The following is a 72,089-nucleotide window of genomic DNA, read 5'->3' as shown; positions in this document are numbered from 1 at the left end:
AGGTCGTTTCAGCACTGCTCGTGGTATATTCTCCACATTGCGCAAATGATGTATCGCTCCCGGCAGCACTGGAGAGAATTATATATAGGTTAGCTAAGTTAAAGGTTAAAATAACCGTCTAAGGGATAAAAATATCCATTATACTGCCGGTACATTACCTATTTTTAACCATGGGCATACATCGTTAACATATTAACAGACACACATACACACACACACACATAGACACATATATAGATTTGCTGAGTTAAAGGTTAAAATAACCGTCTAAGGGATAAAAGTATTCATTATACTACCAGTATATTACCTATGTTTAACTATTTGCATACATATGCAAGCATAATATGCTCATAAATTATAGGTAAAGCCAAGGATAAGCATGAGTTTCTCAGGTTTCAAAATTTAAAGGAAAAAGAAAATGGAGAAACATCGATGAACAACAATTGACTTAAATCAATTATTATTTATTAATTCAATACAAATAGACTTCATCCCCTCTAAGAGCTGTTTCTGCTTCCAATGTTGTATGGTATTGCCATGAATATGCTAAAAATATTTATCATATTTGGTAATAAAACCACTCTGAAACACTGACGAGTCTCCATGTTTCAGATCGGCTTTATTACAAAATATGATAAATACATGTAGCATATCAATGGCAATACCATGCAACATTGGAAGCAGAAACAGCTGTTAGATGCGATGCAGTGTATTTGTATTGAATCAATAATAATAATTGATGGATGTTAATTGTTGTTCGTCAATATTTCTCCATTTTCTGCTTTCTTTATATATATATAAATGTATGTGTATGTATATATGTGTGTATGCGTACGTGTATGTGTGTGTATTTATTATTCACTGCATAATAATGTCTTATTCTCTTACATTCTCACTATTAAGGAACGAACATACACATAGATCCCCTTATAAATATATAATTTCATTTTCTGAGCATGTAACATATGAGGCATTTTGCAAAAGCTGGGCATTGATATAGTTTTGTCGTAAAACCTCCATATGTGACTCAAGGGCATAGATTTCCATCTGGGTATTAAATAAAACTCCTACAGCTGCAAAGTACGAAACTATATATCTTTGTGTCACGTAATTTCAGATCTAAATAATAAATATTTCGTGCGGCCAGTGAATATTTACGTTTTAGAACAAAGACTCATAAAATGTATTCTAATGAAATATTCAATGCTATGTTATGATGTTTTTCTTGCCATTCTAAAATTCTATCTTCTAACTCCCCTCTTTTGTTTTATTTCTCTTGCACTCATATAATTTGATTTCCAAACGTATTTACTTTTAATTATTCTATTATCTATCGTTATATCTTTTATTTTTTGTCTTCATGATACTGTATTCCATATTTGAAGCTTCAGTTCGGACACAGCGTAATCTCTCTTCAATTGTCTAATAATATCCTACAGTTTTCTTGCATTTGCCTTATCGATTACATGTCAATTTGCTATTATCCGTATGTCATTTATTTCTGGTTAATAATAGGCTTGCTTCTTCTCTTCTTAAACTATTTAATTATTTTGAGATCTTCATGTTACCAAATCTTCACGTTTTACTTTCTGAGAAGAATGCGTGCGTGCATACTACACACACACACACGAGCGCGCACACACATACACACATGTACACACACATACATACACACCTATACATATATACGTACATGCATACATTATACGTATATATGTGTGTCTCTGTGGGTATGTATGTACTAGTACGTATACACACACACTCGCACACATATATGCATTATTGTATACATACAGACTTAGACAAATGCATACAATCATATGTATGTAGCCATATATGTATACACACACACACATACATATATATGTATATATGTATATATATATATACATACATTTATATATATATATATATATGTATATATAATATAATATATATATATATACGTATGCCCATATATATATATATATATATATATATATACATCAATATGCCTGCATGTATAGCGCACACGCATACTTATGGATATAATGTTTTAAGTTATTCAATTTAATTGAAACACACTTTGCAACTTCAGGATGCCAGAAGAGTTTCGAAACGAAAATGAAGATTTCATTCCGATTCTGAAGACAGTAATTAGCTTATTACAAAATGGAAATAGGCTTTCCTTCTTTACTTTCCTAGTAATTATTTGCTTCACTGCCGCATATTTGCTTAGGCAATTACAGATACAAAGCTGGCTTTTTCTTTTTCCGAATTCTTCATTTTGTCAATCCCCATTTAAGGACGGTAATTTTTCAATTCCAGTAAGATTTTCTACCAATGTGGCAATAAACGCTTAAATATTCTATATAAAAGTATCTAACACTTTAATATTCCAGAAATATTCACACGTCTTAAATGATATCTCCCAATTTGGAAATTTTCATCCGTATCATTATAGAAGTTAGTGCTGCTCTTTGTGAGAGTTCCTTCATCGCTCTGCTACCGTTAGTCTTGGACCAATAACGCGTTTCCAAATTTAAAATGTTAATAAAATTTGCATATAAGTCTAAACTGATGGTTACACAAAATTTAGTGGTGTATGAAAGGATATAGAAGTCAATAGAAGTGCGTAGGTATTATTTCACGGAGTCAACTTGAATGCATTGTGTTTAATAAAAATAGAGAAATGGCGGGGATTATTCTCCTCATAGCAAACTGATCGAAATTAACTGTGTTTAATGACGCGTATAGGGAATACTTTAAAACGACGATTAGTTTTTCGGAAAATTTATTCAAAGTCTTATTTCCTATGACGGGCAATTTGCCATTAATTTCCTGGTTAAGAAATGATTGAAACATAGATGTACTTTAAAAACCTCTAGACTTACCTCTAAACAGAGGAGAGTTTCATCCAGAGTAAAGTGAAAAATGGAGCTTGGCATCTTGCATTTGGAATGTTTCTGGCCCACGAGGCATCGCTTTACAGTATACGTGTTTCATTTTAATCTAGTACAGTGGACAACATGAAACGAATTTTCATACCCAAAGGAACAACCCACCATAACTCTCAGTTTTTACCTACGAGCTCATGATATTCGGACCCTTACATTATTGGCCTACATTCAGTAATAGAAATTGACTGACTTATGAATAATCCATTTGAATCTAGTAATAAAACCAGCAGTAATATTAGTTAGTGTTCTCTTCCCAGGGTTAAGAAAATTAGTCCCCAAATCACCCAACGTTTCCTTAAAAAAGCTGGATGTATATTCCACTATATTTAGTGAAAGAAGAATTATGGCGACACAGGCTAATTTTTAGTTGTATCCTCCTAATATCCCCTTCAGGAGGGCATAGACACAAATGTCACTAGAATATATAGGCTTAAAATAAAACCATATACATAATTGTTGTACTGTAGAAGGCGGTCCAGAATACACAAATCCTTGCACTCGGTGGAATATAATTTTGATAAGAAACGTGTATTTCGTGTTATTTAGTAGAAGTGTAACATATGAACTATGGTGAAAGTTGTTTTAAATAAGTTTATGTCATTAAAACAATGCAGTAATCCATGATTTGTAAATCGCGTAGGGAATACGTTATAAAGAAATAGTTACCTTAAATAGATATATCCAAGCTTCTTATTTTCTAGTTGATAAATTAAATACAGCTACCATTTTCCTCCTAATTCTATTTAATTTCTTTTCTTTCCAATATATTTTTCTGAATTTATTTTTCCCAGCCTATATTGATTTCTTGACACACAAGGATTCCAACTTCCACATCAGTTGTTTTGTTATATTACTACAGTAAAATATCGTTATTTTTAGACATAAGTGTTTCACCTAATGTGTACTTGACAAACCTTTGGTGAAATCTTTTTTGACCTTTTTTTTTTCAGACCAGAAATAAGATGTTTTTGAAATAGCTGTAAATGGGAATAACTGGTTAAAAATAAAATGACATTAAAGTTTAGATTATAATTATATACGTGTAAATTCTTTGCAGACAAAATGATGTTTTAAGCTTCTTTGATAACAGAGAAGAGATTTTCCCTATTTCGCTTTAGAGAAATCAATAACACACAGCGCTAGCCATATCAAACTGTTGCCAAATCTGATAAATATAAGGATATATATATACATATATATATATGCATATGTATGTAAGATATATATATATATATATATATATAATATATATATATATATATATATATATAATATATATATATATATATATATATATATATATATAATATATATATATATACATATATATATATATATATATATATATATTATATATATATATTAATATATATATATAATATATATATATTATATATATATATATACATATATATATATATATATATATATATATATATATATATATATATATATATATATAATATATATTTCGATAAAAGCAAAAATATTTTATATTCTATTTCATTCTATCTTATGTTTCTATTGTAATACCCTGTTATATTGAATAGCTCTATAAACATTAATGAACAATAGGCTGAACAATTCAATGTAGGGTTTTAATGTCCATATTCAGTACTGAGTTAGGAAGTGCGACGTACTTTTCTTCAATTCGGTGTAATGAAGTAAACAAGATATATATATATATATATATATATATATATATATATATATATATATATATATATTGTCTACTTCATTACACCAAGTATATATATATATATATATATATATGTATATATACGTATTCATATATATATATATACACACATATATATGTTTGTAAACATACGCACATATCTATATCTACATCTTTCAGTCTACGTATCTCTCTCTCTCTCTCTCACTATATATATATATAATATATATATATATATATAGGTATAATTTTATTTTAAGGAAAGAATTTTACGTCGGCATGGCTGGCTACAATTCAGTGCACTTGTCAGTAACCTGACATTTCAAACAAAGAACTTCAAGAAAAGTGAAATCTAGATTTGAATCTAAAGCGCATACATGAGGGCACGTACACATTGCTACGTAAATTCATGTCATTTATTGTTCAACAGCATATGAATAATACTGAAGTGTTTTTTTTATTATGATTTTTAGGGAGGAATCTATGAATTTCACTACACTGAATATGTAAAACGTTTCTAGTTTCGCTTTTGTTTGAGATAGAAAAGAAAGGGAGGAAATTTTAGTTCAAGGTATGACACATGAAATTAGAGGGACCAGAATGGGTAGTTGGGCTGAATGAGGTTAAGGATTCTGAGGTATCTTGTTTTAATAAAAAGATATGTATATATATATATATTAAAGAGAAAAACTGTATCAATGCCAAGATGCATTATTGATGCTCACTATAAACTAGATTTTCTGTTAGAACAAATTATACTAAGATAGATACATGAGAGAAATAACAAAACATCTGTAGAATATTCATTATTCAGAATAAAGGATTATATAGGTAGCATTTGAACATGATAGTACATTCACAACTATAGGCATAAAACTTGGGTACAAGCACGTTTAGCTACATCGGAAAACGACTACATACACACACGCACATATACACAAAAACGCACACACACACACACATATACACACACACCAACACACACATTCACACACACACATGTTTGTATGTATTTTTCCTTTGCAAATACTTAAGAGCTGCGGAAAAGCATCTTTCCGAAACGGCAGCCTGAGTTTACATGATATAGACAGCATTTCGAAGATGAAAGACATTACGTATGTATGGAAAGAAAGTAAATGGCTAAGGGGACACGTAAATATCATATTTTAAAAGGAGAACAGTGACATATATTAGCGTAATCAATGGGACTTTGCCAGAGCAGGCCCCTAAAAGAAGCGATCCGTCAGATTAGGAAGTTGCTATTCTACAAGAGCTTTTTAGTATGCAACCATGTTCTATCTATTCTAAACCTCTAAGAAAAATAGAATATAAGGTCGCTAACAATCATGTACGGAGAGCGCAGGCAAATTTTTTATAAAAAAATTATGTGAACCTTATATGATCGAAGTCATAGAAGTGGTAAACAACCTGGTAACGATTGGGTGTATGAACAAGCTATAAACGTCACTCTAAAGTGCCAGAATCTAGTGCCTACTTTATATAAAAAACAAATCATGGCAGTTTATCTAAGAGTAATTATTTGCAACAGGATGCAATGTTCGACTTGTTTAAATTGTTGTCCATTAGAGCAGTTATCCTTTATCTGTTTCAGTTATTAGACTGTGGCCATCTTGGGGAACCACTTTGAAGAATTTTGGTCGAATGAATCAAACTCTCTGCTTTTTTATTTAAAAAAAATGTAATTATTATATCGGTCACATCAACATTATTTATCAAGTGGTGGTGGTGGAACGAATATAAGCGGAAAGACACAGACAAACCGAGAGAGAAATAGACAGACAGTCACACACATATATATATACTGTATATGCGACGCAATTCTTTCAGTTTCCGTCTACCAAATCCACTCATTCAACTTTGGCTGGCTTGAAGCTATATTAGAAACCATTTGTCCAAGCTGCTACGCATTGGGACTGAACCAGGAGCCATGTAGTCTAGAATCAAACGTCTTACCACGCAACCATTCTTTCGCTGTACAGCATTCTGTAAGCAATCGTATCAGGTGAAAGAATCATAGACACGCGAAGGACTGGTCAATAATATCCATTCTATCATTACCAACGAACGAATGTTAATCAGTGAGTAAAGGAAATCATTGAGAGTGTTGTTTATGCTGATGTGGCAGTCAAAGTATGTAAACACCAAATATTTTGTGTAAAAATATCAAATAAAGAATATATATTTACTAAAATTGCTATTGGCATGTGTAAAGCTAAACCAAAGAAAACAATTTTTTTAAAAATCTAATTTTACATTCACATAGCTTTGAGAGCAGTCAGAAAAATATTTACAGCACATCTCCTAACATGTATTACTATTACACAAAGGTAAAATACACACAGAAAAAAATGTCCTCCAAAACAAAAAGACATAAATATTGATGATTGTGCTTTTGGTGAAGTAGATATTCCTAATGATGAGGATAATGATGATGATGGCAATGTTGGCAATGACGATTTATATTTTTTTGTTTCTTTGCTTATTTGTCAAGCTAATCTACAAAATTTTACAATGCATTTTGTATTTTTATTTTATGGTATACTTTTACGTTTGATGTTTCTGTTTTGTCTGATGAATATCTTATATAACTATTTTCGCTTTAGGGAAGTTTATATCAGGTTAATGGTTAGCAGTTTTGCTTGTTTATCGCATTTTATTTTATTTTTAATCTATAACTATGTGAACAGTAAAATATTGCAGTTAAGTTAAGCATGATGTCGGTTAAGAATATTGGAGAATCCAAATGTATGCTTGAGTAATACAAACTGATGTTCTTCAGCTGTTCTGTTAGTCATTTTTGAATATCATGCATTTTAAATTCTAAGAGGTAGAGATTAGAAATTGCACGAAATTGGTGTTTTTTTTTCTTTTACATCATGCATAAATTAATTTTCTTAATCTATTTTATATAATTTACCAAGCAGTGTTATGCTGAATACAATTTCAACTCAGAATTTTAGTCACAAATAATCCTATGAGACATAAAGTAGCTGCTAAGGTATTGATGCAAATCATATTGGACTTTCTATAGTGTATTTTGGATTACATTAACCTGGAATGTGATAGACATGTGTTTCAAAATGTGTTAGTAGTTCTGTTGAGATGTTGGCCAAAATGGATGCTTATGATGTCTGTTATCAAGTATACTGGTCACACAGTCTGGCACAAAAGGCTTGGGAGAGTTCAATACACTGATCAAAATCACTATTGTACAAGGTGGCCCAAAAGTAGGTTTACAGTTGCCAGATTGGCAGTTCAAATAAAGATCGTCTTACTTCAAACCAATCAATTTTGGAATAGAAATGGTTCCTTCTTTAGGACAACAAACTGAGGCAGAGTGTGTACAGATGTTCTGAGACAGAACACAAAGAGAAAATGGAATTATAGCATGAGTATTAGTGCCAGTGTGGAGGCGCGTGGCTTAGAGGTTAGGGTGTCAGCATCATGATCGTAAAGTTGTGGTTTCCATTCCTGGACCGGGCGACGCGTTGTGGTCTTGAGCAAAACACTCCATTTCACGTTGATCCAGTCCACTCAGCTGGCAAAAATGAGTAAGGCTGGGATGAACTGGCGTCCCGTCCAGCTGGGGAACACATACTCCATAGAAACCGGGGAACCGGGCCCATGTGCGTAGCTAGGCCTTAAAAGGGCGCATTTATTTATTTTTCTCAGTGGTCATTAGAGAAACATCTGACATTCTAATAGCTCATCTTTCTCATCCATATCACAAATAAGCCATTGTTTGGCAATTCTTCAACTCTGTCTTCGAAGTTAAATTCCTGTTATTATTTTAAGCTCTTATCATAAGAAAATATATAATTAAAACAAGTAAACGATAAATCATTTTATTGGAATATTCTTTTGTTTATTTTTTAATTTATTTCTCGTGTTTAAATCTCGCCTCTGATTGCATTGCTGAAAAATACAAACTCAACATATTTATTCATCTACTGTGGCAAATATCAATATTTTTTCAATTATAAAATCATACTTGATAGAGACAAACATTAGTTGAACCTACAAAATAAATAAACGATTTTAGTGAAGGCTGTCAACCGCCTAATCCTAATGGTATTAAAACTCTAGCAGCTTAAGTTGGGAGATTGGCAGAATGAAATTCATCTCTACCATTTTACGATAGGTTTCAAGATCGTGTGTGTGCGTATGTGTGTGTTTCTTCATATGTGCTCTGCTCGCGTCTATGTGTGTGTGATATGACATAAAATAAATACATGAATACATAATTATGTTATATTTATTTTCAGGGCAACGTAAATTGATAAATTTCTGTTTTTGTTTTTAAAATAATACTCAAGGGCAGTACCTCAGAAGCGTGTTCTCTATATTAAATACAAATATAGCGGTGTCTCGCATGTTTAATACAATCAAAGAATAACATTCTGAAATTAGCCGATTTCATTCTAGGGATATCAGAATTATATATTATATATATATATAATATATATATATTATTATATATATATATAGATAATAAATAAAAATATTAATAATAATAATATAATATAATAATAATAATAATAATAATAATAATGATAATAATAATAATAATAATAATAATAATATATAATAATAATAATAATAATACGAGGACTATTATTTAAAACTTACAAGGAAAAATTCAATTTAGAAATACTAAATCAAATTTCACAAAATATAATATGATATTATATATATATATATATATATATATATATACATACACATATATAATAAATCTCTGAACGAGGTATACCCACATTTCACATTATATATATATAATATATATATATATATACTATATATATATATATATATATATATGTATATATACTGTGCTGATAATTTCTATAGAATGTAGCTGTGTACAGACCAGAAGTGGTTGCGTGGAAAAAAGCTTGCTTCCTAATCACATGAAAGATGTGCTATTAGAATGACAGCTGTTTCTCTAATGACCACTGGTTCTAATACTCATGTTATAATTCCATTCAATCTTTATCGTCTTCTATCCTAGAATCTCTATACTCACTCTGCTGTCGAAGTACATAGTAAATGTTCTGAATAGAATTTGATTGTTCGGTGATAATCAAATGACTGGTTTTTCACAGCACTGACTGTTTGTCAGCCTTAACTTACGACGCCAGACATTGTCACTTGATACTAACACATGAACGTAGTGTGGAACCAACAAAATTACTAAGACCAGTCATGTGATTATCTTCTACGAATCAAATCCTATGCAAAACATAGTAAATTGAGCGATGAATTCCCAATGAAAATAGAGCAAGCTTCAAATACTAGTCCAGAAGCAAGACAGCTGTGACATAAGCCACGTCTTTCTATTTCAACTTTTGAAAATCAACGTAAACAGTGAAACCGGTTAAAGTTGTCAATATATTAATAAAAATATTTCAACTATTCTCCGTGCATTTTCTGTTTTTCCTATATTTTCCACTCATGTAGAATAAAATAACTCCGCTATATATACTATACATATATATATATATATATATATATATATATATATATATATATATATATATATATATATATACATATATACATATATATATATGTATATATATATAATCAATTGGGGGCAGCGTGAATGTGTTATAAGCCATTTAAGGAACAACACTCAAAATCCGTTAGATTCACTTCAATATTTAAATTTATTTGTGAAAATATTTTGGTCGCTTTGAGACCGCGGCCTGTTCACTGACAAAATTCCATGCTGCATCTTAAATGGCTTATAAGCACCTTCTACGCTACAATTATATTCGTTCCAGCACATTATCTCAGATTAGGTCACTTGCTAGGCAAGTACATCTCCGTAATATATATATATATATATATTATATATATATACCTACATATATTTAAATGGAATAATGAATTATCCTATGTTTACCGTTAACATGGAAAATTCAATAAACCGTGACCAGGGTAGCAACATTCACGTCAGAAACGCAGTTTAAGCGACCTATCCAAAGGTAGAAACTCCGGGTTAATGTGCAATAATTTGTGTGTTATAAATGAATAAATCAATTGTACACCGTTTATTCCTTTGTAATAAAACCATGTTGTCTTCGAAACATATGTCGAAAGTAAAAGAATTTTATTAACATCTTCGTTCAAGTCCATTTTTTATTTATTCATTTATCTATCTATCTATCTACTATCTATCTATCTATCTATCTATATATATATATATATATATATATATATATATACATATATACCTATATCACATATATACCTATATCACATTAGATATAATGTAATGGTACTGCTTTAAGAATATTAATAATTCAGTTTAAGGAAATACCCAGAGGACTATTCTTCTGTGTGAACTGAACAACTTAGTACTGCACATATGTAATTTACCGAGTTGAAGAAAATATATTTCTGAGAACATGTATTCTGTTAATAATGAATACTCCTTGTAGCGTCTTTAATAAAAAAGCAATATGTGGAGATACATTATTTTGTTTCATTTTTCTAGTTAAGATTTTTAGCTGCTGTTGAGCGAATTTTGTATATAAATCTAGTTGAATCCTCAAGTAATTTATTATTATTATCGTAATATAGCTAACAAATTTTTATTATAAAAGAGAAGTACAATATATATTTGACAGAAACGTATTAAGGTAGAATTTGTGCTTGCTGCTTCTGTTGCAATTAAATTTCGTTGCAATTATTTCTGTTACTACTACTGCAGTGTACTCTATATCATTATAATTAGTAAACTAAAGCGGTTTCTTGTATATGAATCACTATTTAACAAGAATCTATTTGCATAATGTCAAACTATTGAAATTGTGAAAACCTAACGTTGTATTAAATTGACTATATATTGTAAGATATTTATGAAATGATATTAAAGATCATAATTAATTACCAAATACAAAATGATTCAAGTATTAAAATAATATAGCATATATTTTTCCATGGAAATAGATTTAAGCATAATAAGATTAATAAAAGATCAAAGATATTAAATTAAATTAAATTAAATCTATCACGTAATTATTAGTTATAATAATTGATTGATATATACATATAGAAAGGATAATGAAATGTAATGCAACACTAAGTGGAGACGAACGAATTAGCGTTGAATGAAGTACATATGAATGCAATCATATTTAACACGTTTTTGCGCATTCGAACGTGGTAAAATTTTCACTGCTGTTATCGTCTCTTGAGGAAAATTTTCGCCATCGAGAATACATGGGAAGACGCATAATTGCTCTATGAATAACATCATCGATTCTTAGGATGCGTGAGTTGTGCGTGGTTACACTTCATCAGCGATGAATATTGATTCAGTCGTTTACAGCCCTATAATAAGGGGTGCTCTTATTTACAAGACTATAAAATTACTGATACTCTTTTTACCATTTTTACTTGTTTCAGTCATTTGACTACGGCCAGCCATGCTGGAGCACCGACTTTGGTCGAACAAATCGACACCAGGACTTATTCTTTGTAAGCTTAGTACTTAATTTATCGGTTTCTCTTTCGGCCGAACCGTTAAATTACGGGGATGTAAACACACCAGCATCGGTTGTCAAGCGATGTTGGAGGGACAAACACAGACACACAAACATACACATACATATATATATATATATATACATATATATATACGACGGGCTTCTTTCAGTTTCCGTCTACCAAATCCACTTACAAGGCTTTGGTCATCCCGAGGCTATAGTAGAAGACAGTTGCCTAAGGTGCCACGCAGTGGGGCTGAACCCAGAACCATGTGGTTCGTAAGCAAGCTATTAAAACAAATACACTGGGACCGCACGAAACAGCGTTGAATGCAATATATATGTGTAGACGTATATATTGCATTAACTGGTCCATGTACACATAGATGTTGTGTTTTCGTATTTTCCTTCACAAATATTATCGATGATGGAAATTTTCTCACAGGACTATATTCAAAATATTGTATGTATATATATTCTACAAGGTATTAATTAATTTGCTTTACCAGCCAGGTGATGAAAATAATTTTGCTGAAGAATCAAGCATGATTCCTTTTGCACTGGAGCCATAAGAGACAGATAACACTTTGGAACTATTTTATCAATAATGACATTTTTTTCTTGTGATTAACGCCAAAAATTCATCGGAGCAATTCTATAATTTGGCAAACCATAATGAAAACAGTTTGGTCAATCCTCCTCGCAAGTTCCGGAAAAAGACTTTGCTAGAATTACAAAGCAAGAAAGTACTCATATGGACAGAAATATATCGCAAATCATTTTCTAAAATCCTAAATATAAAATAATACAATTTTGTACCATTCTAAGCATCTATTCTTCTATTGAAGAGCATACTCATCCGTAACATCCAAATTCTATTCGTTCGCCACACAACCATGCTGATATTTATGCCTCAACAAAGTGGGGAGCCCGTAAAACTCTTGCAATTTTAATGGTATACAGCCTCACGGGACCTGGTACACTTTAGTGCATTCGACGGTGATGTAGTACGTATATTTACATCACCAACACCACGATATGTTACCGATCGTTAGTCATATTCGACGGGGTGCTAAAGAGTTCCTGACTTTAATGGTATCGTGAAAGGCTAGGCCGGAAGCCCAAACCTCCGAGTTCTTTTACAGGACTTAGTAAATCTGAAGAACCGCTTTATAAGTGTGTGAGTCTGAGAGGGAAATACGTTCAATAAAATCGTAATGAACAAATCCGCCTGTATATTATTTTATCCAAAACCAGAGACTTTCAGCACCCCCTTGTATCACATCGGACAAAGTGCTTTTTGCTACATATCTATTAATAGCGTATAGTGCATCATTTGTAGTTATAGAATTTATGGTGTCCTTTATATTGGGGGAGAGTGTCATCGCATCATTGACACGTTTTGCGAACATACACATAGTATTCTAGGACATATACGAGGCCAACGACTTTGTTTTCCATAATAACTCTATTACCTACCTGTCAGTGACTAGCACATCTGCTTTCAATGGATCTACACAATCAAGAAGTCAGTAAGAATAATGTTCCATATGGAAATATAGAATCGTGGCACCGATTGGCTTAAATAAACGTCTTTCATTCTAGCTTTAATTCTTCCGAAGAAAGTAATCTTGGCGCCATCTTTTAACGCTCTCATTACTTTCCCCCACTTTATTTTAAGAAGATTCTCTGTTTTAAAATTCTTCTTCATTTCTTTTTCTGTCAGTAGATTTTCTCTCCTGATACTTATGCCTTGTCAAATTGATTTCCTTTCCCTCCGAGCGTCTGCCAGTTGATCAAACATACAGAATTCAAAATACCTTTCGACATTGCACGTTCGGTCCGTCAGGGATGCCCCCTCTCGGCGCTTCTATACGTATTGACTCTTGAGCCACTACTGCGGAAGCTGGCGACTCTAAGGGGCATCCCGCGAGAATTGGGATGCGGGACGAGCGTGTCTGCATACGCGGACGACGTCACCGTCATAGTGTCTAGCCACGAGCACATCGAGCTGGTCGGCGAGACACTGAAAAACTACGAAGCGGTGACAGGAGCGAAAATCAACCGGGAAAAGCAGTGGGCTTGCGACTAGGCACCGGCCCTCCGTCCCACCAGCGCCTCCGTCGTGGGACGCTGGACCGACGGCCCGGTTGAGTTGCTCGGGGTCTGGTTCGGTCCGGACCTCCAAGTGGAGAAGAACTGGAACGAGATAACGAGGTAGGGTGGTCACTCTCGCCGGCAATGGGCCGAGAGGAAACTGTCCCTAAAAGGTCGAGCGGAGGTGGCGAACACGTACATCGCGTCCGTCATCTACTACCGCCTGACCGTCGTACCTTGTCCCGACCCTACCATCACCAACTACAACGCATCCTCTTTCGCTTCTTGTGGAAAGGATGCGTCCCGATGGTCAGGCGATCCATTTGCTGTCAACACCCGTTAAAAGGGAGGCTGGGCATGCCGTGGTTGATGATGATGCGCAGACACGCGCTGAGACTGCGACATCTCTGGCTCTATGTAGACGACGCGAACAGGTGTGGTCGCCGTTTGTGAGGCACGCTTTCCCGCAGCTCGTCTCCATGACCGAACTGCAGTCGTGGATCAAAAAGAGGCCGAGGAAGGGCGAATGGCACCGCGAGTGTCGCGTTGTTCTCAAGCAACTCTGCCGTCCTGGGTCGACCTTAAGTGACTTCAACACAACCAAAGCATTCTATAGGGGTTTAGTGGAGGGGAGGTACGACGACGAGCTCGGGGCGAACCTGGACGTCGACGAGGAGTACCTGACCCGCCTGTTCGGGACGACTTTCGGGCCAGGGCGCCGTGGACAACTTCCAGAGATCCCTGGCCTGGCAGTGCTACCGAGAAGCGCTACCCGTCGGGATAAGCTCTACAGACACGGCTCGAGAAACACGGGGCCGACCTGCCCGAGATGCGGTCAGAGCGACGAAACCGTTCTGCACGCACTCGTTCACTGTCCAACAATTTCCGACCTGTGGGCTTATGTCGAACAACTGCTGTCACGTGTGGGACGAGTCGGTTTATCAGCTGAGTCTATCGTCAATATTGTCACGCCTCCTCCTCAAACGGGAAGGAAGAGCTATTTTCATCATCCTTGTGGCTATGGCGAAAGAATGTATCTGGTGGACGCGTCTGAAAGGATTGGAGACAAACACTTTCCTCTCTGGTCAATCTCTCATCAACTTCTTCAAGTACCACTTGAAAAGGAAAGTGAGAGTAGAGAGGCAAGTTTTGTCTAGCGAATGTTTTAAAAAAAGATGGGTGAAGTAGCAAGAATGGCACGTATGAATGACGAAGCACCTTGAGCATAGTCCTATGAACCCAGAAATCGAAAACAGAGAGTTTGCTTATTTGCAAAAAAAAAAAAAAAAAAAAAAGAAATATAAAATGTGACTTCATTGACCGAGGTTACCGTGGTCTTTTCCGTAGGCTTTTTTCCACGGGTAAACCTCACCTGTCCTCCCCTTTACACTCATATTGACATTTCTGTGATAACGATCCCTATTGATCAATTTTTTTTTCCTCTACCCCTTTTTTTTTTTTAACCCCCCCTTTTTTTGTCCTCTTTCTCTCCTTTTACGATCCCTTTTGATCGAAACTCCCCCTTCCTTTTTTTTTTTTTTTAAACCTTCAAAAGAAAAGCTCTACCTTGTAATTTGTCTATCTGTGTGCAGCCCTGTGTGGCTAATAAAGAAACATATCTATCTATCATCTATATATCTATCTATCTATCTATTATCTATCTATCTATCTATCTATCTATTATCTATCTGTCTATCTATCTATCTATCTATCTATCTATCTATCGATCTATCTTCTATCTATCTATCATCTATCTATCTATCAATCTATCTATCCATCGATGTATGTATGTATTTGTGTACGCACGTATGTATGTATGTTTGTATGTATTTGTGCGTATGTATGTGTATATGTAAGAATATATGTATGTGTGTACGCATGTATGTATGTATGTTATGTATGTATGCATGCATGTATGTATGTATGTATCTATCTATATATCGACCTACCTACCTACCTATCTATCTATCTATCTATCTATCTATCTATCTATCTATCTATCTATCTATCTATCCATCTATCTATCTATCTATCTATGTATCTATCTATGTATCTATGTATCTATCTATCTATCTATGTATCTATGTATCTATCTATCTATCTATGTATCTATGTATCTATCTATCTATCTATCTATCTATCTATCTATCTATCTATCTACCTACCTATCTATCTATCTATCTATATACCCTCCTAGCTAGCTTGCTATGTGTATGCTTGTGTGAGTTTGTGTGTGCCTGTGTATAGGCGTATATATATACTGTACGGGCATATATGTATATGAGTGTGTATGTAGAGTGTATGGATATGTATGTTTATGACCGTGTGCCTGAATGCTGTATGGCTGTGTCTGTGAATTTGCGTATGAATTTTGTTTGGCGAATATCTTTATTACTACATTCTAATATAACTGTTCTACACAAAGTGATTAAGGTTTTCCGTAATACTTGTAGCAAAATAGTCCGTTACAACATCAACAAATTGTCCAATTCATTGTTCAAAACATATTTACTTATGCCCCAGAAGGTTCGATATTGTTTATCTTCAATTATCTCAGAGATTTAATTCCTTATACTTGATACTTCACATAAATTATATCCTATACATTATGATATCTCACTCTCATTATAAATGCATCATATATATATATATATATATATATAGATATATATATATATATATACTTACAACATACGGTAACATATAATATATAACACATAACATATAACATGTATACTACGTTACACGTGCTTACGTTGTCAAAGCTTACGACTATTAACGCATGAAAAATATACTTATAAAAATAATTGCCCTAAGTACAATAAGAAGTTTGTAATAGGATGAAAACTATCACAGTTCATGCCTAAGTAGAAAAAAGGCAATCATATCATATATATATATATATATATATATATATATATATATATATAATCTCCACCATGATGGAGACAAATACCAACGTTCTATGTAGTGGGCATGATGGTTATCGCGAACTTTTTCTCTGAATGAAATTAAGTGTGTCCTTGTTATATCTATATATATATATATATATATACACACACACATATATATATATAATATATATATATATACACACACACACATAAATAGTTGAAATTTACAGAAAAACGAAAGACGAAGACAGGTGTATAAACAACACGCAGGTGTTTTAGTTTGACGGTCGGGAATGTGAGAAACCATTTTACACTTCGATCCTACGCTCTTAAACAGCAAGGAATGCGGGGGATTAAACATGAAGAGAATTAATAAAATCTTTTTGAGTTAGCGGTCAATCATGGCGACTGGCTGGACAAAGGTAGTTAGACAATAGAGCTAGGAAGATGGGTATATATATATATATATATATATATATATATATATATATATATATAGATATATATATACTATATATATATATACATACACAATAGTCAACATGTGGGTGGATGGTGCAGTGGTTAGGGTGTTTCCCTTACCATCTCTTTCAGTTCCTAGAATGGATGGTGCGTTGTGTTTTTCATAAAAACACTTCATCCCTGCCTTCAGTCCGCCAACTGATGCGTGACACACCGTGCTTCTGTTCAGGCAACTTCAATTTGATAGACGGAGTGAGCTAATGTGCGCCACAGACATTTGATCACTATAAACAAATCAATTGTGCAGGTCGTTCGGCAAAGGCTGAACGCACATGTGTCACCTTCGATGGGAGAGTACCTCTTCCATATAATTACGTATGATCAAACCTTAACAGCACGGAAAGGAAACGTAAAACAACCATGATGATAAACATATCTAATGTGTGTGTGTGTATATATATATGTATGCATGTATGTATGTATATATGTATGTATGTATGTATGTATATATCTATCTATCTGTCTATCTATCTATCTATCTATCTATCTATCTATCTATCTATATATATATTATATATATATATATGTATGTATGTATGTATGTATGTATGTATGTATGTATGTATGCATGTATATCCGAATGAGTATCTATCTCCTTTTCTATAAATCTTTCTTTCTATATGTGTGTATGTGTACACATATACGCATATATACATAGACATATACATAGACATATACACTCAACACACATGAATATATGTTTCTTTACTACCCACAAGGGGCTAAACATAGAGGGGACAAACAAGGACAGACAAACGGATTAAGTCGATTACATCGGCCCCAGTGCGTAACTGGTACTTAATTTATCGACCCCGAAAGGATGAAAGGCAAAGTCGACCTCGGCGGAATTTGAACTCAGAACGTAGCGACGAGCGAAATACCGCGAAGCACTTCGCCCGGCGTGCTAACGTCTCTGCCAGCTCGCCGCCTTCATGAATATATTCATGAACACACATGAATATATGCATGTAATTATATACTTTCCACTCTATACTAACTTTATGAAAATACTTTATGCAATACAGTTTGAAAATTGTATTTTCCTTCAAAGGATAGTAAATTTCATATTTTCTTTTGTTTTGTGCTATTCTATCACAAATAAATACTGCAAACAATTCTTTAATTAGAGTTCTAAGAAGAGTCTATGCACATGTTAGGTTTGATTTCACTCGTATTTGAATTTATTTTCACTGTATATTATCACATTTGTCTTGTTTTATTTTGTTGAATTTTTACTCTGATCAAATTGAGGACAGTTCACTGCGTATTGTTGCACCAACGTCTTGTATCATTGTAATTAACTCAACGGTATTGTTTTCTAAAATGATAAAGTACGATTCTATTCAGTAATGTTTCTACAATCTTAGAAATTAAACAGTTGCTGCTATGAAAGAGTTGTTGTAGTGGTAGTAAGAAAAGAAGTATGATTGATATATATGACCTAATTTAACTTAAATGCTGAAAGGAATGCATCTGATTCTGATGTAGATGTGTATATGATTGGAAAATTATATATAATCGAATTGTACGCGAATCGATCATGTTAACATAATTTTAAAGTGCCGGGGGTGGTTTGTTGATACAAAATGAAACAAGATCTATGAATACTAATGTGAAATCTGCGAAAGAATTGAATATGTATACAAGTAAAAGGAATAATTCTATTGAATTATTACAAATCACCGAAGGATTGGTATCAAAGAGGAAACGTTAAAGATGTTTTCGGAAACATTATTTTAAATATTTTGAATTCATATAAATCTTTAGAATTTTGTAGGGAAACATTTGTAATACAATGTAAATGGGATTTTGTGACATGGTTCAAAATCGCAGCAAGAAGTTTGGCGAGAGATAAATAAGGGGAACATTGAAAATGTAAGACTAATATATTGATTTCAATGAAAGCATATAGAAAGGCGTATAATTATACACATGCACAAACAGTCAAATATATATAAAAGAGAAATTAGCGTTGATACAAGTAACTGTAAATTCCAATATTCTGTTGTGAATAAGGGTTTCAGTAAAGTTTTAATTAGTGTTACAAATATACGAACACTATATACAGATACTTAAACGCATACATTACATATATACATTTCAAATACTAAACAGGCTCGACAAAGAAGCGAGCGGAAAATTCACAATGAATGGGCGTACTCTCTCACTCTCTCTCTCTCTCTCTCTCTCTCTCTATATATATATATATATATATATATACGTAAATATGCATGTATGTATGTATGTATGTATGTATGTATGTATGTATGTATGTATGTATGTATGTATGTATGTACGTACCTACGTACGTACGTATGTATGCATGCATGTATGTAAATATGTATATATATATATATATATATATATATGTATACGAATGTGTATGGATATTGAAATGTACCGATATGGAGAAGTACATTCATGACACCAAGTTCCTGTGTGAGTGGTACGATCATCGTCACACGCACACACACACCCACACACACACACATACATATATGCGCATGAATATGCATATATATATATATATATATATATATACACATACATGTATAAACGACTATATGATATGCATATACGTAGTACAGCATATGCATACCTATATGTTTGTGTGTGTGTGTATGTCTGTGTATGCAAGTGCATGTGCGCGCGTGTACGTGTGTGTGTTTGTGCAAAATATATAAATTATTTGTACGCAAGAGATAGTTGCATTTAGACATCGAAATTTTACTTTATCAGTGATAAAAATAATCAGTAGTGGAGAATTTTTAATTAATTATTTCTGTTACCAAAAAATGAACGTTGGACTCAAAATGAAGTAATTTATTAGAGTGATAAACTAGAAAAAAAAAAAAAGAACGGAAAATGAATTACTACCTGATAGAAGGTAAATTAATTAAACTTTAAACGTAATATTGTCATATTTCAAATGCTTTGGCACCTGTCACTATGTTCGTTGCATTAAGCTGAATAAGCTGTGATAAAATACAATCTTTACTATGAGGCACACCAAAAAAAAAAAAAAGTGCCTGACAGAATTCGATGAAAATTTATTCTCGGATGTCATTTTTACGGATATTTTTTAAGAGCGAATTTTCGACATATTTCTATTTATGCTTATTTCTACCCAGGATGTTCAAGCTGTTTATTGTACACTCGTATGGAGAAATAATTTGCAATAATATTATTACAAGGCACGTAGTGTTCAATTCAACATGTTATCTTCTCAGCTAAATGGAGTTATTTTAGATAAATTTATTGAAATAACTATTCAATTTTGCAAAACCTAAATTCCTGCAATTGTCATTAGTCAGAATACAAATCTTATCTTACAATATCAATTGTTGCAATGTGGAGGAAATGGACGACTGATAGTATTATAGCCAGTAATTCGCTAAATAATGACCACGACTGCGACGATGCCAACGTCATTATCATCACTATCATCATCATCATCATCATCATCATCATCATCATCATCATCGTCATCTGCGTTTTTGATATCTTTTTCCCCTGCCATTCTCTCTCACTAATAGCAGACAACTTAATCCATCGATTCCTCAGTACAAGCATCTTTTTTCCACCTTTCACTTGCAGATCCTTGCCCCAACTCAATTAGCTGTGAAGTGGAATATAACTTATTGTAATATATTCTTTGGTATGTTTCGACTATAACAGCTATAGATCGTGAAGTATTTTAGCACATAAATAACTCGAAAATATTTACAGTAACACAGTGAGGAATGGTGACTTCGGGTATGAATGTATTGAAGACCAGATTTCTGTGTAACGAATTTACTCTCTCTTCGCCCAGTTTGTGGTGCTAATAAATAACATATAAGTTACCTTGTGTGTGCCACTTATTTGAGTTGCAATATTTCCCAGATAAATGGAAATGTGATCTAAACATGGTGAAGACATTTTTTATACTTGCTGTATTTTTTCTCGTGAGACGATACAAGCTCATCCAGACGAACACTCAATCACACGTACATACACACACATATATTGTCGTTTTCTTTTACTCTGCATCAACCATTCGGTTATATAAAAGTTAACAATAATGTTTTAAGGCGAAAACACTTCACTTTACAGAGTGTTCCTGTACATTCTGAAATTATTCCTACGCATGTAGCATCCTACACAGTTCCTGTGATAGCTACATACAATTGTTAATACACAAGTAGATAAGTTAGGACGAGGTGAGCCACTTTACTAAAAGCATGGCATTAAGATTTATTGGCTGCCATTTTGAACTCCATTGGATGTGGTAACTGTAATCATTTAAGGTTGAATGGAAGATTAATGTCAGAAGGTGTCAATTTAATTCTTCGCAATATGACATATTGTTCGTAATGATCACCTGTGACAATGTCAGTCTAAATCATGTATTTATATAAATGGATTACTCACATACTTGTTCTATTGTAAGGCTGAGCTCATTAGCTTTATTACAGTTTAGCAATAGCATTAGAAAATATCCACTTTGTAATCTTAAACCATTGGGCTGGGGATCCAGTTGTTTCGAAAGACCATAGATTTGTCTTCTCGATCGGAAGAATAAATGTTCCTCTAATTGACTGCCACCACGTAAAGCATGTCGATAATTTCCTCACATATTGAATTAACAAAGGCATTGATAGTTCATCGTATTTCTCGCTCTCTGATGTTTACTTGTCCAAAACGTGATTTATGTTTTTACATTGCATACAAAACCAGGCACTATTTGGAAAAATCAATCTTGCTATCACAGTCTTGTTACGAACACTACACGTCGCCCCATTTAAGATTCTCTGACTTCTCCAGCCCTGTGTTAATAGCTGCGAAAAATAAGCCATAAATATGGTCATGATAACAATTCTGCTATTGTCTTTCAAGCCAGGAACTCTATGCCGACAAATACGTAGAACACCATAATCTTATCACCAAAAATTAAATGAACAGGAAAATATTTTTACAAAGTGAAATCAAGAAATTCAGACAAAAATTTATTACCTCGATCAATTTTTCCAGTATGGTCTTGATATCTATAATGTAAATTGAAATTGTAACTAGAGAGATACGTATCATCATACAAATTAGGATTCTATACTCTTGATATATCCTCAAACAAATTAGGGTTTTATAATGTTGATTTATCGTACATTTGAACTGTTTAAACTATTCTACTATTTGCTTGAAGATGCTTACAGTTCCCTATATAATTACAATAATTTCTTTACCTCATACACAAGGCTTTTGTTTCTGTTGTAGTAATTTTAATGCATCGCTGTGGATGCAAAGTGCGTTCGTTCTTCTTTACTCAAATTAACTAAAAATAAAATTACTGATACATAATACTGAAACTAAAGCAGAAAATAAATTGCATTTCGAAACATAATATTTCGCTGATGTCTCCTTTTTCTAATTCACCATCAACATCGCATCGTTTTTCTTTTTCTGTTTTGAGATGCAAAACCACAATGTTTTTGATTAATGTCATTGTGAAGGAACATTTTCTATAGACAGATGTTTATGCCAGAAGAAATAGATAATTATGAAAAATTTATTCTTTCTCTCTCTCTCTCTCTCTCTCTCTCTCCCTCCCTAAATATATCTATACATAAAATAAAAGAATAAATATAATACATATAATATATGTATATTTTATATATATATATATATAATATATATATATAATATATATTATATATTATATATATATATATGTGTATATATGTGTGCGTGTGTGTGTTTGTATGTGTGTGTATACATATATATATATATATATTTTGCGTGTATGTTGTATGGTTTGTATGTATGCACACATGTATGTATGAATGTGTGTATGTATATATATGTACATATGTATATATATATATGTATATGTATATTTATATGTATATATATGTATATATATATATATATATATATATATATATATATATATATATGTATATATATATATATATATATATATATATATATATATATATATATATGTATATGTATATATATATATATATATATATACATATATACATATATGAATGCACATATGTATGTATGAATGTATGTAAATATATGTACATATAAATGTATATTTATATGTATATATATATGAATGTATATATATATATATTATATATATATATATATATATATACATATATATATATATATATTATATATATATATATATATATATATATATATATATATATATATATATATATGTATATATATATATGTTACGTACATACATATATCTGTGTGCGTATGCATGTATTTATATCTAGTCACTTGTTCGACGATTCCCAGTTACACATTTAATTTCCATTCTTTTATTTTTTCAAGCAACAATTCTCCTGTATTTCTATTTCGAGCATACGCGAAGAAATAGGCTCTGTCTATGTTCAAAGTAATTATGCTTCATTTACAGTAAAAATGTGTTAATTAGAAAACCTGGTTTCCTTCATTCATTTGTGACATTAGAATTAATTTACATGTCTTCAGAATTAGGATAATAGAAAGAAGAGATTTAACGAAGCAATAGAATATAGAATTAGCAGAGATGTCTACAATAGATCGAAAAGTAATTTAGCACGGCCCTACTCACACCGAATTCATACCTCACCTTCGCGGAATTTACCTATTATTCTTTCGGTGTCAATAAAATTAAATACTAGTCGTTTACTGGTTGCCATGTAACTGATTATACATTTATAGGCATTCTTTTTGCAAGGGCAGAGTTCAATGATTGAAACTACTAAATTTTAAAATGTATTGTTGTGGAAAGTGGCTAGCCTTAACCAAGTGTCTATTCCTTAAGCGAAACTAAAAAATAAATCTATTACTCCTCAAGTACGCAAGAATGGATGGGCGTTTTATAACCTCTACCAAGTTAATTAATATATCCCACGGAACGTACTTTATGATTATAGAATAAATATATGTTAGGATTTATTTTTCTTTTAGAACAAAGCTTTAATTTTAATCATAGGAACGCAGCCGTGACTGTGTAGTACGAAGCTTGCTCCCCAGCATGATTCTGGGTTCAGTGCAGTGTGTGGTACCTTGGAAAAGGGTTTTCTACTTTAGATTGGGAGCGACCAAAGTGGATTTGGTAGACGGAAACTGAAAAAAGCCTGTCGTATATATATAGTAAGAAAAAGAATATAATATCCAGTCAGATACCGAATTTCTGTATGTAAAAGCCAAGGCTGACTCCTCTTTAGATGAAGGGTATATTCTGTACATACGAGTTTACCAGCCTGCGGGTGCAATAAAATGGGCTGGCGGGTGCAATTGCGTAAGTCGCATTTCCACTACGACTTAAACGGTTAGACTCAAACAGAAAATCGTCCGGTGATTGCCATTTCAATGGAATCTTTGTCTTCACTACAAAACACATGTTGTTAGGTTTGTACCGCCCCCTTGAGACCCTGTTACACTGTAACTGAAAAATAAAGAATACCTCATAAGTAATATAAACCTCCTAAATTCAGTGGCGGCGATAATGAAGATGTTAAGTGTTAACTTAATGTGCTAAAATTATCTTTATAAATGTATATCGATTTATACATAGATATATACAAGATTTACACAGATATAAGAGTTAAAACTTGTGATCCGTTCGCGGACCTTTATCTTTGGAAATTTTTGCCCGACGCACAAAAAGTGTTTCCCCACCCCTGGTTTAGATGATGCGTTTTTTTTTCAAAACTCCCTTTAACTCCCATTGGATGTTACAGTTTATATCTTCGCTACTTAGAGTGTAAAGTACATTATTGATAATCAAGTGAATGAAGACTTTGGGCATTCAAACTTAAAGATTATTTCCGGTTTATTCAAAATAATAGTTAGTGGAATCGAAACAGGTATCGGGCAATTATTTTGAATAAACTAACTGGAAATAAGCATAAATTCTGAATGTTAAAATTCTTCATTCTCCTTATGTATGTATGTATGTATGTATGTATGTATGTATGTATGTATGTATGTATGTATGTATGTATGTATGTATGTACGTATGTATGTATGTATGTATGTGTGTATATATGTATGTATGTATGTATGTGTGTGTGTGGGAATGTGTTTGTGCCCCCGCCATCGCTTGGTAACCGATGCTGGTGTGTTTATGTTCCCCGTAACATGGCAGTTCGGCAAAAGATACCGCTAGAATAAGTACTAGTGTGCACTAAGTACTAAGGCGGTGTTCCAGTAAGTCCTCAGTCAAATAACTGAGACAAAAATAAAAAATAAAAATTTTAAAATAGAAATCAATAATTCATGATAGTTGTAGAAAGTGAGTCCTCCATCTTGTATTATTTGAACGAATGACATTTGGATTAAATATTCAGGTGTAACGGAGATTTTTTTAAATATCAGAAATTATGGGAAGGAGTAAAATGTGTAAATGTTGTCAGATGTATTTTATGAACAATTCCATATATGTGCATAGTTTATATATGCACCCGCAAATGAGTATCTAAGAACACACGCATAAGGAGAAAGAAACACCTGATCATATATACGCATACAATCCACACACACACACATACACACACACACTCAACAGGCACACGTGCATACTCACAGAAGCTTATACGCATAGACACACTCAAACACGCACACAGAAGGACAGTATTACACACACACACAAGCACGCACACACACAAAACACATGAATACGCAGAATACACACATACACACATACATAATACATACATACATACACACACACATACATACATACATACATACATAAATACATACATACATACATACGTGAATACATACATACATACATACATACACACACATACACACATACATACATACATACATACATACATACATACACACACACATACATACATACATACATACATACATACATACATACATACATACATAAATACATAAATACATACATGCATACATACATACATACATACATACATACATACATACATACATACATACATACATACATACATACGAGCATGTCCAGTTATGAAAGTGTATGCATGAGAAGACATACATAAAACAAAACATACAAATCCGCACATATTAAGTACATACAAAAATACCCCGTTGTTGATGTTGAAATTCCAATGAAGGAGCCTTGGATCTAGGCTAGAAACCGGCTCTTTCTCTGTTGGTTAGAAATATTGAAATACAACTGAATAATGACATACATACATAAATACATACAACATATATACACACACACATGCATACGTACGTACATACATACATACATACCTACATACACAAGCACGCGCGCCCACTAGCATGCACACATACACACTTGCCATAACATCTCAAAGAGTGAATCAAATGCACCCTCTGTATCGGACTGGGTCGATAGTCATTGAGAAGGTTGCAAAAAGCAACGCAAGAGATTTGACCAAAAAAATCGCATATTTAATAAATTATTAGAATTGAGCCAGTGGGTGTATTAATTATATTGGCATGGTGACTCTCTCTATACATAACAAAATAAATAGGTAAAGCCATTGATTTAATGTCTGCTGTCAACAAAGATATGTAGACTATAAAAAATCACTAATGGCATTTTTGAAATTTTAGAATTAATTGAGATTTATTGGGTTTGGAATAATTTCAGAACATAATTTTATGGAATCATGATAACTGATCATATTCCATAATTAGTAAAGTACTGGACGGACATTCTTGCCGTTAATTGATTAAAATTCAAGACGAACCATACAATTAAATCAGTGGCTGAACATTGAATTATACCGAAATTTTATGACGGTTTCGGCGTCCCAGACGAAACTGCAAACCACAGGGACATCAACAATTATTAGAGTATGTGGCTAGTTCATAATTCATCAGCGGATTACGATTATAATCATAAAACAGGTTGAGATGTGACACGTTAAAAAATGTGTGTTAAACGCTGAAAAATTCCATGATTAGGTAACGGAGGAAAGCAACATAGGTGTTCGCGCTAAACAAGCTGTAAATGAAATGAAATAAAAGTGGCGTAAACGGAAGCAGTACGTGTGTAATTGGGGAATAGATAGCTGTAAAGGGGACACATAAATAGGTTATAATGAAAGGAGACAAAAGGAGAGACAAAGTGAAAAGAAAATTTAAAAAGCCTCAGGTGCGTCAAAAGATAGAAATATACTCATGTTAAGACCGCGAAAGGAAATTTAAAGCAAGAAGTTGAGATGTTTAGCATTATAGGCTGTCCACTTTTAATGGTCAGTCCTCTACATTTTGTATATATATATATATACTCTTTTACTCTTTACTCATTTACTTGTTTCAGTCATTTGACTGCGGCCATGCTGGAGCAAAGCCTTTAATCGAGCAACTCGACCCCGGAGCCTATTCTTTTGTAAGCCCAGTACTTATTCTATCGGTCTCTTTTGCCGAACCGCTAAGTAACGTGGACATAAACACACCAGCATCGGTTGTCAAGCAATGCTAGGGGAACAAACACAGACACACAAACACACTCACGCATATATATATCTATATATATACATACATATATACGACGGGCTTCTTTCAGTTTCCGTCTACAAAATCCACTCACAAGGCTTTGGTCGGCCCGAGGCTATAGTAAAAGACACTTGCCAAAGGTGCGACGCAGTGGGACTGAACCCGGAACCATGTGGTTGGTAAACAAGCTACTTACCACACAGCCACTCCTGCACCTATATATATACTAAGAGTAAAATTAATATTATTAAATAATATTATTAAATAACATCAGTTTCAACTAGTGGTCAGATACTTAAAAATGTCCGAAGACATTTAAATATAAACAATAGGAGATACCTCTATGTTGATCTCTTTTTGCTAAAAATAGCCATCAAGCCGTCTTACCACGAAATCCGTTTTCTCAAATTAGTAAGACACCAGATGTTAACGAGTTACATAAAGGAAAAGAAATAAACATAGCACTTAATTCCATACCTTATGTGAATTATCCACATGCATTCTCTATTTTCTTTTTATCAACGTATCTATGTACACACACACACCGAAACACAGGCACACGCACTAAAACACGTACATACACCCACAGAAGCGCGCGCACACACAAAAGACCTTCAGATAATGAGGTTTTCAGTAACAATGAAATATTAATAGCTTAATACTGGATTTTATCCATACCGAAAAGTGTCGGGGGCCATATCGAGAATCTATCTAGCACGTTTTCTATAAATGCCTTGGGTAGAATGTGCATGTTAATATATTAGAGTTTATCAAATGAATACTGACTGGAGATCGAATGTTGACGAGAGAAAAAGAAGAAAGAGAAAGAAAAAGAAGAAAGAATGAACAAAGTTCGTCAAATCTTTAGGATTACATTTGTGTGATCTTTAAAGTTAAGAGAAGTTTTGATTGCTGAAAAATGCAGGTAATGCAAGTAGGTAACTTCTAAAAGTTTCAAAGAATATTTTGAAGACTGTTAAGCCACATTCCTTTAGCTCTTTAATGGGATTTGTATTGTAATCTGAAGAAGGATTCCATCTGGCATTTCTCTAACTGACATATGAAGTACATATGAATCGGAAACAGAATTTAACAAATTGAGATGTCATTCAAAAAACATAGCTGGATGTTTAGGCTTCACCTGTTTAGGATTAAGTGCATTTGTACGCATACGTGAAACCTTTTGTCCTTCAGATCTTTACGCATACATGACAATACAGACCATCCATAGCTTGTAACTTGTTCAGTACAAGAGGACAGGGGTTTACTGGTTGTATGTATTGTTTTAGCAATCTGGGTGTGGTAAATTACAGGTAAGCTCTGTATGAATGACATTATGTACAAATGAAAAGAATGTTTGAAAAGCACAGAAGGGGGCGTATCTTTTAACATGATGTTCGCCAGGGCGTTGCATTCGGAGGAGCCTTCACGGCAGTTAATAAAATGCAGGAATGAATGCATTTGTGACGTGGGAGTGGCTAAATATGGAAATATTTTCATAAAAATTACATACATTACTAAAGAAATGTACATATACTATTACATTCCTACAGACATACATACACTACACATACATCATTACTCACGTGTCCTAACATGCATACAGATATAGATGCATATACGTGTGAGCACACGTGTGTATGTATGTATGTAATCGGAAAACGGGTGGATAATCTCAAAACAGATGTTCATATCTATATGCATATACATGTGATATGACATTGTGTTATAGATATCGAGACTTCGTTTATTTGAACGTGTTGTATATTTCAGTTTTACCATACTTGCAGATCAGTTATATGACTATATTTTTGGATGAAAGTAATTAACGTAAACTGGTTTCAAATTTGAACACAAGGGCAAGCATTTTGGGGGAGGGTGCAAGTCGATTGTATCGACCCCGAAAGGATGAACTGGCAAAGTCGACCCTGGTAGCGTTTCAAGTTAGAAATACCACTAACCGTTTTTTGCAGCTCTGAAACGATTCTGCTAGCTCGCCGCTTTAAGAAATGTATAACAATTAAAAGATCACAGACTCGACTGAAAATGATCAATGGCCCGAAATAGCACAAGTAGTTATACAGAGACGTTTGAACTGTCACACAACAAATTCTATGCTTATTGCAATTTAAGATGCCACTAAGTCAAATAGACAAAATCAAGTGTCCATGGTTTCATCTCCCTGCAAAGACTAGCTTCTTTCTATATATAACAAATCGACACTGTACGTTTCAAATAATAAAAAAGTTTCTTCATATGAAGTCCATAAGCAATGCCACGAATGATTTGATCTGTGTGCTGAAATTCTGTAGAACTTTCAGTAAAGAAGTCAAGCAAGTTATTCCGTACATCTCCGGTTAGATTTAACATCCTAAATCATGCTATTGGCTCCTTTAAGCCAATTCTTGTATCTCTTCATATATATATATATAAATATAAATATAAATACAAATATAGATACCTATATAAATATAATTATAAACAATTGCAGCGTGGAAGGTGTTTATAAGCCATTTAATAAACACACAAAACACATGAGATTCACTTCAACATTTAAATTAAATTTGTCAAAATATTTTCTTCGCATTGAGACCGCGACCTGTTCACTGACAAGATTCCGTGCTGCATACATACATGTGTGTGCATATATATATATATATATATATATATAATATATACATAAATATGTGGGATACAATAAAATCTTAGTGCTTTTCCATAAAACCATCAGGATCTTCTACGTACATTACACGAAAAACAGCGCACAAATTGTTTAACATCTTAAAATGCTCACATCGTAGCCATTACAAAACGTTAGACATTATGCCTATACAAAATACTCCATGCCATTACTTTCATTGTTACCAACAATTTTATTGATGTTTCAATCATGTCCGATGATAATTTCGTCGGAAAATTTGGCACAAGAACATTTTCAAACATTGTTATATCTGACATTTGGAATAATACCAGAATGTCAAGTGCTGTTCTTCTATTGAAAATATATATATTGTATATATACGTTTTGAAAGTTATGAATCTGTATGGACAAATTTGGTGATAAAAGTCATCAATTATATATAACCAGTAGAAAAGGTATATATGTATATAAGTATATACAGTACAAAGTGGATTGTTGTGGAGAGAGATCATGAATGAAATAAAAGATCATTATTATATATTATTTCAACATGTGAAACTGTATATGAGTCTCCACCGGATTACACATTAGGGTGTCATAGACCTCAGCACCATTAAAATCAAGCCTCATGTCTTTGAACATTATATTATTAATGAAATAAAGTTTTCGCTACTCAATGTATTAAGTGCTTAGTTGTGTTGTGTCGTCCAGCGGCATTATTTTCATTTAAAAAACAACACAATATTACCCAAATTTGGAAACCTTGACACGATACTCTTTTACTCTTTTACTTGTTTCAGTCATTTGTCTGCGGTCATGCTGGAGCACCGCCTTTTTAGTCGGGGAAATCGACCCCAGGACTTATTCTTTGTAAGCCTAGTACTTATTTGTTCGGTCTCTTTTGCCGAACCGCTAAGTTACGGGGACGTAAACACACCAGCATCAGTTGTCAAGCGATGTTGGGGAGACAAACACAGACATACAAACACACACACATATATATATATATACATATATACGACAGGCTTCTTTCAGTTACCGTCTACCAAATCCACTCACAAGGCTTCGGTCGGCCCGAGGCTATAGTAGAAGACACTTGCCCAAGGTGCCACGCAGTGGGACTGAACCCGGGACCATGTGGTTGGTAAGCAAGCTACTTACCACACAGCCACTCCTCAAGTTCTTAAAATGTTTCAGAAGTTGCATCATTATATACATATGAATGTCCAGATTAATGCTGCTGGTTGGGGTTTCCGAAGAAAACAAGGTCTTCATTATTGCTTCTATCGCCGCAATTTCTTCACAACCAATAAAAGATTGAATCTTCCAGATTCGAAGTCGAAACGCCATCATATTTTAATTGGATGTAATGGGTTATTAAAATATCTGAAATACAGTGAAGCAGTATTGCCTACACTCCTTTCCATACAAATTTCATCTTTCCATCTGGTCAGAAAAAGCTGATACTTGCATGATATTAAGATTCGGGTTTATTATATTAATATATTTAAATCGTAATAACGCAAATGCTTTTAGGTGTATCGTTTAACAAAGAACGACAACTATGAGGCAAAATATATTAATATATTTCAACATTAATAAAGCTTTTTCACCAATTTAGTATTTCGATCGTATGTAGTGCCGTTTGCCTTAAGTTAAAATCCAACTTATTACATCTCAAATTTTATTGAAAATCACAATTAGTATGGCTGCAAAGGACATGCTTTGTGGCTTCACCGAAGTCAACAACGGTAGCAAAAGTAACACTTTGAGGGCAACTGGAATATATGTATTTTCTTTAGATCTGTGACATGTTGTCAAATTATGAAATCATTTTTCAATGCCCTATCAACCTATAAATATATATTTACATTTCTTATTTGTTATTTCTATCTTTGACTCAACCTTCAATATAATTATTCCGATAATATATTATATTAAAGTGAAAAGCAATTTGTACTGTGCTGCCTCATATTGTGTGTCTAACAAATTACACTTCAATGCATACAGAATTGTATTTCCATTTTGTCTGGTAATTTAACATCAAAATCTCTTACAGAAATTAACTTTTATATAAACAGATACAAATTTATAAATAACGACAATAATGTAAAATTTCTAAAACTGGGGAGAGGAGGCAGATGAAAGTTATCAAAGTTTTGAGCTAGGTCTTATAAATAATGTAAAGAAGAAAATGAAAACTCAGAATAAAGTTTTGCGCTGTAATTAAAAGTCATGGTCGGTATCAGGAAAATAAAGTTTGTAGTGAGTTTGTGGTCTGTATTGGAGGATAGTGGATAATGGAAAATATAGGAATAACTGTCATTATCTGCGCTACGTTGTATATATTAAGGAAACTGAGAAAATGTAAACGCAGTGCTCAAAACTAGAATATTTCGCAATGAGTGTGCAGTTGTAATGGTGAACGGATAGCTAACAGTAATCTTTGAGCTTTGTAATTTCAGTAATCACGTTCAGACGAAACAAAGTGGTGGACTGTATTAATAAGTTCGGTAGAAGAAATAAATTTCATTCGGTAAGAGATATTGCTTTTCCAATGAAGAAACATGAAAGAGGAATTTTGTCGGCGGAATTTTGCAGAGCGGAAGTGTTTTTCAAAAGACGTGTTAAAGCTTTCCGGACCTATTTGATTTTCAGCAGGAAGGATAGAAGTTATACTCAAAAGAGAACCTAATCTAAATACATGTGATTGGATCAGCTCACCTAAGGGTGTCCAAGAGTTCCGCGGTGGTGTTAAACTGGGCTGTGAGATAATTAGAATTAGCTCAAATGCATATTTTGTACAGTGTGCATTTTCTAGTCTACCATATAAAACACTTCAGAATGAAATAGTCCACTTAAATAATTTGCTGTTTTATTCATTCTCTTCTATAACTACATTAATTCTCGACCCTGTCGGCACCCAAATTCTCTAACGAGATTATGTCTACCTTTGCTTTTCTCTACTGCATTACATAACGCAACATTTGTGCCAATCATCACTTTCGAGACTCACAGTCGTTCAGATTTTCTTTATATCTGGATCTACAAAACAGTAACCAAATCCGTCGTGTGTCAGTGTAGCCTGGAAAAGTTAAGGAGCCGTTCTGTCTTTTGTTGATTAATTATTGAAATAAAAATGAGCTTAAATCATGAGGTGTAATTAAGAAGCTAAAATTATAAAGAGAATATGAGTGAAAGTGTAGGGGAAGTAAAAAAATTGAGACAGTAAAAAAGAGTTGGGAATGAGAAAGAAAATTAAAGCAAGTTTCATGGCGAGTTTTCTCATTTTTCTAGCGATGTCAAAATATATTTTATATAATCTGTCCCCATAGAAGACGTCCTCAGGTTTCTGAGCAATTTGAAATTGGGCTAAAATAAGGTAATTTGACTATAACGTGAATATATAGTTGGATCTCCATTTAATACAATTTGGAAAATTATATTAAAGAGTTATGCATGCATATTGGAAGGGTATTTTCAAAATTAATAATTATTCCACTTCTGTGAAACCTTTACTAAGCTCGTTGGGCGTCCTTTATTGAACAACTTCTCTTACTAACCAAACCGAAACTAGGCTTATGTTTGAAGTAACGTTTCATTCCTCCTCGCGCTCCGTCGGTTACGACGACTCCGATCGACGGAACTGCCTGCTCGTGTAATTAGTGGGGAAATAGCTGAGCTCTCCTCAGGTATGCATACCTTTAATATAGTTCTCATGGAGATTCAGAGTGACACACTTTGTGACAAGACTGACCCTTGAATTCAAAGAACAACTTAGTGCTGAGTGTACTGAAGTAACGTAGAATAAAGTGTCTTGCTCAAGCATAGAATGCGCCACCAGGAGTCGAACTCATAACCTCAGGCTCATGAACAGAATACCCTTAGCCAATAAGCCACGCCCTTTCACTATGCTTAATCAATTTTGGATTAATTCCTGTTCGCGTCTTCTCCTTGATAAGATATGGAATTCCAATGTGCAATGTGCAGAGTTAAGCAATCATGACAGTCTTTATTATACTCTTCAAAGCTGGTATGATAACTTCCTTCCTTCAATTGGGAATCATTGGGGAAATTAAAAGTTAAAGCAACTTTATGAATTACTACAGCAGTTCGTTTAATATCACAATATCTTCGGTAATATTGTCTTGCTTATTTTACTCAACACGTATGATAAAATAAAAACAACAGTAAACGAGTGCAGAACGAATATATATGGAGCGTGTGTTTATTTGGCAAGAAAAAACAAATGACCGTCCCAAAATATAACAATATCTGTTTGAACACGCGATTTTACAGCAGATATCTAGCAAAACAAATTCATGAACATAACGTTGTACGAGTAATCTTTCCTAATTGAAATTACCGAATTCGAAATATGATATCCCGATAAAACTAAAGTACATTGAGGGTGTACTTTATCTATCGCTACCACTTAATTGTATTAATGAACATCGTACTTCGTTTTAGTTGTGGATTTCGAACCTTGTGTAATCTTCACATATGCATACAAGTGGCGGAAAAAGCAGTAATTTCTTTCTCGAACAACACCTAATCGTTTTTGAACAATGTAATATTAAAATGCAAGAGAATTGAAACATATCAGCTGCAATTCCTTTCAACAGATTCGATAAGGGTTCTTCTGCGATTAATCCACAGTAATTGATCACAGCAAGGTATTCTATAAGAAGCGATTAAAAGATGTTACTTTATTCCATTTTAATTGTTTCATAGTGTTATTACTGAAAGTAGTTAGATACAGTTTTGAGCATTCAGAATTATATGGCCTTAATGAGTTCAAGCAAAAAAGTATAATAGAGAGGGAGTCAATAGTATTTCAGTGCAAGTTCCGAAGGAGCGTGATGATAATCGCGAACATCTTGAGGAAGTATCGGAGAGGGAAAAGTTAAATTCTAAAGTAGAGTGAAGAGAGGTAATAAATGACATGAAAAAATGGAGCTGTCGTTTCATGGGATTGATAGCACTAAATCGTCAATACAATGACAGCGGGGCATTAGAGAGGATCCCGCGAATAAGGCAAAATGTTGCTCTAACTTTTTTTATTTACTCTTTCAGTCTCTAAAATACAGCAATCCTAGTCGTTACCTTCATCTTCCTTCTCACTTTCATTTTCCTCCTTTATCACCTTCGGCAGCCTGACTTATTCTGTGAATGGTAAAAGGATATTCATGCATGGCTTGGAAGTATTCATCCTTTGCTCACTATGTTAAGTTGATGTCAATTGCAATTGGGATCAAGCACAAATTAGGCCTTAACTGAAACAATCAATCTTATTTGCCTATCGTAAATAAATAGTTGAATATTTTCTAAATGAATAACGTGTGTAAAAAAGTCTTAGTTAAATTTAATGATCTTAAACTTCTGCTTGTATCACATACAATATGTGAAGTAAACGATTGAATATATATTGTGTTAACTTCTTATAATCCTTGAAATATAAAAAGTCCCCCTGGCGTATTTCATGGATAGTTGGACATCACTTTAAATCGATAACTTCCTGTCACCCTTTATGTTTCGAAGAAATCTTAATTGCAAACGATATTTCAGCCATGTCAGTCTAATTTGCATAACGTGATTTCTTTTTCAGGGGCGCATTTTAATAGCGAAAAGATATTTTACTCACAATGAGTGTACGCTTTGAAGTGTGAAATAGTTTTAATATAGTGACACATTAGTGTATGTATATTTCTTTACTATCCATAAGGGGCTAAACATAGAGGGGACAAACAAGGACAGACAAACGAATTAAGTCGATTACATCGACTCCAGTGCGTAACTGGTACTTAATTTATCGACACCGAACGGATGAAAGGGAAAGTCGACCTCGGCGTTATTTGAACTCAGAACGTAACGACAGACGAAATACCTATTTCTTTACTACCCACAAGGGGCTAAACACAGAGGGGACAAACAAGGACAGACAAACGAATTAAGTCGATTACATCAACCCCAGTGCGTAATTGGTACTTAATTTATCGACCACGAAAGGATGAAAGGCAAAGTCGACCTCAGCGGAATTTGAACTCAGAACGTAGCGACATACGAAATACCGCTAAGTATTTCACCCGGCGCGCTAACGTGTCTGCCAGCTCGCCGCCTAACTTCAGTTCATATAAAGGATGTTTGAATTGTTGCTGTGAATAGAAAAGATAACCCCTTAGATTTCTGGTCATATTTCCCTTATATAAGTTGTCACACTTTGGTAAATTTCATCGCTCGTACTCGTGAAGGAGACCTGATAAGTAACACTGCAAGGTATGGATTCGGTAAAATGGATTTAAACTGCAAATAATTGTATCTTGTCATAGCAGCAGCCTAAGAATTGGAACTATTGAAATAATAAAATAAAACAGAACAATGAAAGAATGGAAACAAATTGGATCGATGAAGAGATTTTTGTTTTCTTTATCTGTCTCTTTCTCTCTTTCTGCAGAAATGAAAGAAATTCGCATAAAATTGTATTCTCATGATGTATTTGAGACTATTTGGTAAGATAATTAATTTTCAAGTTTTTCAAAATTCTATTCTTGAAAATCTCCTAGGTGTTGAATAGTGTAATTGAATTCAGATTTTAATAAATTCCAACCATGGGAACATCTATGAAATAAATAGTAAATGTGTTCGCTTATATTTCAAAGCATAATTTTGTGCACATTGTAAAACTACAGGCGGTGCCTTGGCAGAATCGTTAAAGTGTTTCACAAAACAACTGGCAGTGTTTCTTCTGCGCTCAGATTTCAACTCTCAGTTATCTTTGATTTCAGATTTCAGTTGTCTTTGACACCCATCATTTAGAGTTCTATAAAATAATGTAGCAACGCAAGATACTAAATTGGCGAAATTATCGGATATATTTTCTTTCTCTTTGACTTGAGTTGTTGACGCAAACGCCAACGGGCATGTGGCGGAGTGATTAAGAGCGCTGGTTACTAACCCCAAGATTCCGAGTTCTATTCCCAGCAATGACATGAACAACAACAACAAAAACAACAACACAACAACAACAACACAGCAACAACAACACAGCAACAACAACAACACAACAACAACAACACAACAACAACAATAACACAAAACACAATAACAACAACAACAACAACATCAACAACAACAACAATAATAATAATAGGAAGAAGAAGAAGAAAAAGAAGAAAAAGAAGAAGAAGAAGAACAACAACAACAAGAAGAGCAACAACAACAACAACATCGAAAAATACCTTACGATTGAGAAGCCAGGTTTGAAATTTCCCCAAGACACTTGATGAAGGCTTGAGGATATATCAGCCGAAACGTTGTGTTAACAGCAAACAAGATGAGGACAAATATCCGTCAAATGTAAATAATGTAAATATTGTAAATAATGAACATAATTCCTCATCTCTTAAATATAGAACCTAATAACGACTACTACACGTTTAAACACCACCGCTTGGTAATTTAGTGAATTTAGTGGAATTTCCTCTATTGGAGTAATTCAAATAATTTCACCGGTGGATTAATAATTTCCTCTCTCCTTCCTGGTAGTCGTGAAGACTCGGTATAGTCTCTCCCTTTCTCATAATGTAGTAAAAATACCAACGATAATATGAAGTGTAACGGCCTTGCGGAGAATAAACACAACACACGTTTATGGTAGGAACAATGTAAATATGATGGAGCTGAAATAATGAGCGTATGGTGCAGCAAAAATAATGCCTATTCTTACATCACCATCATCATTGTGCGACCGTGGTCGAGACAATGGAATTTACCATTCTACGCCAGACTTCACGGGCCATCATGGCATTACGGAGGTCCTGTTGCTGGATGCCTGTATCCCTGGAGATTACATCAGGGTAGGAGAGTGTGCGCCCTCTGGTATTGTGGGTAGATGGCTTCCAGAGGAGAAGAGTAGAAATTACCTCTTTTTCAGCTCTACAACAATGTCCAACAAACTGGACTCTCCTACCTTTCACAAGAGATCACACAGGTGGTAGTTTCCCATATATTTGCATTTTGGTTGGATGGCGCTTCCACGAGAGATTTTGAGCTCTCATAAGGAGGCGAATGTAGGTTCCATCCAACCGCCTCTGAAGCTTCTTTGATAACGTCCAGGTTTCTGAGCCATATAGTAGAATTGGTTCGACTGTGGCTTTGAAGATTTCAAGTTTGAAGTCTCTACTTAGATTTGATGACCAGATCTTATGCATGTCATTACAGGCTGACCAGGCCATACCCTTTCTAGTTAGAAAGCTATTCTTACGTTAGCCCACGCAGTAAGTCTATTTCTGTAGAAGTCGTATACACTCACATTCCATACACCATTGTTTTCTTCATGCCTGTGATTCAGCATTATCAATTTTCATTTGTAATTCTGAAATGCAATTTATTCAAGAAACCAAATAGTGACTTTCATTATTAGCATTTAATTGTTTATTTCGATGCTTACTGAAGAAAGACTGAAGTCTTAGCATTAGATTGAAATATGTTTGCGGACAGATATTAAACAATTTGTATCCAGATATGGATATTGTCAAAAATGATAACGAAGTACTACGTATGATATGCAAGAACAATAACTACGTCCAGGATTGAACTCTAGTGATGAGAGTTCAAGCCCTAGTATGTACTCACAATATCAAGGTTTCTGCGCTACACGCGTTCCTATGCGTACTCAATTGTTTATATGTCTTTATTCTGTATTGCTGAATATATTCTCCCGATTATGTTTTGTTCTACATCCCCACAGAGAGAGAGAGAGAGAAGAGAGAGAGAGAGAGACAGAGAGAGAGAGAGAGATGAGAAACTGAGAGAGAGAGAGAAAGAGAGAGAGAGAAAGAGAGAGAGCGAGAGCGAGAGAGAGAATTTGTGTGATGTATATGTGTATGAATGAAAGTGTACTAGTGTATTCATATTATTTATATACACATACATATACATACATATATATATATATATAAATCTGTATGTATATATATATATATATATATATATATATATATACATATATATACATACGAATATATATATGAGTGTATATGTATGTATATATACAAACATACATACATGCCTATGTGCATTAGGCTATATACAAACAAATTTGCAGAAAAACTTTGAAATACGCGGTTTCACAGAGAAATACAATCTATTAATGGCACAGTGCATATTTGTAATACAAACCGAAAATTATCCATCTGAGAGTCTTATGTAAATAGCTGCACATACTTGGGTGTATGCATCGTCAGTTCAACGAACACACCAAGTCAACCGCACATTAACACACACCGAGAAATCTCTGAACTCAAAAAGACTTGACGCTTCGTTAGCGACAGGCTTGGACTCTCTCAGGAAGAGCTTAAATAACACTCTAAGAAAAACCATACAAATATTTGTATGCAAACACACAGACACTAGCACACACACACACAAACAGACGCCCACTCATACACACGCAAATATATACTGGCATTTATATGAGTGCGATTGTGTGAGTTTCAATGTCATGCACACTCTTATGAATTTGTGATCAGGAGCGGGGTTAAAGATTAATATTAACATGTGATTTGAACCTACTATCAAGTAAGTCACTCTTTTAGTATCTGAAAATTGCAAAACCAGATTCGAGTGTTGCACTCTGTTGATAGTATAATTAATTTCTCAGTAAAAGCTGTTGAATTTCTTAAATTTATCAAACCTTGAGCAATATTTTTCCACGAAAGCCAAACATAAATATTAAATTAAAGCGTGTTACGCTGGAAAATGTTAAGACGTGGTACGGAAATAAACGTTGCTTTGTATATTAGAAGAATCTCAAATATTTAATAATTAAATGCTTGTAATGACAGCAGCTGAAATGAAAATATTGACCGTTAATTTCACAAAAAAAGCATGCGTACATGCATAAAAACACATACACACACATAAGTATATTTATATATGTGAACTCTGCATTCAAATGTTCCATGTGCAACTGGTTTCGTAACAGCAACGGATCATCAAGGAATACTTAATTTCATTACATTACTGAGAACTAAAGACATTACCTACAGAAACTTTATTTCTCTGTAACATGCCGCAAAATAGACTTCCCTGATTATCCGTTATGGTGGTGCATCTATTTCTCATTGGGACATACAACATGGACATACAACATGGATTTCCAAACAGTCAAAATGGTGAAACGTACGTAAGATCTAATAATATAAACTTGTGTATAACGTCATTTTCCCTACTTTTGCTCTGCACAGAAGTAGCTTAACCACGTCTACCAAATCCACCCACAAGGCTTTGGTCAGCCCGAGGCCATAGTAGAAGACACTTGCCCAAAGTGCCACGCAGTGAGACGGAACCAAGCTACTTACCACAAAACCACTACTATCTATGTCTTTATCTATCTATCTATCTATCTATCTATCTATCTATCTATCTATCTATCTATCTCTCTCTCTCTCCTCTCTCTCTCTCTCTCTCTCTCTGTCTATCTATCTATCTATCTATCTATCTATATATATATATATATATATATATACAGATGCATGCATATGTATGAGTAAATATGCACACATATACACACGCATACACACAAGCACCTGAACTGAGGCACGGCTGGTAATTATCTCAGTATGAATGATCTTTGTTATAAAGTATACGGTAGTAGGTAATTTAAAAGGTAAACCGTAGTTTAATGTATATAAAGTCGATGACAAAATGGAGAACTAAATAATAATGAGAAATGGCTCTTTGGGTTTATAGAGCCATTATTTAATTAATCGCTTTATAATACCAAAGGTTGTTATTATTTCTCCATTTTCTTATCGAATTTACACACACACACACACACACACACACACACACACACACACACACATGTATAAAATCTTCGTTCAGTTCCTTCGCTTCCAGTCCGTATCTATATGACAAAAAATGTAATTTTAGAGTCATTTGACATCTCTTTCTAGCATCTGATTCTATCATGTAGTTGCTTTTGCTATAAGTATTATAAAATATTATATACTCCGTATTAATCTATACCTAAACTGTTTTACATGCTATCTACTTGACAAATCCTATATAGACTTACTCTCTCTCTCTCTCTCTCTCTGTATAATATATATATATATATATATATATATATATATATATAATATATATATATAACATTATTGGTGAATTGAAGAAATGGAGCTGAACGCAGATTGAACAGAAATCGTTTTATTTCATTCTACACGTGTTTCGAAAGGCACAAATTACCAAAATCCGATTGAATAATGGGACCATATTGTGTCTTTCTCTTCAGGAAGAAAAAATGAAATCCGTTGGAAATCCGTTTACTGCTGTGATTTTTGCTACTAAGGTATCGGTTAACTTTTGATTAATCTACTACAAGATTATTCATCTTTCTATTTCACATAAATTATATATATATATAATATATATATATATATATATATATATATATATATATATATATGTATGCAAATGGAATATGGATGTGAAGGAAGAGAAAATAAACCATGATAACAACTTTGAAAGCAGTTGCTGATTCACTTACGATTAATTTAATGATTAAATTATAAGGTCAGTATGAGTGTTTGTAAGCAACATCATCGCCAGCATTATTATCCCTCCATCAGTTTCGTCTCTACCGCTACCTTCGCCATCAACAATAGTAACTTTGTAATCACTGTAAACCTTTACATACTGAACTTAATCCCCTCTGTACCACCGCCACCAGCCCGCACCAGTATCACCAACGCCAGCATCTGCTTCACCACCATCATCAACATCATCATAACAACTGTGATCACCGCCACCTTTTGGCGTGATTGCTGGGGGAAGGTTAAATGTAATAGTGGCTGAAGTGGTGGTAGTCGTAAGAACCCCAAAACACACAAAAAAAAAACAAAGAGAAAAGAAAGAGAAAAAATACAACAGCAACCACCACCACCACCACTACTACCAACACCAGCCAGCACTACTACTACTACTACTGCTACTACTACTACTACTGATGATGATGATGATGATGATACTGCTACTCATACTACTTCTACTCATACTACTACTACTACTACTACTACTACTACTACTACTACTGCTACTACTACTACTACTGATGATGATGAAGATGATACTACTACTCATACTACTTCTACTCATACTACTACTACTACTACTACTACTATACTACTGCTACTACTACTACTACTACTACTATAGTAACTTTGTAATCACTGTAACCCTTTACATACTGAACTTATTCCCCTCTGTACCACCGCCACCCGCTCGCACCAGTATCACCAACGCCAGAATCTGCTTCACCACCATCATCAACATCATCATAACAACTGTGATCACCGCCACCTTTTGGCGTGATCGGAAAACATCTCTAAAACTATTGATTTCTATTCATTACGATCTAATGTTTTCCCTTAATTAAATACTTACTTCAAAGTTACCCGTACAATTACTCAAGAACGAGTTCTTTCCAACATCGACAAATGTAAACCGTTCACATAGTACTGATTGCTTCCGCGTGTGTCTTTAACTGTAAATTACAAGCCTTGGTACGTATTCAATGCCGGAGCCTCGTGGAGCTTTTAGGTGTTTTCGCTCAATAAGCACACACAACGCCCGGTTTTGGAATCCAAACCGCGATCCTCTGACCGGGAGTCCGCTGCCCTAAGCACTGGGCCATTTCGCCTCCATAGTACAAGATACTTGGCCTAAATACCACAACGTGGATTGAATCGTGAGCCACTCCTGCGCCGGCGTTTAGAACTTCCGTTGCAGAATGGTTAGAATAACAGGCGGCGAGCTGGCAGAAACGTTAGCACGCCGGGCGAAATGCGTAGCCATATTTCGTCTGCCGCTACGTTCTGAGTTCAAATTCCGCCGAGGTCGACTTTGCCTTTCATCCTTTTGGGGTCGATAAATTAAGTACCAGTTACGCAGTGGAGTCGATATAATCGACTTAATCCGTTTGTCTGTCCATGTTTGTCCCCTCTGTGTTTAGCCCCTTGTGGGTAGTAAAGAAATATGTTAGAACAACAGTGCAGCGACTCCTCTTGCTGTTGTGTACAGAAATAGTATTCCAGAAAGTCTGGATACAAAGAATAATGATTGAAACACTAGAGAAAAGACGAGTGAGAGAATGAACGATGGTTATATAAGTTTGTAATGTTTGATTAAAGAGATAGAAGTTTATTTATGACGATATTGGCCGCGTACGTGGTTAGTTATCAGGCTTTATAATGGGCAAGGCCGAGCCAGAACGATGTCCATGATAACGAGGAAGAAGGCGTTGATAATGAAGGTGGAGGAAGTGGCGATGATAGTTTGTACAGATAATACGCAGACAAACAAAGCATAATTGATTAAGATATATTTAATTAGTGTTAATACGAATTTCGAAATTGCAACTCTGCGCTGATGATGATGATTAGGCGAATGGCAGCGCAAATGATGGAGACGAGGAAAAGCCTATGATGATGATGATGATCATGATGGTGTGGTGGTGGTGGTAGCGATTTGACTTTTGCCGATCTCATTCCTCGTTCATGGGGGCGGGTCGGGGGATGAGGATTGCTGGGAGGAAGGTTAAATGTAATAGTGGCTGAAGTGGTGGTAGTCGTAAGAACCCCAAAACACAAAAAAAACAAAGAGAAGAGAAAGGGAAAGAAATACAACAGCAACCACCACCACCACCACCACTACCACCACCACTACCACCACCACTACCACCACCACTACCACCACTACTACTACCACCAACACTACTACTAACACCAGCCAACACTACTACTACTACTACTACTACTACTATTACTACTACTGATGATGATGATGATGATGATGATGATGATGATGATGGTGATACTACTACTACTACTACTGCTGCTGCTGCTGCTGCTGCTGGTACTACTACTACTACTACTACTACTACTACTACTACTACTACTACGTCGCTACAAAATGATTTCTCACTTCGACTTGGAAATGCTCTTGAATAATTTAGTTGTGTGGAAGTGAATGCTATTTCGTGTCACAAACTGATAATACCAATTAAATCATTAGCTAACACTAACAAGTAAATTATTTGTTTGCTATACTCTGAAATGCTGTCATCTTTATAGCTGATAATTTATTGAAGTTAATTAATTTCCGATCTTAGACAAACGTAAGAAAGAAAAAATACTATTTAAAACCATTATGTTTTCTGGAAAATTACTTCGTTTTATATTCATGCGGTTCGTTGAATTTGAACTGAATAAAATCCAATTCGAGATATTAGTTTCGCTTTTTGGTAAAATGTCAGGTTTAATAATTCGTAATGCATTCATATAATGCGGTTTCCTTATTGCAAATTAATTTCGTTAGGCTCTCGTTATAAAATAAAAACGGTAACGTATATGTATGTATGTATGCATTTATCTATCTATCTATCTATCTATCTATCTATCTATCTATCTATCTATCTATCTATCTATCTATCTATCTATCTATTTGCATATATCTATGTCTATGTGCGTGTTCGTGTTCGTGTGTGTGTGTGTGTGATGTGTAATATTTTGGACTAATGGTGTATACCAAATCTGGTTACTTAATTATATATATATATATATATATACAGATATATATATATATACATATATATATGTATATATATATGTATATATATATATATATATATATATTATATATATATATATATATATATAATATATATATGTATATATGAATATATGTATTTATATGTATATTATATATATATGTATGCATATTTATATACATAGATATATATATTTATATATATGCGTATGTATGTATAAATATATATATGTATATGTATATATGTATATAATATATATATATATGTATATATATATGTATATATATATATATATATATGTATATATATATATATATGAATAAATATGTATGTATATATATACATATATTTATATATATGTATATATATATGTTTATATATATATATATACACATACACACACACATATATATATATATACGTGTGTGTATGTGCCTGTGCTTACTTTTAACAAAGATTTGAGTAGGGAATTACGAGTAGACATATATGTACGTATACATATAGTATTTCAGAATAACATTAATCTAAACCAATGTAGAGATATTATAGGAACGCGTTCCCCTCTGCCTTCACCTCCTCGTTCTCCTGTTTCATCATCATCATCATCTGTTTCTTCTGTTTCTTCTTTTTCTTCTATATGTCAAACTACTCAGAAGATAAAAAGAAAAACAGAAAAACGATGGTCTCTTACGAAGTTATTCTCTTTTATGCAGCTTTACAATCAGAAACCATTCGGAATCGTTTGAGTGTAGCCCGCACCATCACCTGGAGTACCGGAAACGTTCATATATATATTGGCTAAACTGGCAATATGACCATTCCGAAATATAACAATATATATATATATATATATATGATTAAGTGTCAATATATTTTGGCAAATATCTATTTCCATTGATATTCATGGTTCAAAATGCTTACTGAAGTGGCAGGAACAAGTTTACACCATTCAAAGCGGTACACTATGTGACGTAAAGAAAATTGCCACCAGCAGATTTTTTCCAGACGACAAGTAGTAGAAAACAGAAAAATCTAACCCCCGCCGCATAAAATAAAAGAAAAAATGAAGAAAATACTTCAGATATACATAGGTTGGGGCTTAGTTATGAAGTAGAATGTACGCTATGTTGGAAATTGTTCAGACGAAAAATTAGTGTATAAACAACACCCTTAACATCGTCTAGAATAATCAATATTTTGTAAATACTTCTCGTAGAAGGAAATATGTCGTACCAAATAGGAAGTTTTCGCATGGGGGATTTTCAGAAAGAGTTAAGACATGCATATTTTTCAGGGTAAAACAAAAAGACAAAAAAAAAAATGCAAAAAACATAGAAGAAACCTATTTAAATGATGTTGATGTCGTCTGATTATGGATATACTGGCAGGCTTTCTGCCAACCGAATCGAGCGACAAAGCGGGATCGTCCCAGATTATAGTAGAAAGTACTCCTCCCAAACATGACGCGTAATGGGATTGAACGTAAAAATATGTGATTGAGAAATTTATTTCTAAATCCCAGAGCCATCTATACACACGCAGGTATACATGAATGTATGTATAGAAACTTATATATACGAATATATATATATATATATATATATATATAGGGAGAGTTTACGAAAAAAACAAAAGACGAAGACAGGTGGTGTACAAAACAAACAGATGTATTAGTATAACGCTCAGGAATAGAAAAAGTATTTTACGTTTCGAGCCTACGCTCTTCTACAGAAAGGGATACAGAAAAAGCAAGTGGAGAAACAAGGAGAGAGAAAAATGTGTGTAGTGGCTAACGATCTATCATGGTGACGGCGACTATATATATATATATATATATATATATATATATATATATATATATATATGTATATGTATATGTATATATTCGACACTTTAATCTTAGCCAAAATGCCGACGAATATATATGTATTTAAAAAAAGTGATTAGCACCGATTTTTCTAGCATTTTTTTCCATTTAATAATTAGATGTTATCATATCATATCGTGACTTATTTTCTTCCAGTGAGCGGCATTTTGATTTGGGATTGAGTTTCTTACTTAAAAAGTAATTTTCAAACACCTTTTTATATTTTTTGGGTTTGGTATCAGAGTTCTTTTTAATATGGTCTTAGTTACTGCTCGAGTGATGTTGAAGAGAAGGGGAGTTACACAACTACACGCACACGTACACACACATGTAGATATACACATAAATACATATTGATTCACACATTTATGTGCACACATTCACACACATATATTTACACACTTATACATATACTTACGCATACAAAACGCACACACATTTACACACATGGCATGCAACTACATAAAGCAGTAAATGTAAAGAAAAATGTGGGACGGAGAAAAGGAAAGAGAAGGAAAAATGACTCAGACGAAACACACATACATACGCACATACGCAAAACACTCAATATATAAAGATATACGCAAATTCATACACGAGGGGGTGCCGAAAAGTTCCTGGCTTTGTGTAAAAAGAAAATACAGTCGGATCACTTAATATTCATTTGATTAAACATATTCTCCTCTCAGATTCTAAGCACTGTAGAAAGACTCGGAAGGTTGGGCCTGCGACCAAGCCTTCCGCGATTCCTCTAAAGCCAGGAACTTTTCAGCACCCCCTGTATACATCCATCCATCCATCCATACATAGATACATGGTACACACACGCGCAGAAATATCGTTGCTATTATGATAAACTGTCGTATGTCTAAATTTGGTCGCGTGCGTTGTTTTTTTTCAATATTTATTTTAGCTTGCAATAGCCGGTTCTTTTGGTCAAACCATCGTGTCTCCAGTAGCTTCAGATGCCAATATATCAAAAGTTGTCAATTGTAGTACAACGGTTTTGCTATGAAATGGGGAAACTATTTATTTGTTTCCTGAAAAGACAACGTTTTTGGACTAGTAGCAACGATATAAGATAAAGTAGGGTGTGCTGGAAAGATACTGGCTTTGGGTTAAAAAAAATACAGGAGGATCAGTTAATTATGATTTTATTCAACATATTCCACTCTCAGATTCACACACTTATTGCAGCAAACCTTCAATTTTTCTAAGCCCTGTAAAAGGATTGGGAACTTTGAGACTCCAACCAGGCGTATCGCAACACCCTTAAAACCAGAAATTTTTTAACAGAGCGTCCTACATATTTATTTCTTTATTGCCCACAGGGGACTGAAAATAGAGGGGACAAACAAGGACAGAGAAACGGTTTAAGTCGATTACATCGACTCCAGTGCTTAACTCGTCGGAATTTGAACTCAGAACGTACCGGCAGGCGAAATACTTATTTCTTTACTACCCACAAAGGACTAAACATAGAGTGGACAATCAAGGATAGACAAAGGGATTATGTCGATTACATCGATCCCAGTGCGTAACTGGTACTTAATTTATCAACCCCGAAAGGATGACAGGCAAAGTCGACCTCGGCAGAATTTCAACTCACAACGTAACGGCAGACGAAATACGGCTAATCATTTCGCCCGGCGTGCTAACGTTTCTGCCAGCTCGCCACCCTTCAGCTGCGTACATATAATCTTTTCTAGTTCTATATGTAAGAGATGAGGAATTATGTACATTGTTTACATTATTTACATTTGACGGACACTTGTCTTCATCTTGTTTGTAGGAACCGGTATTAAGGAAGGACAGGGGAATATTAGATTTATAAGCCCCCAATTTCACTCCATATTTGGCCACGGGCATATGGTGTAGTGATTAAGAGCGCTAAGCATTTCACCCGGCATGCTAACGAGTCCGCCGGCTCACCATTCTTCAACCTCGTATATATTATACACAAATATATATCTGAAGACAGAAACCAAGCCTATTAAAAATGTGTAAAATGTGAAAAACAAAAAGGGTAAGCCTAATAGTGTTGAACATATCCAATAATTACGATAACTATTTTAAGAACTCTAGATATGTTATTAGCTAAATATGATTTTCTTTCTCATTATTCGTTTAATTAGAATTTATTTGAAATGAAACAACAATTTCTCTTAAATACAAATGCATATTTACCCATGCATTAAATTTTCTTCAATATTTTTCTCTCATTTAGATAGTTGTTCAAACTATATCCAGATAATTGGCAGCATTAAACCGTGAATATACTTTGTGTAGTAGAAGAATGTCGCGGAATCCCACGTCCACAGTTCTGTAATTGGCTTCGTAACTCTACGAAAAAAATCAATACTTAAGAGACACATTTCGTTTCTTTACAATATTTGCAAAATGAAGTGGTGGAGAACAAACATTCACTCTCAGGCCGGACACCTACCTACCTACTTACTTACTTACCTACCTACCTACCTACCTACCTACCTACCTACCTTTCTACCTACTTGCCTCCCTACCTACCTACATCTCTACCTACCTACCTAACTACCTACCTACCTCCCTACCTACTTACCTACCTTACTAGCTACCTACTTACCTACATACCTCCCTACCTACTTACCTACCTACCAACCTCCTACCTCTCTGTGTTTAACTCCTTGTGGGTAGTAAAGAATAGAATAGGTATTTCGTCTGTCTTTAAGTCTGAGTTCAAATTCCGCCGAGGTTGACTTTGCCTTTTATCCTTTTGAGGTAGATAATACACGCAAAGACAAACACACGCACACACCACACATACCACGCAAATACCACACAACACACACATACACAACACACACAAACACACAAGCATACATATCTCACAGGCTTCCAAGAGTTTGTTTGAACCAAATTCACTCATAAGGCATCAGTTGTCTCAGACTATAGGGGGAGATATTTTACTTAGATGCCGCACAGTCAGATTGACCCCAAATTCACGCAGTTGCAAAACGAGATACTTCAGCACACCACGCCTTTTGGTTACACTTTTAACCCTTTTAGAATATAAAGGCTTCGTTTTAATTTTGCAACAGTCTTCCGTATTGTAAGTACAATTTCAAACAGGAAGGATGTATGGCTTTTCGAATTCTGTTAGGAAGATACATATTTACCTACCTACCTACCTACCTACCTTTCTACCTACTTGCCTCCCTACCTCCCTACCTCCCTACCTACTTATCTACCTACCTACCTACCTACCTACCTACCTACCTACCTACCTACCTTACTACCAACCTACCTTTCTACCTACTTGCCTCCCTACCTCCCTACCTACCTACCTACTTACCTACCTACCTACCTTACTACCTACTTATCTACCTACCCCCTACCTACCTACCTACCTACCTTTCTACCTACTTGCCTCCCTACCTTTCTACCTACTTGCCTCCCTACCTCTCTACCTACCTACCTACTTATCTACCTACCTCCCTACCTCCATACCTACCTACCTACCTACCTACCTACCTACCTACCTACCTTCCTTTCTACCTACTTGCCTCTCTACCACCCTACCTCCGTAGCTACCTACCTACCTACCTACCTACTTATCTACCTACCTCCCTACCTACCTCCCTACCTACCTACCTACCTACCTACCACCTACATATCTACCTACCTACCTACCAACCAACCTACCTATATACGTACCTACCTACTTATCTATCAACCAGCCTATCTATCTATGTATCTATCTAGCTACTTACCAACCTACCTACCTACCTACCTACTAAACTACGTATTTACCTACTTATCTACCTACCAACCAGCCTATCTATCTACCAATCTCCAGCCAACACTGACAGAACAATCCAGGCTATTCGACCAGTCACAATTAATAAAGACAGGTGAGAAAATACATGTAGACTAACAGATGTAAGTTTTCCCACTAATAAAAATATATCAGTCTTGGAATTTGACAAACTAAGTATATATAAGGTCCTGGAAATCGTAATACAAAAGATGTGGCATCTTAAAACGAGAACTGTTCCTGTTATTGTAGGTGCCCTAGGTATGATAAAAAAGGGATGTCAGAAATATCTAGATAAGATCCCAGGAGAACCATATCTCAGAGAAATTCAAAAGATTATACTGACAAGTACTGCCCACATTCTTAGAAAAAAGCCTATCCCTTTAAATGTCTGTGTTGTATTACATGAAGATATTTCGCTATTTCCCCGGTCCAAGCTTTCAGTCATACTGTAGCATCTCTTATCCTTCACTCGCCCCCAGGACACTGGGTGTGTCCCGACCAGTGACTGTAACAAACATGCAGATTAAAGTAAATATCAACAACAACAATAACAACAATGATAATAATAATAATAATAATACTAATAATGATACTACTAATAATAATGATAATGATAATTATTATTATTATTATCATTATTATTATTATTATTAATATTATTATTAGTATTATTATTATTATTATTATTACTATTATTATTATTATTACTATTATTGGACGGAAAATAGGTCACTGCATTTGCTCGTGATTCATTCCTGGCAATATTTCATACTTTAATTCCCTGCAGGTATTATTCTATGACGTATATGAGCCTTGCCGCGGAAAAAAAAAATCAATGTTTACTGAGTTTCATTTTCATTTTTGAAAATTTTAATATGTAGAAATAATTTCAAGTGATTTTTTTCTACATATCTAAATTCCCTATCACTCCAAACAGATTTTTCCTGTATGTATGTATGTATGTATGTATGTATGTATGTATGTATGTATGTATGTATGTATGTATGTATGTATGTATGTATGTATGTATATATCTATCTATCTATCTGTCTATATATCTATCTATCTATCTATCGATTTATTATCTCTCTAGCTCCTCCTCTTTCTCTGTAAATATAGATACATACATACATCTCTCTACAAACGTACAGATATACATATGTCTCTCTCTCTCTCTCTCTCTCTCTCTCTATATATATATATATATATATATATATATATATATATATATACATATATAGTTAATCGAAACATGAAAACACAAAGAGAAAATACAACATCTCGAGGACGTGGAACAAATATATGTATATATATGTGGAGGCGCAATGGCCTAGTGGTTAGGGCAGCGGACTCGCGGTCGCAGGATCGCGGTTTCGAATCTCAGACCGGGCGTTGTGTGTGTTTATTGAGCGAAAAAACACCTAAAAGCTCTACGAGGCTCCGGCAGGGGGTGGTGGTGATCCCTGCTGTACTCTTTCACCACAATGGCGGTGCCCCAGCATGGCCACAGCTCAAGAGCTGAAACTGGAAAAACAAAAACAAAATATATATATATACATATATACATCAGGAGAAAGAGAGGGAGAGATGTATGTATGTACGTATTTTCCTATGTGTATGCGTCTCTCTATTTATCTGCCTGTCAGTCCAGCTGTCTGCTATATCTGTCTATCTATCCATCCATTATATATGCCCCTAAACATACGCACGTATATGTACGTACATATAAGCATGTATTTTTAAAAGTGTTATATGTTTTCGAAGTAATATAAATAAATGTTTGTCATTTATGATTTGTGAGTTAATAAATCAAACTTACTGTGGCATATAAATCAACATTTCTAATTTTTAATTTTCTGTTATTTCTAATATCGGCTTTCAGTCAAACTTAACAGTGAAACTGTAAAATTAATTTACTTATTTAATTTATTTGCTGTAATGTTGTCAAGTGTTTAAATATGTATCTTCCTAACAGAATTCGAAAAGCCATACATCCTTCCTGTTTGAAATTGTACTTACAATACGGAAGACTGTTGCAAAATTAAAACGAAGCCTTTATATTCTAAAAGGGTTAAAAGTGTAACCAAAAGGCGCTGGTGTGCTGAAGTATCTCGTTTTGCAACTGCGTGAATTTGGGGTCAATCTGACTGTGCGGCATCTAAGTAAAATATCTCCCCCTATAGTCTTGAGACAACTGATGCCTTATGAGTGAATTTGGTTCAAAACAAACTCTTGGAAGCCTGTGAGATATGTATGCTTGTGTGTGTTTGTGTGTGTTTGTGTATGTGTGTGTGTGTGTGTATTTGCGTGTTTATATGTGTGTGTGTGCGTGTGTTTGTCTTTGCGTGTATTTATCTACCTCAAAAGGATAAAAGGCAAAGTCAACCTCGGCGGAATTTGAACTCAGAACTTAAAGACAGACGAAATACCTATTTCTATTTCTTTACTACCCACAAGGAGTTAAACACAGAGAGGACAAACAAGGACAGACAAACGTATTAAGTCGATTATATCGACTGCAGTGCATAACTGGTACTTATTTAATCGACCCCGAAAGGATGAAAGGCATAGTCGACCTCGGCGGAATGTGAATTCAGAACGTAGCGGCAGACGAAATACGGCTACGCATTTCGCCCGGCGTGCAAACGTTTCAGCCAGCTCTTCGCCTTGTTGATAACCTTATATCCTTTTCTACGATAGGCACAAGGCCTGAAATTTTTGGTAGGAGACCAATCGATTATATCGGCCCCAGCGCGTAACTGGTACTTATTTAATCGACTCCGAAAGGATGAAAGGCAATGTCGACCTCGGCGGAATTTACACACAGATCGTAACGTCAGTCGAAATACCACTAAGCATTTTGACCGGCGTGCTAGCATTTCTCATTTCTTTATTGTCTACATACAGAGAGGACAAACAAGGGCACACAAGCTGATGAATTCGATTACATCGACTCCAGTGCGTAGCTAGTTCTTATTTAATCGACCCCGAAAGGATGAAAAGCAAAGCCGACCTCGGCGGAATCTGAACTCAGAACGTAGCGGTAGACGAAATACCGCTAAGCATTTCGCCCGGCGCGCTAACGATTCTGCCAGCTCGCCGCATTGTTGATAACCTAATATCACACTCGCTCAGCCCCTCATATTACACGTGTATAAGAATGAAAGTAACTGAGAGGTATGTGTGAAAAGGTCATTTCTTATTTCAACACTTATTGAAATCTGGTTGATCGCTTAGAGAAAATGCTTCCAGAACTTAAGGTAAATTCTCCAACCGAATCCTATTCCCTCAATTAGAAATACGAACAAATAAATGTAAGCGAGTTTAAAACATGTGTATCAATGATGGTAAGTGCCAATTATGTCTGTCTGTTCGTCAATATTATTTCCGTCATTCTATAGCTGACCAACTTATGAATTGAAAATAATCTTTATCTCACTCTCTACAACCCCACAAACGCACACACGCACAGACACACACATCCGCCAGACTGTTTCTAATATGTCAACAATATTCTCAAGTATAAATGTATTCTTCAATGCATATCTAATAATACTGGTCTCTTCAGACAGCATTTTGCCAGGAAGCAGGTGAAAAATAAGATTCAATGATTATACAAAATCTAACGTATGCTAATATTTGATTACATAAAGTAAATACACTATGTGTTATAAGTGAATGAGGCTATTTTTCTGCGTGGATACTTGACTTAGGAATATAGACAAATTTATGTGGTGCGGTGAAAAAAGTCAATTATTGTCATATATACGACTATTTTGGAAAGAACAGGCGATGGTCATTTGTATGAATTCATCAATGAAGTTCTTGTTTTCTATACCAACTTGTGTATACTTATGTATTTAAACGTACTAATTCTCCAAATACTAGTACGGGAATAAAATTTCAGTCTTCGTAAGAATGGTGACGGGTGACTTGGACAACAAGATATTTGGATTCTGTAACTCTTGGAACGGTTTATTGATTTGCTATCAAGAATTGTATGTCTATTGTTTTAAGAAATTAGTTATTGGTGTTGCTTTGTGCGGAATTAATTCTTTTTCAGTGTACATATGAACAACAATAATCCAAGGTAACCACCGGCCATTTTGTGAGTATATAAAACTATGTTATACTATATATCGTAAATAAACATGAAGTTGTGTTTTAGATTTGTGGGCAATCGCGTAAATTTTCTCATGCTTGTGGAGCACTCACTACTTGGTGTCACAAGAGAGTAATCCTCTTATTGGTCGATCGGTAAGAATGAATTAATATTTATAATATAGGAGGTAAAAGCATCAAGATGATATTGAATGTTATTCACAAGAGGTTCAGAATTCTGTGCTGGGAACTGACGCAATTTACCGAGAAACAGAACAGTAAGAATGCTTTGCATTTCTGAGAATTGAAGTTGATTCTTAAGAACTCGTCTCTAGACAGATAGACGTAGCATCATTACCATTAGTATAATATTAGTTTCAAACCAAGTAATTTCGAGTGAGGGGCTAAGACGATTAAACCAATCCTAGCTCTCAACTGGCATTTATTTTATCGGCCCTGAAAGGATGAAATGCAAGGTCGAACCCCGTGGCATTTGAACTCAGAACGTAAATACGGACGAAATACTGCTAATCATTTCTCCCGGCGTGCTAACGTCTCTGCCACCTCGATGCCTTACAATTAATTTGATATTACCACCTCGTGCTTGGGTACTACAAGTATCTTGTTCAAAGCTAGTTTCGGCCTTCCCTCTCACAACTTTTGGTCCTTCAGTGAATAACTAAGGGCATTTCCCACAATGCATACACATATTGGATCCATTAAAAAAAAATGAATAAAAAACTGCATTATAAAGAATGCGATACAGTGAGAGAAAAGCAAAAAAAAAAACATATCAAATAGAGATTATATTTAAAACACTGACGCTCTAATCTGTCTGTTTTAGAAACATATACACACAAACAAATTATACACGCACACACACATACATACACACATACATGCATACGCACACACAGAGATGGATGCACACACAGACATATATATAGATCAGTTTATATATCATATATGAAGCACAAACTATCCACCAGCCCTAGTATAGAAAATGGACTTCAAAGCGATGATGATGATGATGATGATGATGATGATGTATGACGATGATCGCAGTGCAGCTATCCAAGGAAATAATCTCACAAATCTTTTAGTGATAGCCCCATGATCTTAATAGGCAATATATTGTATGAAATATCGATTGAGATAGAGACATTAAAGTTGGACCATAGCGTAACTCGACATATATTTCAAAGAAAGCCGAAAAATGAGGAATAAATCAGGCAATCTTTACGGTTGAGGAACCATTCAGTCAGAGAGAGAAAAAGAAATAAATTTCGCAAAAATGTATCAATATCGAATCGATTAATATATTTTCTTATGCAAAATAATTTTATCTCATAATTATAGTGATTTTCTTTTCTGTTTTTTTTTACTTCTTCTATGTATCTTGGATTTTTTTAGTTCTTTAGCTTTTTAATTTTATTCTTTGTTATTTCTTTTCATAAATCATTTTTCAGTTTTTATGAAAATATGATCACCACATACATACATACATATATACATACATACATACATACATACATACACACACACACACATATACATAGACAGGACATGCACATATATGTATGTGTGTGTGTGCGTTTCATTTCATAGTAAAATACAATATACGTATATATAAATATATAACTGTATACACATATACATACATATATATATATGTATATATATACATATATATATATATATATATATATAATATAATTATATATATATATATAATATATATATATATACATGTATACATATATATATTCATATATATACACGCACATATATATATATATATATATATATATATATAGTATATGTATATGTATATATATATATATATATATATATATATATATATATATATGCTTATAATGCATATAGAATGTATATACATGCGTATGGACGTGTGGATAAGTGTTGTGCGTGAGGATGTAATTTTTCAGCCGATATAGGTGGCTGTGTATACGTCAGAAAATGTGTTACAGTTTATGTCAGATGGTTTCCTCTGGCTAAAGATAAAGCCATGAACACAAGTGAATTTATGTTCCTTTACAAGAATGGAATATGACATTTATACAAATTATAAAGAATATTGTGAAAAAGGTATGTCTGCAGGAAACACCAAATCAAAGAATGTACAATTCGGTTATGGCTATTAATCGCAAGATATATTTATACAGTAATCTTAATCAGTGATAACATTACGTTACGTGAATCATCGAAAAGTTTCTTTTCTTTACAATTTATTGACTATTATATGGTGGTATTCAACGATCCTTGAATGAAGAAACTAACCATAAAAAAGCAGTCGAAAATTTTTTGAGTATCTTAACTTGTGACTTTCGTATGATATTTAACTGTGGCCAATTAAACAACGGAATAATTGTTTCTTGGAGTGGTTTTACTACAGAATGTCAAAAACGCCAAACGTAACATTTCTTTTAGCTGTATGAAACGGAAGTGGCGAAATTAGGTTTGTTATTGTTGTTGCTGTTGAGTGAGAGAGCAGCGCATGCTTTCAAAGTGACACTGGGGTACAAATATATGAAGGCCGATATTTCCAATTGTGATTACCCGTCTGTTAAGGGTACACCAAGCACGTGCATCGCAATCATATGTACGTGACATGATAAACTCATATCAAGATATTCAGCGCATTAACTTGCAGGTGGGGCCCATTTAGAATTTTCTTCAGCTCGAGTAGCCTCCCCTACTCAACAGGTCCCTGAATAAGGTTTCCTTTAAGGATGATGAAGAAAACAACCATGCCTCCAGAGGTTAATTATTCAAACTCCAAAGAATTGCTCTCGACACATGGTTATGATGCTCCCCCACTACTTCTCTGCTCGTGTTCAGAGATGCGCATATGTACCCAATGCAGAAGTGTCATTATTGGGCTCAAGGCCCAATAGAAACCCCTCCACAGGAGCTAGCTTAAAAGCAGCTCGATAGAATGGCTTGTAAGCTAGTACAAAATATGTATTCCCACAGAAATACATAATATTTATACAATAAAAATGTGGGACAACATGATACATATAAACAAAGAATTAAAATATTTACTCTTTTACTCTTTTACTCGTTTCAGTCATTTGACTGTGGCCATGCTGGAGCACCGCCTTCAGTCGAGGAAATCGACACCAGGACTAATTCTTTGTAAGCCTAGGACTTATTCTATCGGTCACTTTTTGCCGAACCGCTATGTTACGGGGACATAAACACATCAGCAACGGTTGCCAAACGATGTTGGTGGGGGGGGGGACTAACACAGACACACAAACACGCACACACATATATACATATTCATATATACGACAGGCTTCTTTCAGTTTCCGTCTACCAAATCAATTCACGAAGCTTTGGTCGGCTCCAGGCAACAGTAGAAGACACTTGCACAAGGTGCCAGTCAGTGGGACTGAACCCGGAACCATGCGGTTGGTAGCACCCACACAGTAATTAAATATTAAGAAAAAGGAAAAATTAAAACATTCAACGGCACTCATTCCAATTATTTTCTAACGTATCTCGCCAATTTTCCTGTTTACATCTTGCATACAATTGAGGCATAAACACACTCAGCCTCGAGCGAACCACAAAAACTCCCATCTCCCAAATGCAATTTGTATGGACTCTTTTGGCCATTTATAGACTATAGGCGCAAGAGTGGATGTGTGGTAAGTAACTTGCTTACCAACCACATGGTTCCCGGTTCATTCCCACTGTGTGGCACCATGGAAAAGTGTCTTCTACTATAGCCTCGGGCCGACCATAGCCTTGTGAATGGATTTGGTAGACGGAAACTGAAAGAAGCCCGTCGTATGTGTGTATATGTTTGTGTGTGTGTGTGTTTGTCCCGCCACCATTGCTTGGTTGTGTGTTTACGTACCCGTAACTTAGCGGTTCAGCAAAAGAGACCGATAGAATAACTACTACGCTTACAAAGAATAAGTCCTGGGGTCGATTTGCTCGACTAAAGGCGGTGCTCCAGCATGGCCGCAGTCAAATGACTGAAACAAGTAAAAGAGTAAAAGAGTAAAAGAGTATTAGTAAGGTTTTTAACAACAAGCTAGAAATGTATTGTTCTTAGAGCACGGCCCTTTATTCCTTAGACCTGATACGTAAATGTATGCCACTAAACAGTGGCATAAATCCACGACAAATGTAAACTGTTAAACTATTGTCCAATATTTACTACTTCAGTACTTCACTCTTGGATACTCCCACCATACGTCTTTGACATAGTGAAATATAGCATAAAAAAAAGTTTTATTCTATAGACTGAGAAACTTATAATAATCGCTTAAGACACCCACAAAGAACGAAGGAACACAATAGGATGGCATATTAGTGCATGTATTGGTTGCATATATATATAGGAGTTGGTAAATAATGCACTTTTATGAGTTCTACTATCACAGAAATATAAATCTGACTTTTCAAATATTTGCTTCACGCTAAATAATGAAAATAATAACGACAGCAAGAACAACAACAAAACCACCATCACCAACCACAACAATAATAATATAACGATATCAATAATAATAATAATAATAATAATAATAATAATAATAATAATAATAATAATAATGATAACAACAACAGATCCAATAAGCAAATATTAATAATTAATAATATATGCACAATGATATGTGTATGTATATATTATATACGTATAATATTATACAGACATATATATATATATATATATATATATATATAAGATATTATTCATAATATCATATATATGCATGCTAATAAAATCGTATATTTATACGAATAGACTCATACGTATAATCTTGTGCTAATAGTATATTACGTATATATATATAATATATATATATATATATATAATATATTATATATTATATATATATATATTATATATATATATATATATAACGAGAGAGAGAGAGAGAAAGAGAGAGATAGAGAGACAGTGAGAAATAGATAAAGTGATAGATAAGTTGTCTTTTTTCAGGCGCTTGCATTTTTCTAGTTCATACATATTCAAAGACATACATCGGATATTGATATAATAAAGCTCGCAACATAAACAAGAAACACAACAGCAACAACAACAACAACAATAACAACAGCAACAACCTAAATTCAATGATTGATAGATATATTTGATTTTTCTATCAGAGAAAGTGTAATTGAACAAGACTCCTGGAATTCATGCCAATGCGGAGAGGATATTATGAAGTATAGAAAAGTTCTGTTGTATTCAATATTATAAAATAGATCAGAAAGATATAAGTTAAAAAGAGAAATAGAGAAATTGGATAGTAAGATAAAATGGTTTTGAATTCTGAGAAGAAAAAAAAATTACTTTATCTTTTATGAAATAAATCCTATAAATATATAACAAATTAGTATTAACTAAAATATTGCATTCTGCGAGAATAACTTAAAACTTTTTTGTGTGGATATGCGTATGTTTAGGCAAGGGTAAATTTGAATAACATTTCACTACTCTATGTTTATTGTTAAGCAAGTGTTCGATAGGATGTGTGGTAAGATTATAGCGCTGTCATTCTACACCCACGCCCGACTGAGCATACAGATGTATGTATTCGTGGGCGATCAAAATGTTATGTCGATACGAGACAGATGAATTCAAACTACATGGTATGATAGACTCTTTTTACTCTTTCTTGATAATCATAAATGCACAAAATCTTTTTTAGGATTGCTGTGTATATTATGCGAATTGTGTCTGTTGTGCATAATTTTATGCAAACATGTCAGCGTCGTGTTATAACTGCAATGCAGCAAGCTCTAGTCCACGAGACTTTGCATACATAGAATATTTTACGTGGCCTACACTACACATTTCTACAAACACGGATTTATTATCAAAATACTTAATACTGTATTTTGGAACAAAGTAAATAGGCCTACAAGGAATAAAAGAGATTTCTCTTGAAGGCTGAAGACAAGTTAGATTTGATAACACTGTCTCAAGTAATTCCACTCATCGTAGTGAACTACATTGTATCGTCATTGCTTTTAATAATTTACTAACTAAAATATACATTTAACAGATAGTATTTGATTGAAATACGCTGTGAATAATATGAAACTTCTCTGAAAAACCTGGGTCACATTGTTTTTGACCCATCTCTACATCAAGTATCACAAATGTAAATGTTTTCCCTCTCTTAACTATTGTCGCACAAATTTTGAGCTACAGTTATTTTCTTGTGTTTGTGACAGAATGAGCCATTAGGATATATACTGAATCCTAAATAGTTTCTATAAAATTCTTAAATTACTTTATTTTCAATTACTTATGTATCTTTCGGCATAAGACACACTTTCCTTGTTCGTCTCTTCTATAAGCGCTAATCTACTCATAGACAGTTTCTACTTAACAAGTGCTGAACTCTTAGAAATAAGTACGTTAACCTTGTTCCTCTATGTCTGTTTTAAGTCCAATGTCTTTGTAGGTATATAATCTAAATATATAAGATGTTCATTTTCTCTGCTCTGCCAAGGATGGATTGTCATAAGTATTTTCACATTCTATAATCAAATTTACGAAAAAAATTCTGAATTATTGTCCTGATCTCCTATATGAATTCATACATGAAAATTCTATTGGCATTGCCGAGATGACAAAGATTTTGTCAATAAATTCTAAGGAAGTTAATTTTCTTACGAGAAACCACAGAAATTTCAGATATAAAATTTCAAACAAAACATAGAGAAATATTTATTTATATGCCAATCAGGTTGCAAAAGTATTTATTGATATAATAAAATATTCATTTCTGTCGCTGTATTAAGTTTAAAGCAAATATTATTTCTATGATTCAATGGAACTGAAACGAATGTAATATAACACGAATATATATTATATTATGAGGTAAATACATATATGTAAATATGCATACGTTTGTCGCAATATATGTACTGACGTATACATAAATATATACATATGTTTGTGCGCATGCGGGCGTGTGCGTTTGCGCGTGTGTTTCTGTGTATGTATGTATATGTATATTGACATCTTAAAGACGTTGTCAACCTTTTCCTCATAAATATAAAATATATGTATATGTATGTTTATATATATATATAAAGATATTTATGCGTGTGTGTGTGTGGGGGGGGGGTCTGCGTACGTGCATAAATATAATACTTAACAACGTGATCGACCAGAGTATGGTTTGCTGTTATACAAGGTTGGCGACAATGCACTTTGAAATGTTTTAACTTTCGAATGAAGCTAACTCGCTGGGTTGGCGAGCGAGCCATCGGAATTGTTTTTTGGTCAGTGTCCAACTCTGAGACCCGTACAACAGCACAGACTCCGCCCCACATATCCGTAATATATTAACACACACACACACACACACACATACACACACACACACACACACACACACACACACACATATATATATATATATATATATATATATATATATGAGTACCAGTCGATATAATCGACTGACTCTTCGACAAAATTTCCAGGTCTTGTATCTATTTTAGCATGCTATTATCACTACAAATCGTTAACATTTACGATTTCGATCAATGTCCAACGGCTTCGTTCATGGGACTTATCCAATAGTAATTTAAAATGTTACGTCAGGTACAGAAATCCAAGACCCTAGGTCGCTTGGTAACTACTATCTTCGCAAAAACAAAAAGAAACAACAACAATGCGACAAATATATGACAGGTTCCACACAGATGTCTTCTACCAAACTCATTTGCAAGAAATTGGTCCTACGGTGCTGTCGTAGAAGACATTTGCCCAAGGTAACTCGCAACAGGACTGACTGAACGCTATACATCTATATATATATATATAATTGTATGTATGTATGAATAGACATGCATACATACACACACAAACATATATATATATCTATACATATGTTTGCTCGTGTAAATTTTTTATTGTTGGAGATGGCTCAAGATTAGTTTTGAAGATTAAAGTTTATATTGTCCAACATAATTTAACGGATTAATACTATTAATACTAATGTTATTGATTTATTTACAAATACGAGACCAGGTTTGTGTTTGTGTTATCTAATTTTAGAATAAGATGGCATATAATGATGCTAATTTTATTCTTTGACGTTTAGCCTTTTAAGCTAGTTCTTAATTTTACCAATTATTGATGCGTCTAATGAATTAGAAATAAATATCTCATTACCAAAGATGAGATTTCTGATAACTCCCAGAGAATGTAAATTAGTGTGTGGAGAAATACAACGACGTGTCTAGTGTGGGGGAAGAACACACATTCAATGAACTTACAGTTCATTTCTGAAGTCTTTTATAAACCAAGATATATTACCCCTTTAACAAATTCTTCCCTCCACCGTTATCCCAACCAACACAAATCTAATTATCACCACCGTCAGAATAATCGGACAATTAAATGATATCTCGATATTTTAATTTACATTTTATTGGTGAGATACTACGACGAAAACTAGATTTCATATCTATCATAACATAAGAAAAGTAATTGGTTGAAATAGTAAAAAGAAGATTTATGTATGCACCTTAATGTTTGATTTAAGTGTTCCCAGGTCGACATTGTCTTCAACAAGTTCCATACATTAATTAAGTCGATCCAATCGGTTATAATTCAACACTAACACATTCTTTGTTCATCTATTACAAGGCAGCGAGTGACCAAGAGTAAACAGAACATATTTCAGTTTATGGATGCCATCAAGGCATTTGCAAAATGTATGAAATTTACAATAAAAATTGCAAATTAGAATCATCTGGAGCATAGGATAGGAAGGTTTGCCATATTTCTTGCAGTCTTAGGACGGCGAACTGGAATTGCGTCCGTCTTTACGTTCCGATTTGAAATTCCGACGAGGTCCAATACGCCTTTCATTCTATTTGGGTGAATAATATTACTATCAGTTGAGCAATGGAGTCGATATAATAGACTTACCCCACCACACACACCGCTCTTACTCGTTTTGTGCCAACATTTGAAACGAAGCCAATATTTCTCGCAACGTTAAGGCGACAAGCTGGTAGAACCGTTAGCACGCCGGTCCGAAATGCGTAGCATTTCGTCAGTCCTGCTCTGAGTTCGAATATCGCCGAAGTCAACTTTGACTTTTATCTTTTTTGGGGTCGATAAAATAAGCAGCAGTTTAACACTGGGGATGATACAATCGACTTTGCCGTTTCTCCGAAGTAATTCTTGGAAATCTGTGCCCTGTGAGTTCAAAACCAGACAAGGATATCTTTGCATTTCATCCTTTCATTGTAAGAGATGCAGCATTTGTAGAATTGTTGAAAAAGGTCTTGTACATACTGTTTTCATATTTCTCTTGCTAGAAACGATGAAATTTATCAAACCGAAGTTTATCAAACGTAGTAGGAAAAATGGAAATACAATTATGCAACACATTTCCAGCAAGTTGGTGATTCTTAAGTTATATTGCCGAATAAAATTTATGCATAAATTAACAATCAGCTCCGATAAATAGAACAGGTTTTAATGTGTGGATGTGCAGTTTACAAGTTGGCTGTGAAGTGATTTAAAAGTGATGTACGCAAAAACCACATATTTCTCCGTATTCTCATTTTATATCCATCTAGTGATGACGTAAATTTCCATTGATCTAGCTTCGATAAATTTAATTCCAACCATTTATTACGTTCAGTTCAATTGAATATACATGCTGTCGTAGATTTCTTCACAACTCATGGACAAACATGAGGACAATAAAGACTAAGAATACCATTCGTTAAAATAATAAAACCGGTAAAGCATTAAAGTGCTAAGAATGACTCGAAGTTCGGAAGACATTATCTGGAAAGCAGACGGAATAAACATAAAACCGTCTACTTCAAGAAGATTCTAGAAAAGGAAAATGATGTCAAGAGCCAAATATCTAGAATGCTTTTAGATTCCAAGAGAGTATGAACTTAAAAAAAAAAGATCCAGTTACTCAACGTTTTAAATGAGTATATTTTTCATAGAAATATAAATCGAAATCTCGTTCTTTCTCTATAATATTTGTCAGAGCATGAGAACGTACGTCTGACCTCCGCTGACAGCTGACTATTGGCTAAAAAGTTATCGTTGTGAAGTTTGTCATTACCATAAGTAATATACATATATTTTTCAAAGATTATTCTATGCTGACATAAGTTTTATTAGAAACTGCACCAAGATTGTTAAGACTTATAACCTTGTGTGAAAGCTAGTCGCAGTGAAATCAAATTTTGAAAAGGAAATATTTCATACACACGCACACACTCACACACATATTTAGAGAGAAAGAGGGAGAGAGAGAGAGAGAGAGAGAGAGAAAGAGAGAGAGAGAGAGAGAGAGAGATTGAAAGTGCATTCTTAGTGATTAGAGCATCGGGCCTGCGCAAGCGAGGTTGTGAGTCCGATTTCGAGACCGGGCTGTATGTTGTGTCTTATTGAGCAATACACTATTTCTTATAGCGCCAGTTCACGCCGCTGTAGAAATGAGTTGCAAAGTCACTTACATCAAGCCGTATCATCCTTTGGCATTTCCATTCGACAATATTGGGGTGGAAAGGGGAGACTAGTATGTATAGACGGCAGGTGGTCTTTCCCAAGACAACCTGCTTGGAATTGTGCCTCGGACCGGAAATGTCTATGTGCAATCTTATGGACATTCATAACGGAAGGGGGTCATTACTCGTATATGGACATATGTTTGTATGGCTGTATGTGTGGGTATATAAATATATAATAGTGTACATTGAAACACAAGAGAATCTACCTTTAACAGGTAGCTTTACACGCTAGAAAAAGCATAGCAAAACCACATTTAAGTGCAATTTCGAAGGGAATGAAAAATAAAATATTTTACCTTGTTATATTTTTACAAATTTTATTTCGCAAATAAAATAATTTGCTATATACATATACATACATACATACATATATATATATATAATATATATATATATATATATATATATATATATATATATATATATATATATATATATACCAGGTGGTACCAAAAGACTCCCGGCTAGCTCTGTAGCGCGCCAACAGATGATAGCATACAGTTGCGTGCACAACGAGGGCTAACAGTGATGAGGCCATGTGCCGAGTTACATTCTTGTGTTTAGTTCGCAAGTTGTGAAACTTTTGTTTTTGTCTCCGCCTGTATGTTGTAATCTAAGATTTTGTCCTGGACAGAAAGTTGAAACAAAGATAAATGTGAAATTTTGTGTTAGAATTGGGAAGTCTACTACAAAGACATTAAGTTTGCTTCGGCAAGCTTACTGCGATGGGGTAATGGGTCGTTCGCAATGTTTTGAGTGGCATGGTCTCTTCAAAAGCCGAAAAACGTCCTGGAGCACGATGAGCGATCCTATTCCTTGTCAGCTGTGTATACCTCTGTTCATTACTTTGAGATGATTTGGCTTTTGTAGTGCTCGTTTCTTGGCATGCTTACTTTTCTGCAGCTGTGTCTCTTTCCATATCACCTACGTACTACGTACGTTCCAATTTCTTACCTTCATTCATATTTTGTAATTAAGATTACATTATGCATTTCATAGGTAAAAATCTCTTCTGGGCAAAAACTGACAAAAATGCATTCCCATCCAAAAGGATGAAGAGTTGCTTAACTTATATATATATATATATATATACGCACACATACACTTATACATATAGGGAGAGAGAGAGAGAGAGAGAGAGAGAGAGAGAGAGAGAAATTAAGTGATGCGTATGGGTGGGTGTATACGTATATAAACAGACACTTACGTTGCGTACTTGTGTATTTCCCCTAGCAAAGTTTCATTTGCTTCTTTGTGTAATTTCCATACTCTTCTTAATGATAGATGCTGTAATAATTACTATCGTTTCATCGTTATCATATAAGTGATTGTTGTAATGATGATGTTGACGATATTGTTGACAATGACGTTGATGAGGAAGAGGAGGAAGACGCCGTCGTCATTGACTTACTCCTTCTCTTTTTCTGTCTCCTCCTTCTTATCATCATTACTAAGAAATTAACCAGGAATAAATATCCACAATAACTTGCACGTTTGTAATAAGCTGTCGTATTTTTTCTTACTCCACGTGGCGTACATTTATCAGTGATATCAGTAATGCCAATTTAATGTCAAGATCTTGGCATTCAATTGAAATTTTTCAAATAGGTTTTCATTTACTACGTTCAAATTAGAATTTTATTTAGGGTTTTAGACAGTTCATATTGGTACTTGCCAAATGACAGAATTATATCATTGAATTAACATAAATTAAATCCAGTTATTATTGTGGAATTATAATTAATTATGTGTAAACTCCTCCCATATAATGAATTATAGAATCGCTAATAGGCATAATCCATGCCATGATAATTACATATTTAAGTATTATAATTCATCTTCGCCAACAATTCAAAGCAATAAATTATAATTATTCAATGTATAATCACTATATAAAATGTAATTATATTTTTGCTGTATTTGAAATAAAATCGTATATTTTATTTCAGCTGTTAAAGTGCTTAAGACCGTTCTATAAAAAATAAGTTTATCTTTCTTAAACCTAGTTCCTATTAATCATTAATAGAACTGACTTCAATTATATCAGTAATGGCATTTACAATAACTGAAAGGTTCATATTGGGTTGTCCGAAAAGTTCGTGCCGAGTTTTAAAGGAAAGATACAGGTCAATAAATACTTGCCATTACATTTTTAATCAACCAAATATGAACCATTTTGTTGCACAATGCATCTTTCATTTTACTTGAAAATATCCTCTTCTCAGAATTGAGGTGATTTCATGGCAAAGAATTCATCAAGGTATCTTTTTACGTCATCCAAGGAATTGAAATTTTTACCATCAGTCTATTCTGCAGAGACCTGAATAAGTGGAAATTCGAAGGAGCAATATCTGGTTAATATGGAGGTTGGGGTAACGCATCCCAGCCGAGCTGCAGCAACTTTTGTCTGGTTCCCAAATCCTCAAGTGCCAAAAGTGTACTTTGTTATCTTCCATTTTAAAAGGTTACAGAATGAACACAGGTTATAGGAACATAAACCTTCTTCCACGAAAAGATAGCTTCAACTGTTTTCTAAATGGAGGTGTAGTCAAATCCTATTTTATGGACTCAACCATGTTCTAAAATAAGTCAAAATGTAAGCTTCTATAAATCGGCACGAACTTTCCGGACAACCCAATATCATGACGTCTCAAAACCGACTTGTGTATTTGTCCTAGAGTAGAGTTTGTTCAGTGGTTGGCACTTTGCATTTGTTGATCGGTAGTTGTTGTTTCTGCCTTCTAAATTGTGATCAGCTGTTTGTTGTATTTCTTGTAATTAATGGAAGAAGGGCACGTTATTAATTGGTTTACAATCTTTTGGTGAATCGGTGGGAGGGAATTTTTTCTCATCCATTCGCATCTGTGTATGTATATTTGTGTGTGTGTAGTGTGTTTGTGTGTGTGTGTGTAGTGTGTGTGTGTGTGTGTGTGTAGTGTGTGTGTGTGTGTGTGTGTGTGTGTGTGTGTTTGCGTGCGTGGTTTTATCCAGTGTTCTACATTATTGTTTCGAGAAATGTAGTTTATGAATGGCGTTAGCTTGTTTAAACTAAATCATGGCGCTCTGACGCCTGAGAGATTTTGGCGCGTTGTGTTTTTGAATACTGGGAATTACTTTGTGAATATATAAGAGAACAATTTTACAGAAAGGACGAGCAGGTATAAACTACGTTGGTATATGTAGTAAAATCTTCAAAGGATGATACAAGGAGATTATTGTTCATTACATATTCACATCAGCGCATAAGGAGTATTCGATAGCAAAACACACCAAAAACATTCGGTCACGAAAACGATTTCTATCCACAATAGATATGTTAATTGTTTTTACTATTAAAAACTACGCATAAGCACTCGTGTACACTTTTCTTTAAAGAAACTTACAAACTGAAACACACGTATTTATTTTTCAATTTTAATAATTCTGGTAAAATACCCAAAAGCCATTACAGCCATACGCACAAGCCAAGTGAACGCACCTACATAAACGTACGTCACAAACAGATATTTCTTTATGAAACATGTCAAAGAGAAAAATTCTACAGAAATTCAAACGAACGCATACACACACACTTACACAAATATTTTTTCAAACAAGAAAACAAAATTACATTGCCAAGAAACACAAAAATGTGTTTATTCACAAAACAATTCCCGATAAATCTTTAACAACAAAACACACCGAAAACATTCAACCGAAAAAGTACCATTCATTAGAGATAAAGCTACTTACAATAGATATGTCTTTAATTAATTTTACTGCTAACCTCATTCAGATCATAATCAGCTTTTATCAAAACAACATTTACTACATTACATACGCACAGACACAGTGAAAGAAGAAAGAAACAGAACTCAACATCAAATCAACAATAGATCATAAAGAAATTAATAACACACCTGCCTATCAGAAAGTACAACAAAAAAAAGTACCATACCACAGAAAAACAACACTAACAACCAATGCAGAGATCAGGAAAAAAGCAACAGCATCTCATCAATAAACGCATAACATAACCTGGTGAATAAACACAAGTACTAGACTTCTCTTCCCCTCTTCTCTTCTCCCTGTCTATCTCACATACACACACATTCACTAAAGCACACACATTCATTTACACACACACACACACACACACACACACACACAAACATGCACCATATAATATAAATGTCCCACCATTAAGTTGTAAGAGTTCTCGCCTAAAGAGCGCACCGGCATGAACTAGCGTCACGCTCTGTAATCCATCATTCATTAACTAGGAGCTTCCGGAATTCATTCCAATCACTTCCTAAGTCACTATTTTATTCGTATCCTCTTAAACCAATCAAAAATTGGAGTATGCTAGTTTGAACCTTTGAATAAGCTGAAAGTTCAAATCCGATTGACGTACGAGCTCTTCAACGTGAGTGATTTTCTTTGTTTTGTATCTTTTTTGATGGTGTAATGCTTTTTTGTTAATATGTTTCTTTTATTCCTCTCTCTCACCAGTATCCTACACGTTTCCTATCATCATCTCTTCACTTTCACCTCATAATAATGGATAATAATACTGTTTGCTGACACTGATCACTCCTGTGCTTGGGAAGAAGCCTTATGGCTCGTATCATCGTCGGTTAATGTTCCGGTGGTGGCTTTGCGGATGAAGAATTTGTGTTCGCTCCGATATTTAGTATGCTCAAAGATGGGACGTGTGATAGTGTGAAGTTTGTTTCTGTCTCCGTTTTATCTTTTTAACTGCCATTCTCTTTTGTCATTGACTTTCACATTTTTCTAGACAGAATGAATCAAGTGCCCTTTAGTCGTTACAAAATGTGTAGCGAGTCGGATCTCTGCACGGTCCACTGTCGAATGAACCTCCACCGCTTCCGATAGTATATATATCTCCATCAAAGCAGAAAACCCCCAACCTCATATGCGCGTTAATAACTCACATGTTTATTTAAATTTTTCTATGACAGAATCTATCTGCGCATGAGAACACACTCTTTGTGGATTCTGACTTTTAAAGATGGAACACATGCTTCCAAGAGCCTTGTCTTCGCTGTTGCAGCATATAATTGTATAACACAGCACGCAAAACACCACCCAATTCATCGTTAACAGGGGATATCGAAGACTTAATTTTTTTGATATATCACAAATTCGCAGGGCAAGGTGGCACAGGGTTTCATGAGCTTCCACGCATTTAAATATAAAATACACACATTTAATATATTTTTCATCTAGTTCTAATCGAATCTCTTCCTATGACCCTATACTTTTAGCCAAGGAAAAAGGCTAGATTCTCTCATATTGCCGTTACTGTTAGCACAACTTAAAAACTTATAAAAATTCGTACTTCCAGCATTATTTATATTTCGGGTTTTATTCTAGTTTTACGATTGGTGTGTTTGTTTCAGTACTTTCCTCTCTTCCTTTGTTTAAGAAAACTAGTTACTTTACATTTTTCGCTTCAAAATTATTTGGAATCTTTTTTACTTATATTTCGGCTAATGAGAGTATTGATATCACAACAGTGAGAAAAATTTATCGTAGCGTTTCTAAAGTGGTAGTGTTACTACTTGGGACAATATTGCGAATGCCTATTATTGTCAAAAGACGAAGTATTATCCCTAATTGTCACTGAATTATTATCCTTGATACGTATCTACAACAAACGGTTGATTAGAAGTTGAAATTTCGTTAATGGCACTGAAGCAATATAAAAAGTAAAGTTGAGAATTCGCTTTTACATGGATATAAACGTCTGTTCACTTCAGTAAATAACAACAACATCAACCATCAAACCCCAATAATATAACAATGATAAATATCTTAATAATGATGAAAATTCGTAGAGAAAACGACACCAGTAGACATTAATATTTAGTGACATACATATACATTAATAATTTAACAACTATACACGCAAACATATCTATCTATCAATTTTTCTATGAATCAATCATCTATCTATCTATCTATCTATCTATCTATCTATCTATCTATCTATCTATCTATCTATCTATCTATCTATCTATCTATCTAATGTATTTGTGTATATCTATATCTACCTGTGTATATACGTTTGTGTATGTGTGCATGTATATATATATATATATATATATATATATATATATATATATATACGTATATGTATGTATATATGTACAAGCTTATGTATGTATGTATCTATGTATATATGTATGTATGTATGTGCCTCTCTTTGTATATTTATGTCTGTATTTTTTTCACAATTATTAGATTATACTTTATGGCAGTGCAGACAACAATTAGCATAACAATAGTAACTTTTTTGATGAGATGAAAATGGCAAAGAAAAAACAAAACAAAACAAAAACAATACAAATGTCAGGATATATATAGTTTAGAGCAACACTTCGATATTAGCATCAC

Source organism: Octopus sinensis, linkage group LG12 (assembly GCF_006345805.1).
Source record: "Octopus sinensis linkage group LG12, ASM634580v1, whole genome shotgun sequence".
Taxonomy (NCBI): domain Eukaryota; kingdom Metazoa; phylum Mollusca; class Cephalopoda; order Octopoda; family Octopodidae; genus Octopus; species Octopus sinensis.
This window is presented reverse-complemented; position numbering follows the sequence as displayed.